The 69,130-nt window shown below is 32.4% G+C and overlaps 4 protein-coding genes across 4 annotated transcripts in view; 3 read left to right on the forward strand and 1 right to left on the reverse strand.

Annotated features, from left to right (window-relative positions):
- The window catches only part of LOC133293418 (mediator of RNA polymerase II transcription subunit 15a), an 11,694-nt gene extending 9,620 nt beyond the window's left edge, over positions 1-2,074 (forward strand). The window contains exons 10-12 of the mRNA XM_061491988.1: positions 146-346; positions 443-531; positions 1,552-2,074. Coding sequence (XP_061347972.1) covers positions 146-346; positions 443-531; positions 1,552-1,756 — 495 coding nt within the window. The 3' untranslated portion in view covers positions 1,757-2,074. The remainder of the gene's footprint in view (positions 1-145; positions 347-442; positions 532-1,551) is intronic.
- A 4,266-nt stretch (positions 2,075-6,340) lies between these two features.
- On the forward strand, positions 6,341-7,162 carry LOC133293470 (uncharacterized). Its single transcript, XM_061492053.1, has one exon. It carries the CDS (start codon positions 6,433-6,435, stop codon positions 7,024-7,026), a length of 594 nt encoding a protein of 197 aa, XP_061348037.1. The 5' UTR covers positions 6,341-6,432; the 3' UTR covers positions 7,027-7,162.
- An 11,716-nt stretch (positions 7,163-18,878) lies between these two features.
- On the forward strand, positions 18,879-22,193 carry LOC133293448 (protein NUCLEAR FUSION DEFECTIVE 4-like). The gene is made up of 3 exons (XM_061492025.1): positions 18,879-19,519; positions 20,075-20,964; positions 21,548-22,193. The coding sequence occupies exons 1-3, from the start codon at positions 19,190-19,192 to the stop codon at positions 22,011-22,013; spliced, it is 1,686 nt and encodes a 561-aa protein (XP_061348009.1). The 5' UTR covers positions 18,879-19,189; the 3' UTR covers positions 22,014-22,193.
- A 4,387-nt stretch (positions 22,194-26,580) lies between these two features.
- On the reverse strand, positions 26,581-28,875 carry LOC133293454 (amino acid transporter AVT6E). Its single transcript, XM_061492034.1, has one exon. The coding sequence runs from the start codon at positions 28,636-28,638 to the stop codon at positions 27,181-27,183; it is 1,458 nt and encodes a 485-aa protein (XP_061348018.1). The 5' UTR covers positions 28,639-28,875; the 3' UTR covers positions 26,581-27,180.
- Between the last annotated feature and the right edge of the window lie 40,255 nt (positions 28,876-69,130).

Consider the following 69,130-nt stretch of genomic DNA (forward strand, 5'->3'; position numbering starts at 1 on the left):
CTGTTTCGTTAGAGCATGATGATTCATTGGATAATAAGTTTTAAAGTAATTCTAAAGTTACGATTGCGAGGGAATCACTTTAAAATTTATGGATTTTCTCTAGACAATCTTACTGCTGATAAAAAATTTGTGTCTTATATGGCAGGCCAATCATGCCCTTTTGGAAGAAATTAAGGAGGTTAATCAGCAACTTATTGACACTATAGTAGACATAAGTGATGAAGAAGTTGATCCAACTGCAGCTGCTGCTGCTGCTGAAGGAGCAGAAGGGACCATAGTCAAATGTTCTTTCAGTGCTGTGGCGCTCAGCCCAAGCTTAAAATCCCAATATGCTTCAGCACAGATGGTGAGCTCTCAGAACTTCTAAACCATGTACATCCCAAGTATTTCTTTTTCTTTTTTGTAAAAAAACTGTCCTTATTTGTGTTTTACTACCATGCAGTCACCAATTCAACCCCTGCGCTTACTTGTGCCTACAAATTATCCTAATTGTTCCCCCATACTTCTAGACAAGTTTCCAGTTGAATCCAGGTGAGATAATAAACATTTTGGCGTCTCTTATTTGTGTTATTTTTCTATAAAAGAAAAATTCTATATTCTCAACAAACCATGAATTATCATGACAGTTATGTTCTTTGTTTGCTTTTATCAACAAAAGGAGAAATATAATGTTCTCATCTTCCAAAACTTTTTGTGATTTTGAGTTATGACTCTTTTAACTATTTTCATGCATGAAACATTTGTCTGCTTCATCGCATCAGACTGAGTAAAGTAGTTAATGCTGAGGGGTGTCTCTTATTTTTTGTTCTTGTATTGATTAAAATTCTGAATCACGAGGTATAGAAAACACATGTAAAGAGAAAAATATCCTATGCATCTCCCAAATTACAATAATAACAAAAAATAGTCTTTTTCCACTAGGTGAGGTCAGCTACATGGGTCAATCGTCATCATTGTGTTATGTCATAAGTCAAGTCTTTCAAACAAAGGTCATTTAGGTCTAGTCCATTTTAATAGTTTCACCCAGAGTTTTTCTTGGTCTTCCTCTACCTCTTGCTGTGGGGAAATCCTTCACCTGATTTTCTTTTTTTATTGGGGCTTCTGTTAATCTTCTTCTCAAATGGCCAAACCACCTTAAGGGAGATTGTACCATCTTTTTTTCTCAGTGCTGCCCCTACTCAAATTTCTTACGAAAAATAAAATGCAAAGACCATGACCATTTTGGAAATAACATTTGTGATTTTAGAAAAACTTATCTTTTAGTTATGCCTCAAATTCATCCTCTACTGCTTAGAGAAGAATGTGATTTTAAATCTAACATGGAAGATGGCAAGAGAAGTTTTGCCTGAGAGACACATCTAACTCTGATGTGCTAATGAGACTGGCCATTTTAATCTTAACTGTCCTCTGAAATGTTTGTTGACTCTCCTTCCTAACAAAAATTATCAACACAATGCATGTCTCACTTTCCCCATCTCCGTAGTTTATCTTAGAATTGCTAAAATTCTTCTGTTTCTAATAAATAGAAGTGGTATTGGATATTTCTGTCAGTAAGGAGAATGAAGATCTTTCCGCGAAAGCAAAGTCAAGGTTTAGCATATCCTTGCGAAGTTTATCACAACCTATGACCCTTGGGGAGATAGCAAGGACTTGGGATATTTGTGCTCGCACAGTTATTTGTGAGCATGCACAGCAGAGCGGTGGAGGGAGTTTCAGCTCCAAGTATGGGACTTGGGAGAATTGCTTGACCACATGATGATACCATGTTCCATGCAAACCTTTTTTGTTTTTGTCTTGAAACTTGCCGAAGCTTCTGTCAATCATTGGATGCGCAGTTTTTGGGTGTAGATGAAAGCGGTTATGGAAGTAAGTGCATGATGTCAATTTCGTCCCATTTTAGTGGAATTATTTCATGCATAATTCTGTATTAAGTATATAATCCAGTTTCTTATTTGTGGACTTCACAAGTTTCGGTATACAAGCTTAAGATGCTCGATGTAGTAAATGTGTGTGACTTAAATCAGATTGCCTTTTGCCGAGGCCTTGTTCATAACTTACAGAGTAGCTCACTAGTTTTGCCATGATATACTATAATTTTTGTCTTTCAAAAGCTAAGTTCATAAAGTTGCGAGGATCATGAATAGTTTTAGGGTCCCTTTCTTCTCATATTGTAGGAGAAAGATAGACACAAGATATGATAGGTTCTATTACTCATTAAAAATAAAAAATAAAAAAATATTGTTACACACAATTCGATAGATTGAGTTTTATATCTTTAAGATACGTTTCCAAGATAAGAGTTTTTTAAGGCTGAGGTATAAATTAAACTCAAGTTTACTGTATTTCTTATGGAAAATGTTTTTGTCTCACGTAACACACAAAAAAGTGGGTGAGATTTACTTTTTCCCTTTCTCTCTCTTCTTCTTAGTGGGTTTTATCTATTTTTTTTTGTGTTACATGAGACAAATTTTTTCATGCAATATGAGAAAAATATTTTTTATAGAAATATAATTCTAATGATGAGGAATGGGTGACAAGGACTGAATCATGGGGTCATTAAGTAAAAGTTTAATCTATCTTGTGAAGGTTCATGTATATTTATTTTTTTAATTAGTTTAGACAGAAATGTGTTAAATATTTAAAAGAGTTATATTTTTATTTTCTGAACATGTTACGTAATACTAATTTATATAGAGGTAAAATTAACTTTTTTTTATGGTTTATTCTATAATCATTCTATCTTATACTTTTTATTGCTTATCACTTATAATTTTTCTGATTTTTTTGTTTAAATTTTTAGAAATTTTGATTTATAAATCTGAAAATGTTAAAAAAAATTAACAGCCTAGGATTTATTTATTTTTTTTCAAACTATTTTAAGTTTCATATTTACATAAATTTAAAATTTTAAAGAGAGGAGGATAAAAAAATGTAATCAGTCGATTTGCATCTCCGCTTAATTTCACCCAAATAAAATTAAGTGATTTTATAATAAATTAAGGGAGAGATATTTGAAGTTTACTCCCTCAAATAAAAAGATTTCAAATGAAACATTTTTAAGAGCAATGACTGAGGAAGGAATAAATAATGCTGAAAATATAAAATATAGTTGGAATACAAACAGAGATTCAATTTTTATTTTTATTTTTTAACTTCGACTGCACTTTTTCACTTAATAGCATTTCGGTTTCTCAAGTTTTTTCAGCTAGTTTTTAATTACAAACTTAAAAAAAAAAAAAAATACTCTTTTAACTTATGTTCGAGTTCTAAAAATAATATATATTTCATGAAGCAAATCAAATGTCGTTTATGTTATTCATGTGACTTTTCTCTAAAATTAACAAAAAAATTTTATACTTATCCTAATTATTTTTTTGAGGTAAGTCAGTCTTTGATTATTCTAACAAGCCAGTGAAAATTAAACTCAGATTCTTTCTCACCTACTTAGCCAGTGACTATACTCAGTAAGTTAGGAACAAATCTTTTGTATAATATGCTAACATTTTTTAATAAAGTCTATTTAAGAGTTGTAATATATTTCCACTATAATCAACCAGTCACATCAACGGATCTTGCACAAATATAACCTTTTTATGTTACTAAATAACATATAGAATTATCATTCATGGTCTTTTTGGGATAGTTAGGTTTTCATACATAAGAAAACTCAGAAACAGATCTTTGTATTCATTAATTCAAATAATATAAGTCATCAAATCGCTCGTACGTGACGTTCTAAACATATGACAATTTCTTGTTAGTCCATATTATTTTGAAAAATTCAAATTTTCCCTTTTATTCAATTAAATTAAAACGAGGATTTTATTTACCAAAAGAAAAACGAGGATTTTAATGTTCTAAAAAATAATATAAATGAATTATAGTTACATGTGTATTAAACTATTAATCAATAAGTAAAAACAATGTGATCAATTATTTTGTTTAAGTTATGTATTGGAATGTTTATATACAAGTTTCGAAAATTTTGAGTACCTTTTATTTAAATTTAAATGTTGATGGTGATTATTTTAAAATTAGATAAATCCAGGTACTGTGTGTACATTTTATTTTTATTTTTATGTATTCTTTGGCACACTTGTATTAATTTCGACTGTAAGATTTCTTAAATGGAGAATTAATTATTTACCTCCCAATTGATAAAGACTGAGATTTTAAAATAAGCTAATTTAAATAATTAAGTATAATAAATTTTATATATATAAATATATATAAACCTGATACTCGGCAAATAGCTAAGTCCTTTAAACATGCTGATGGAGATTCAATTTTTATCTGTGTATATAAAAAAAGTTTTGTTGAGAGAAACTATACCCACTTCGATAATCTTGAGGTCTCGAGAGAAATTAACTTTTGACTATAGGCCAGGAATATCTTTGAAAAAAAAAAAAAAAACCCCTAAGTTGCACTAATCTATGTGCGTTCGGTTCAACTTCAATATCATTGCGTAAATATCGTACGGATCAAGTAGTGTAAAAATAATATTTTTTTATACATATGTAAAAATAATTGTAACTCTAACATAGAAATTATCAACTTTAATTGACGATGGAATTAATTATTATCACAACAAAGAAAAGAAATACACAGCTCAAAAGGTGTAATGCGTGGCATTCATTGCCGATTGCAAGGAATTATAGGCCGGCACGACAAGTCAAAAAAAAAAATGAAATGGTGGAAAACAATAAGATGAACTCATAAAACAAAATAACCTAAAAATATCATATAACTAATTTTTTTTTAGAGAAAAATTACTTTTATACAACATAAGAGTATTTTTAACTTTTATTTTCAATAGACTTATCGAAAATCATGACACGTTTTTTTTTTTTAAATAACAGGCATCACCACATATATGTTTATAACATGAGAGATCTTCTCTCGTATCACATGAGATTAGATGAATCTATTTTTTTATCCCCAAAAAATTTAGACAAAAGATTTTAAAATTTTATATTTTGAAAATGACATGTTGCTGAATAAAACGGCCCACAACATTCTCAAATCTGAACAACAAAGCAAACAATGGGCCTATCGACCGCCCAATGTTTGTAAAAATACCGCTTAGCTGTCCCCACCACAATTCAAATCACTGCTTCCCCTTTCTTCATCCACCATATTTTTTATATTTTGTTAAGGGAAAATTATATGTCCTTTTAAATGACACAACTTATATTCTTTTGCTCTCATAAGGAGGTGAGACTCACATCTTTATATTTTTTTGTCCTTTCTCTCTCCTTATTTATTTATCTCTTTCTCTCACTTAAAATGACACAACTTTACATCATTTGAAATGATACACACTTTTTCCTTTATTTATTAAATGCCTCTACTTTTCTTGTTACATTAATAAACTATTATCTTTATCCTTTCAAAGCATGATAAGAATGAAAAATTGTTCTGTATGAACTCTCTTAATATGGAACTGATTGGAAAAAAAAAATCCCATTCCCTGAACTAATGAAAATTTTCATTTTTTAATTCAAAATTCAATTCTTCTTTTTCATTATTTATTTTTTCTGTCTTTATTTTTATGATAATCTCTTATATTCAACAATTGTAAGTTCATGGGTGTGGTAATCGAACTGAAAAATCGATAACCAAATTAATCGAAAATTAAAAAACTAAAAATCAAATTTTTTTTTTTTGCATATTTCAATTGGATTGGATCAGTTTTCGGTTTAGTTGGTGAAAACTGATCAATGTAATATATATTTTTTATTTTTGAAAGATGGTGACTTAGAATCTTGTTGTTTTGTAGACTTGAAATCTTGAATATTATTAATAGCAAGCTATCTTGTTTTAGTTTTTTAATTTTTCAAGAGTTTTAAGATTTGTTTTAGTTTGAAGACTTGAATTTTTCAGTGATTTATAACTTTGAATGCTTTATTTTGATATAGCTAGTGATCTGTATAGTTAAAATTTTAAATTTTTCAAAAAATCAAGAAACGATCCTATCCAAACAGAATAAAAATATATTAAATTTTAAAAAATATCGAAACCAAATGAATTATTAAATTATCAAACCAAAAAAATTAGAGATCAAATAATTTTTTTATTTTAAAATTAATTCAATCCAAACTATAAACACGCCTACTTCTAAGCATCAAATTTACTTTGGAATACATACTATGTTTTTTTATTTTTATTTTAAAAAAAGCCCGCGTTCATTGTCATAGCTTTAGCTTAGGAGAGCAACTACAATATATAAAATATTATATAATATATGCATACGTGGCAGGTAGTATAAGTACGATTTTACCCTTCCTCACCCTCTTCCTATATAAACCTCACTCGACGTTCTCTCAGTTTGCGCAACTGATTCCCTGAAACGACGCTTCCGTTGCAAACCGTCTCAACAAACTTCAAAACAAAAACCCCTTTTTCTTTTTCACTTTCTTTACTGTTTCAACAATGGCCATGGCTTCTCCTTCTTCAAGAACCCAAACGTCGCCGCGGTCGTATTCGTCGGCGTTCGCCTCCTCCTCGGCGGCGAATTTCGCTCTCCGGACTTCACCTTTCATGAAACGCGCGGAGAATATTAAACTTCACGGCCATCGTTCGTTGCCGCCGTCTCCGTCCTCCTCCGTCAGATTCTCCGTGGAGCAACGACCGGCGTCCCCCGGGCGGCGGTCGATGACGGTGACGAAGAAACATATGAACAACAACGTGGTGACGTCATCGTCGACGCCGAGTGATCAGAAGAGGACGTGCATGTGTTCCCCAACGACACACCCTGGGTCGTTCCGGTGCGGGTATCACAAACGGATGGCGGAGCAACAGCAGCAGCGGCGGCAGCAAACGGCGTCGTCGAGCGGTAGCAAGCTGAACCTTAGAAGATCGGCGATGAAGAACTCGCTGGTGAGGATCGGAGGAGTGGAGGGTGAGCTTGTGAGGAGGACTTTAACCACCTTGATTAGACCCTCCTCGCACCACCTCTGCCGCCGGGAAACATTTCAGCCGAGGCCGAGCCGGCTCTCCCTCATGTCTAATGCCCAAGACTCTTGAATTCGAACTCTTTCGTTCAATTTTTTTTTTTTTTTTTTTTCTTTTTAGGGTTTGGTTCCCTCAATCAATCTTTATTCTTCTGTGTTGTCAGAATACGTGGCACGCTCTCAACTATCGACTTTGGAGAAAAACTTCAATTGGGTGCTTCTTGTGAAATATATTTTCTTTTTTACTTTATTTCTATTTTTAGTTTAAGGGAGCATTGAAATTTTTATATGATATGATCATGTGAATTTTTGTGTATCTTTCTTCGTTAATAATAATTGGACCTTATTTATTTAATAATAATTGAATCATTATTATTAAATAAATAAGGTCAAATTATTATTGATGAATAAAGAAATATACATCAAAATTTCACAAATCATGTGAAATTTTATCAGAAGACCTCCTCCCGAGAGTGGTATTATAGTTACGGACAGTGGGAACCTTTCAATTTTGGTAGTTGAAAATTATTTGTAAATTTTTGTGAATAATCTCATCTTTCTCTCAACACAAACATCAGTAGTCGTTTCGTTTGCGTGATTTTGTTTATGTCTTTGTTAAGATAGATACCGAAATTCGTTATTCAACATTTATAAAGATTGAGTGTTGAAATTAGATTGAGAATCTGTTCTTGGTTCATATATCGTGTCATTTTCCTTTTTAAGTACAAGAGTAGACATTAAGGGGTGTATTGGATTCAAATATTTCAAACAGTGTTTTAAAATCTCACTCCATTCTCGGGTTGACCCGGGTCAACCCTGATCCCTTCGCTCTGAGGGTTGGGGTCACAAGTTGGACCCTATATGCATATCGACCATTCCGACCCTCAAAACCTGGCCGGATTTCATTGACTCCCGGGTCAGGGGGTCATTGCATATTTTATTTTTAAAAAAAAAAAATCCATGAAACAACATTGTTTTATTAAAAAAAAAAATACTTGCAAACCTAAATCTAATCGTTCTTTTCTCTCCCAGCGACCTAGACATCTTTAATTTTATCAGAGTTCCATCATAGGAGTGGCGAGAGAGAAAATAGAGAGAGGAGAGAAGTAGGGAAAGTTCAGAGAGATGAACATTTGTAATTAATATTGAGAAATGAATAGTTGATTGATTTGTACATTACACTGTGCTCTATATATAGGACTAAGGCCAATACATTGATGACTCAGCAAGTCTAACAAACTCAACAAACTTACAGAGAAATAATCTGGTGTGTGGCATATACAGTGTATCCTACACTACAGCTAATCAGTATCACTAATATTCTCCCTCAAGCTTAGCAGGATTGACGAGGCAATGCTGAGTTCAAGACTCTAAGCTTGTTCCTGAAGTTACAAAAGGACATCAAAGGCAATGCCTTGGTGAAAGAATCAGCTATCTGATCAGTAGCAGGAATATGATTGACCAAGATATCTTTGGCCACAACTTTTTCACGAAGAAAGTGTAGGTCAAGTTCTAGATGCTTTGTTTTGGCATGTAAGATGGGATTATGAGCTATAGCAACAGCACTCAAATTATCACAAAGAACCTGAGGAACAGAAAGTGGCAGATGTAGCTCATGAAAAAGAGACTTAATCCACAAAATTTCTGCACAAACAAGGGCCATGCTTCTGTACTCTGCTTCTGCAGATGATCTGGCTACAATGGATTGCTTCTTTGACCACCATGAAATCATATTGGGACCAAGGAAGATGCAAGCCCCTGAAGTGGACCTTCTATCATCAGGATCCCCACCCCAATCAGCATCACAAAATGCTGTAAGTCCAAAGGAACCAGAAGCTGACTTGACTGTTTGAAAGTGAAGACCATGAGTGAGGGTTCCCTGGAGATATCTCAAGATCCGTTTAACAACTTTCCAATGCTCCAAACACGGTTGGCTCATAAATTGACAGACTTTATTAACAACAAAGGATATATCTGACCTGGTAATTGTAGCATACTGCAAGGCACCTACAACAGATCTGTAGAGGTGTGGATCTTCAAAATGATTGCTGCCAATTTTGGATAATTTGCAGCTAGAAGGCATGGGAGTTGAGATGGGCTTAGCATCAGACATATTAACTCGGGAGAGCAGATCCCTTATATATTTAGACTGATTGAGAGAGAGAACCAGAAGAATCCCTCTTGACTTCAATGCCAAGGAAATAGTCTAATTCTCCTAGATCCTTTAAGGCAAATGTGGAGTTAAGCTAAGAAATAATTTGCTGCATGAAGGCAGAATTGTTCCCTGTGACAATTATGTCATCCACATAGACAAGCATGTATACTCTCATTGTACCAGTCTTGTAAATGAATAATGAAGGATCACACTTACTTGCACAAAAATCCAAGAGACATAACCGAGCCTTTGAGTTTATCAAACCAAGCTCTAGGGGCCTGTTTAAGGTCATACAAAGACTTGTGAAGTCTACAAACCAGTGATTTATCTTCAGTTTCAAAACCAGGAGGCTGAACCATATACACTTATTCTTCAAGGACTCCATTGAGAAAAGCATTGTTTACATCCAATTGTCTTAGAGGCCAGCCATAGGTGAGGGCAATAGAAAGGACAGCTCTAACAGTAACTGGTTTGACAACCGGAGAAAAAGTCTCATTGTAATCAAACCCTGGTCTTTGATGGAACCCTTTTGCCACTAGTCTTGCCTTGTATCTGTTCACACTGCCATCAGGATTTTCTTTAATCTTGAACACCCATTTACACCTAATAGCCTTTCTATCATGAGGTAAAGGAACAAGAGACCAAGTGTTATTATGTTGTAAAGCAGAATATTCCAATTGCATGGCTTGGTGCCAGCATGAGCTAGTTAGGGCCTGTTTAACAGATGTGGGTTCAGCATATGTAAGCAAAGCAGTATTTCTGGCCAGTGTTTTTGATCTGGTATTGATAGAATGTGCAGAAGAAGGTGAGCTTAGTGAACCAGAAGGTACATATTCAGAATATGATGATTCTGGACTCGAGAGTGAGTTGGAGTTATTTGAAGAGGAGCTACTAGGAGTAGGAGAAATACTGGACTCAGTGTGATGAGAAAGTTCAGTGTGGGATGACTCATGAGGAGATAAGACAGGTGAAGTGGAAGGACTTGAAGTTGGGGAATTGGACTGGACACTATTGTGGGCAGATGCTGAACTGACAGAAGCTGATGTACTGGTGTGAGGAGAATAGGTGTCGGTTGGTGTAGGATGAATAGGATGAGGTAGAATATTTAATGGAAAAGAAGTAGAAGCAGGTGACTGTGAAGGTGGGGTAGTGTTGTGCCATTCCTTATAGGGAAAACGAAACTCATGAAATAATACATCCTTGGATATAAAGATTCTGTCTTCTGGGCTTAAACAGATATATCCCTTGTGAATGGGTGAGTAACCAACAAAGATGCACTCTTTTGATCGAAATTCCAACTTGTGTTTGTTGTAAGGTCTAAGGAAAGGGAAACATGCACACCCAAAAATTTTAAGAAACTTGTAATCTGGTTGTTGTTTGAGCAATCTAGTGTATGGGATATCAAAATTAATAGCAGATGAAGGGAGTCTGTTTATGAGATAACATGCAGTTGTAAAGGCATAGTCCCAATATTTCATTGGGAGTGATGAATGGGCTAGAAGAGCTAAGCCAGTTTCTACAACATGACGATGTTTTCTCTCAACTACACCATTTTGGTGAGAGGTGTGAGGGCAGGTAACTCTATGGGCTATCCCACTCATTTGAAGGTACTGAGTAAAGGCTCTAAACTCACCACCCCAGTCAGTTTGTAAAGCTTTTAAAGGTAGTTGGAATTGGTTGGTTATCATGGCATGAAACTGTTTGAAGATTGTTATTGCATCTGATTTTTGCTTTAATGGATAAAGCCATGTGTATCGAGTACAAGCATCTACAAATGAGATGTAGTAACTATTACCAAGGGTCGATTTTAGAGGTGAGGGTCCCCATAGATCACTATAGACAAGAACAAATGGTTCCTTATATTCAGTATTGGAAGATGTGGAATGCAACCTATGAGCTTTGGCACAACAACAAGGAGCACAGAACTCTGTCATTTTATTATTGAAAGGTATATTACAAGACTTAAGTACATTTTTAAGAGAATCTAAGTGTGGATGCCCCAGACGACAGTGCCACAAAGTGTACAGGGAATCAGTTACAGAATTAGAAGATGTATTACTACTATCAACTACATCAATGCCAGATTTAGAGTGTTGAACACTGAAACCAACAGGTTTACTAGAAATATGGACAAACTTGCTTGTAGATGAGGAACTGGAACAAGGTTTATTTGCAACTGGAATAGAGTCCTTAGCCAACTTGAGATCTGGAAAACGGTACAAACCATCTGCACCAACAGTACCTTGAAGTAGGATTTTATGTGAATCCTGACATTTCACAAAACAAACATCAGAATGAAACTCAAAGAAAACTGAGTTGTCTTTGGAAAATTTACTAACGCTGATGAGATTTTTAGTGATTGAAGGAACTAAAAACAAGTGTTTAAGATGAAGACTGGTGTTAGTATCAAGTGGAGATAAAAAGGAAGAAGAACCGATTGCTGTTATAGGTAAACCTTGTCCATTTCCAATCAGAATATGATCAGTACCACTGAGCTAGTGTCCATGTGAAATATTCTGAGGAGCTCCAGTCACATGGTTTGAAGCACCAGAGTCAGGTAGCCACTCAAGAAGTGGTGCTGAGTTAGAAGAGGACGGTGCTGCCAAGTAAGCATGTGCTTGTGCTTGTGTTTGTGGTCTATTGTACTGGAAGGATCTGACATTCTGTGCTTGAGGTTGTTGATGCACAAAATATTGTGGATAAGAGGAGTTTTGTGGTGGAGGCAGGTTTGGAATGAAGTTCTCTTCAAACCTGTGCCAGCAATCACGTACATCATGACCAAATCGGTAGCATAGTTGGCAGTGGACATTTGTTCTATTGCCACGTCTTCTTCCTCGAGTGAATCTCCCTCCAGATCTTCCTCTGCCTCTGTTCTCACCATTGAAGGTGTTAAAATGCCTAGGAGCTGGATGCTCTGTTCGACTCTGTTTTCTGGTTTCAGAAACAGAGTCATCTTCTTCGTCTGTTTCAACTTTCTGAGGGATCTGGTTGCGTTGTGTGAGATTCACTTATGCTCCTTCAGCCAACAACTGTTCATTCTGCTTGAGTAGGAGTTGCTCATGAGCCATGAGTTCTACTCCAAGATCTGCTACTGAGTATGCTCTGTCTCTGCCGTGTATCATCATTACAAAAGAGTTATATTCAGAGGACAAACCTTCAAGTATAGTCTCAGTATATTCTTGAACAGATACTGGACTTCCAACCGATTTGAGAGTGTCACAAATTGTTTTGATACGAGCAAGGTATTCTTTGGCTGATTTCGTCCCTTTCTTCATTGTCTTGAGCTCAGATCTGAGTTGTCTGGCCCGTGATCTCATAACTCCATGAAATAGCTTGTGTATGTTCTCCCAAGCTTCGAATGAATGCTTGACTGGAAGAATGTCATTCACAACTTGTTCAGAAATTGTTGATAATAACCGGGTCAGAAGTATCTTATCCTGAGTTAACCCCTCTGTATATTCAGAAGTGGAGATGTTGTTTTCGCGGTCCTCATCTGACCTGAACTTCAAGGGAATCTTTGGGTTCACCAAGAAACGTTGCAACTGGTGTGATGTGATGATCGGTTCGATGATCTGGTTCCAGAAAAGATAGTTGTTTTCTGTAAGCTTCTAGAAAATGTAAGAATTTTATGCATTCAAATGAAATCCTTACGGTCATCGATTGAAAACAAAAACTCATTCTTACTTCCTTTATATTTTTCTTTGTCAGGGACCTTCTCAAAAGAGGTAGAACCGGGTTAGTGTAGTGACCCCATTAGAATATGAGTTTTGTACTTTAATTAGGTTATGTAATATTGACTTGTGGTTGTAAATTGTAATTGGTGAATTATGTTAAATATATTTTGAATCTTTGATGATTGATGGTTTATTTTTTAATATTTTCATATAGGATATATATATTTATATTTTTTTAATATATAAAACCGAGTCAGCGTAGTGACCCCATGACCCCCCGGTTGGACCTGTGACCCTGTGACTCCTGACCTCGGTCGGATCGATGGCCGAGCCGGGTTTTTAAACACTGATTTCAAATGATTTTAATGGATTATTTTTGGACAAAAAAATCCATTGGTATTCAATTAAGATTTGATTGACAAAAAGTCCTATGGTATTCGATTAGGATTTTAAATGATTATTTCAGAGTCTATTCAAATTCGTTGATATTTACTCAGGATTTTAAACAACGGAAAAATAATATTGTGGTATTAAAAAATATGACGATTTTAATAGATTTTTTACTGGAGTGGATTTTGTGAGATTTTCTAGTGAAAAATATAAATATAATGTCTTGCTCGAAACCGGGTTCCGCCATGAGAGCTTCGTCAAAGCTAAAAAACAATATATTTTTGAGCGATTTTTATCACAAAACAACACAGAAACAACAACCCAACAAGATTTTAATAGAATCCATCTTAAAAAAAAAAGCAGATTTTTGAGCAATTTTTGAGAGTTTTAGAAAATTTTAAAAATGAATTTTTAAACTATTGGTCCCGATTTTTCTTGATACAAAAAATATGTTATTTTGTATTAAAGACAATGTAAAACAATGGAAAAATCATAGGGAACGAAAATCCCTAAATCAAATTTTGTTTTACATCAATGAAACAAGATCGATTTAAAGAAAGATTGAAACTTACATAATATGAATCCTATCTTTCATAGCAATACATTCATGAAAGAAATTCCTTCGCTATAGGAAAGAATTTCAAATAATTTTTGCGCCAATAGATCACTAAAAATTTATTTTTCAAAAACCCCAAAACAATTTAAGATTTCAATGTATTGATCGAAAATAACTTAATAAATTTTCTAAATTTTACTGTAATAAAATCCAAAAATTAAGATTCTAATTTTCTTAGAATACTCAATGAAAACATGCATATGATATATGATATATGGTTAGAAATCTCAAGGTTTACAAGATGAATTGCAAAAAATTTCAACGAAATTTTATCATGAATTTTACTGATTGAGAAAATTATATTAGGTTTTATTTTTTTATTAATATAATTACATTTCTTTGTTATTTTTTTTATTGACTCTTGTACTTTGAATGTTTGTTAAAAATCCATATGATTTTTTAAAATCTTGTAAATCCATATTGTCCTTTAAAATCTTATAAATCTATTAAAATTCTTTAAAATCCAATCTTATGAAATTTTGATTGTAAAAAAAGTCTTTTGAAAAAGTCTTTAAAGTCTCTTCAATTCTAAATAGTCTTTTAAAATTTATAAGATTTTTTATCTCAATTTTTTTTAAAAAAATTCTAATAGAATACACCCCCTAAATTTATAGGATAAATCATATACTATTATTGTACCGCTATTGTGATGCCCATCATCGCATACGGAAAATATACTCTTGTTGGCGGTGCAATACATGTTAAAATAATCCGTATGTATACTCATACACAAACGGAGTATGAATGGATGAATTAAAAAAAGGGAAATTATTTTTTCATGCTACATGAGAAGAATTATTTAATGTAACGGAGACAATAACACAAGTGAGATCCATAGACAAGAAGAGAGAAGGAATTACAGGTAGAACTAACCTCTATTTTATGTGTGTAGGAACTTGGCTTCTTTCTCTCGTGTGAAATGAGATAAATATAACCTTTAAAATAATATGTTAAAGGAAAAAGTATTTCTTCAGTCATTAGAGATAAAATTCTCTAGTGAACTCAAAACGACGTTGTTTTGGGATTATAAGATTAAAATAATTATAATAAAAAAGATTAATATAATCTTGCAATATATTAAAATTACAAAAACGATTTTCGCTCCAAAACAACGTCGTTATGAGTTCACCGAAGATAATTTATATTAATTGAACGGAGAAATCCTTAAACCTTATTAAAATATGGTAAGAGAGTTTTGCTGCCCATATTATCCTACTTGGTTCTCGTTTTGGGTCGGAGAAAATAATTATCATCATTAAAATTAGTATAAGTCCAAAACAAGTTAAAATTATATAAAAAAATTCCGCACCAAAAACAACATACTTCCGGAGAATTTATTCATAATATAATGTGTGGAATTGTGATATGGAATATGATATGCATTTGCTACACTTAAAATAACTAATTATTTATAAGCAATGTTAAATGCAATGCGTGACAATATATCAATAGTTATATCATTATATGCTTCAGAAACACGGTGAAAAACATGCATGATTCATTTAAATGCATTTTTTTTCGTTGAGTCCTCCATCCACTTCTATATTGTTAACACCATAGAGTCTTAATTATTTCTAATTTTAGTAGTTGACTTGCTATTATAGTTGGATTTGTTGGATTGCCTCACATCTATTAGACAAAATTATAAATGTGGAACTCAACCCCACCTCCAAGTTCTCAAATCCTAACTCCTCGTCTATTTTGAACCAAAATAGACTTGCACGCGAGTCTAGGTGGAGGGAATCTGGGCTCAGTTAACTTCCCAACCCCATCACACCAGATAAATTCAATTGATAATGCAGTAATGCTTGTCTTCAATTATAAATTCATAGCAGTTTGTGATAATTATTTTAGGAGAGGATATTGTGACAATCAAGTTGTGTTACTACCAAGTGATTACCAATCAATCTCACCGTTAAATTGATTATGTTGATCCAACGGTTATATTTATTTTCATCTTTATATGGTCATGATTCTCCATATTTAAAGTGAAAGCATTAAATATGAGAAATCATAACCATACAAAGGTGAAAATAAATATAAAATATTAAATTTGGGGAATCATGACCATACAAAGATGGAAATAAATATAACCGTTGGATCAATATAATCGATCTAACGGTAAGATTGATTGATAGTCACTTGATAGTAACACAACTTGGTTGTCACAAGATGCTTCCCATGAATATATATAGACGCAAAGACCAAATAGATGAGATTTCATTCCAACCTTTACTGATGGAAATCTCATGGGTTGAATATATATATATATAAAATATTTTTCAAACAACTTGAGATATATTTATCTAGTCTAATCAAAAACTACGTCATTTTATTCAAATATTTTTTTATATTAATTGATTCACTTTTAAATGGTTATGATTCATTTTTCTCTCTCTTCTTTTATCACCATTGATTCATTTTTATATGGTTATGATTTAGTAGCCGGAGAAACGATAAGTCATATATATAAAGGAAAAAATATTTCTCCGGCTACTTGAGATAAGTTTATCTCTGGCCACCCAAAAATTATGTAGTTTTGTTTATTTATTTTCTTATATTAATTGATTCATCTTTGAATAGTTATGATTCTCTTTTTCTTTCTCTTCCTTTATTATCATTGATCCATCTTTGTATGGTTATAATTTAATAACTAGAGATAAAATTATCTCATGTGACTTAAGAAACGTTAAGCCCGTATATATATATATATATATATATATATATATATATATATATATATATATATATATATATATATATATATATATATATATATAGGTTTTATGTTTATCATGTAACATAACACAACTTCACTTTCCTACACACACATTAAAGAGGTGAGGTCCACATGTTTTTCTTTCTCTTTTATCATTATACTTTCTCTCTCCCTTTTATTGTGTGTGTTGAAAACAAAACTTAAGTTATGTAACATAACATTAATAAAACTATATATATATATATATATATATATATATATATGAACTTTATTAATCTCATGTTACATAGACATCTTCTCATCTATCATAAACACAATAATGTGATAGGCCTCACTCACTTATAAAAAAAACAAAAAGCCCAAAAATTGTAGGAAAAAAAATTACTCTCCAATAACGTTAAAGTAATTTTTCCCAAACATATGCAATTATGCATGCAAGTCGTTGTTTTGGGCTTTTTGACCCTTATGCCCCTTAATTAATAATTAATTACCAAATTGCCCCTCATTCAAAACTATTTCGAAAATTTACCCTCCCCAACAAACATAACACCAATCTGCCCCTGTTTGACCGTTGACCACGAAGCCTACCCGGGTACACCATTACCTACCCGGGTAAATTTTGAAACTTTTTATCTACCCGAGTATGTAGGGGTGTACCCGGGTAGAGTTCTTGAATCTGGGAAAATGTTTGAATTATTTACCCGGGTAAGGAGCAGTGTACCCGGGTAAACAACCGAGACTTACGGCGCTCATGTCAGCCTCAAAATTACCGTCCACGTCAGTGTCTGACGAATCACCTTCTGGAATAGCACTTTCAGGTTCTCCCTCATCTTCGCTGTCCACATAGTCCTCGTCTTCATCCTCATCCAATGCTACCTGAGGAGGTGCAGAAGATCGTACAACTGTATCTTCTTGACCGGTACAGTGTGCAGTAGTGGTTGTATGCACCGGTAAAGATGAAGATTGTCCAACATCAACTTCAACATATATCTCAATATATTTTAATACTTTCCATTCAACAAACGCATATGTTACGAACTCCACATCTTCATCATCATTTATATCGTTTCCAATGTAGTATATTGTATCCATATCCACTACAGTCTCTAACCTGGCTATCATGCGGTGGATGGAATGTATGCCTTCTGACCCCATTTTTTGAAGAATTCTCTCCTTCAGTTCATTGCATGTAGTGCCCACTTTGATTTTCATCGTTTTTGTTTTTCCTTCAAATCGGACACCGTTCGGACCTTCAAAATGCCTCCCATTGTAGTAAATAACTATAGGAACCATGTTTGGACTTGAACTCATCTTTCACACAAATATTAGATCTAGGTTTTGGGTTTGGAGGTTGGTTCGGATTTTTTAGCACAAAATGGGAGTGTGGAGATGTAATCTCAATGTCCCACCAAGATTCAGCTTTCTGAAATGATGAGATGAAATATGTGTGATGTTTCGGATTAGAGAGGGTAAGAGAGAAAGATTTGGGGTTTCAAAAACTCTATACCTCGCAACAATGGCCGAAACCCATACATATTGGGGTTTCTGGACGCGATTTACCCGGGTACACTGCTCCTTACCCGGGTAAATAATTCAAACATTTTTCCAGATTCAAGAACTCTACCCGGGTACACCCCTACATACTCGGGTAGATAAAAAGTTTCAAAATTTACCCGGGTAGGTAATGGTGTACCCGGGTAGGCTTCGTGGTCAACGGTCAAACAGGGGCAGATTGGTGTTATGTTTGTTGGGGAGGGTAAATTTTCGAAATAGTTTTGAATGAGGGGCAATTTGATATTTAATTATTAATTAAGGGGCATAAGGATCAAAAAGCCCGTTGTTTTGGGCTAACTTTAGGCTGTGCCTTGCAATAGCTTTACCGTAAACACAAAAATAGTTGGTATCGTCCGAGAAGAAAGAGGACAAAAACATTTAAGGTCTGACCTTTTTTTAAAAAATTAAAAAAATTCTTTAAAAATAAAATTAAAAGTTATTTAATAATTACATAAGTTAATTAAAAGCTATTTTTTACCAAAAAAAAAATAATATAACTTAAAAAACCTCCTTCTAATAGCTTTTAATTTTTGACTTTTTTTTTCGTTGTAACAAAAAAAATTATTATAAAAAGTTTTGTAACAATTTATTTGGACTTTGTTCTAACTTATCCAGAGGGGGAAAAAAAAAAACTCAAAACACGTGAGAGATGAATGAAAATATACCTGCACGCGAGTATATTTTGGTCTAACTCAGTGTTTGGTTTGGACGGTTTGGTAATACCGACAGATGAATGAACATGTGTCTGAAAGGCATGATACCGTCGTACAGGGAAGAACTACAATGGAAAAAGCAAAACACCTGAGATAAACTTGGAATTTTACTTCACAGTTATACCATCAATGTCACTTGTATTTCTGTGGCAATGGGAGCTCTTCTTCTTTTGAGGGGTCTTCCACTCAACACTCTCTTCGTTTGTTTTCAAAAAGCAGGGTAACAACACTCTTGTCTAATTCTGATCACACTAGTAGTAATATCACACTCCAAACTCTCTCACCTTCAATTGAAGGCTTAGACATTATTTCACATTTTCAAATCCTACCCAACAATTAGTTATAGCTTCTGTCCTACCCAACATATCTCCCTTGGGCTATTAAGCCAAAAAAAAACAAAACTTTGATAACAAAAATGCCGAAGTTGGTTCTGAAAGCTGGTAGCAGACCTCCATGGGTGGGTCTTGCAGCTGCAGTTTGGATACAAATAGCTGCTGGCAATCCTTACAACTTCCCTCTTTACTCATCTGCACTCAAATCCGTATTGGGTCTCAACCAGCAACAGGTGACTATTCTGGGTGTGGCCAATGATGTTGGAGAAAACGTGGGTCTGCTTCCTGGTATTGCCTGCAACAAGTTCCCTCCTTGGGCTTTGCTTCTTGTTGGTGTTGTCCTTTGTTTCTTTGGTTATGGGGTTATCTGGCTTGCTGTTAGCCAAACTGTTTCTGGCTTGCCCTATGTGCTGGTAAATCACCTGCTTTTTTTTTTTTTTTTTTTAATTTGTTTTGTTTTGCCAAATGAATCACTGCTTAGTTTCCTATAATTGAATTTGTAAAGAACCAATTCAATCCAAAGCTTAAACAGTTAGGTGAGGTTATATTAATGTTTTATATATTTCTAACATGCCTCTCTTACGAGAGTCATTAGACTTAAAGAGTGGACAACGCACAAGTCCACTTAACTGTATTAAAAAATTTCACAAGATTTACTTAATTATTAACTAAATGAAGCAGTGAAGATCGAACTCATGACACCGAGGCTCTGATACCATACAAAAGAATCTATACAATCCAAAAGCTTAAGCGGTTAGGTGAGGCTACATTAATGATTTTATATATATCCAACATAATTGAATCTCCAATTCATCTTTTGTTCATTGTTTTATTTATCTCTCTCCTATTTAATGGACCCATTTATGTGTTTTACTTTTCATTAGTTCCAGATTGTCATACTGACATATGCATGCTTCTTTTCTTTCATGCATGAGTTTCTAATCTCTTTTATTCTCATGACTTTGCAGTTATGGCTCGCACTTTGTGTTGCCACTAATAGCGGTGCATGGTTTGGCACAGCTGTGCTTGTTACCAACATGAGGAACTTTCCTCTCAGTAGAGGTACCATCTCTGGCATTCTTAAAGGTTATGTGGGGATTAGTGCTGCGGTATATACATTAATATATATTTTGTTGTTGAAAGGATCTGCTTCTAAGCTATTGTTGCTCCTAGCAATTGGAATTTCTATTATATGTTTAATTATGATGTACTTCATTCGACCTTGTACTCCTCCTTCTGGGGAAGACTCTTCAGTGCATGTTCATTTTATTTTTGCCCAAGCTGCAAGTGTTTTACTTGCCACCTATCTTGTTATGACCACAATAGCAAGCGACTTGGTTTCTATAAGTGATGCTGTTTCCTACATCTTAGTGGCCATAATGATTTTACTTCTGATGACTCCCCTTGCAATTCCTGTCAAAATGACACTGTTTCCTGCCAAGCCAGAGAACAATGTTCCACATGTTGGTTCTTCAGAACAATTGGTTTCAGGTGATGATGTTTCAACCCAAACAGGTCCATTGCTGCCACCATCTTCATCAGCTGCATATCTTGAAAGTGAGGATGCTTCAGATGTAGAGACACTTATTGCAGAGGGGGAGGGAGCAGTAAGGAAGAAAAGGAGACCTAAAAGAGGAGATGATTTCAAGTTCCAAGAAGCTGTAATCAAAGCTGATTTCTGGCTTCTTTGGTTTGCTTATTTTCTAGGGGTTGGATCAGGTGTAACAGTTCTCAATAATTTGGCTCAAATTGGAGTTGCTTTGGGTGTAGAAGATACAACCATATTGCTTTCAGTCTTCAGCTTTTGCAATTTTATGGGTCGTCTTGGTGCTGGTGCTGTTTCTGAACACTTTGTAAGGTATTTTATTTAAATAGTGTTATGATGTGATAGATCGAGATGTCCAATCAGAGAATGATATGTTAATATAGGATCTGTTTGTCCTCTCTCAGGTACCTATAGGGGAGGTACCCTAAAGATCAGCGGATTACTATACACAATAATACAAATGACATAGTCAAGGTGTGGGGTGTGTGCACAGTGACAAGTTAAGATAGAGGGTTTAGAGTATGCGTACCTTATTGGCTTAACCCCTTATTTATAGATGGGTTACTTGGCAGGAGTGGACTTCTGGGCCTCTTAGGTGTATTGGGGGTTCAATTGTTGATCTATTGCTGCCGTAGTAGGATTAATATAATTACAGAATATTTTCTTAATTCTCTCTTAGCTGTTAGCCTTAGCTGGACATTCTAGAATGTGGGCCTTTGTCAGGTACATAACAAATAGTCTTAGACTAAACAAAATATGAATATCTTTTACCTATCATTGAACAGTTTTATGCAGTTTCTAACATTGCTTTAATCTTGTATGACATGGTAGTTGTGAATTGTGATTATTTTGTACTTCGTTTTGGTATATATTGATGTGGTAATCATCATGACAGGTCGAAAACACTACCTAGAACATTTTGGATGACATGTACACAAATAATTATGATCATAGCATTTTTCCTTTATGCTTCAGCTCTTGATGGAACTCTTTATGCTGCAACGGCTTTGCTTGGGATATGCTATGGGGTTCAATATTCTATAATGGTTCCAACTGTTTCTGAACTTTTTGGTTTGAAGCACTTTGGTGTTATTAGTAGCTTCATGATGCTAGGCAATCCAATTGGTGCCCTTCTTTTCTCTGCTTTCCTTGCTGGCAGTGTGTATGATACAGAAGCTGCAAAGCAAGGAAACTCCACTTGCTATGGTCCACTTTGCTTCAGGCTCACTTTTCTTGCTTTGGCTGGTGTATGTGGGATTGGTACCATCTTTAGTATAATTTTAACAATTAGAATACGACCAGTATATCAAATGCTCTATGCTGGGGGTTCATTTCGTTTGTCTCAGACTTCAAATCACTAAGAGTGGTCAAAATTATCTGCTAGATACAAGATATATCGAATTTCTGGAGCCATTCTTCAATAAGAGCACAAAGAAACTCCCTATTTTTGGTTACTATTTGTGACTCTCAGAATGTGATCCAGAATTCTTGGATGTAGATTAATGAACTTTCCAATATTTAAATTGCGGTTTGTATATGTCATACCATGATGCTATATTTTAGTTAGAAATGACTGGTAATGTTTTACATTGTTCCCCAAGTTTTTTCCGTATAATATTCCCCTGGTTTTTCACTAATTGGAATACAGTAAAATTGTATCTCATGGGCATGCAGCATAATTTCATCCGCATCAAAATTTTGATCCATTTTTGGCATATCCATAGGTAGAAAGTTGCTCATTTTGAACTTTGAAGTGACCAATGCTTCAACTAATTGAACCTGGCAAATTATCAAATAGAAATCTACCGAAGCAGTTGGCAATATTACCACTACAGGGAAGGTTTTAGGTAACCATTACCCCTAGCTTAAGGGTTCAAATGCATATGAGAATTTTGACTCCTATCTCACAAGTGCATTTTCTCGCCAATTCCTTGTGATTCCAAGTTCTCGTCAGATGAAAAATAAACTTTAACATTCCTATTAGCCCAAAACAAGATCCTGTGAAGTACTACAAATTAACAATGGATGTAGTTTTTTTTTGGGGGGTTTCACCAAAGCTGTTGTGGTTTGTTTTAGAATCATCAATGCCCCTATGGTTTTTTTTTATCACATATGTCCTTATAGTTTGTAAAAAGTAAAAAACTACATGGACATATCTGATAAAAACATATATCCTTTTGCAAACCACAACCACAAGAGCATAGGTGAAAATGGAGTAAATCATACGGACATTGATGAACTTTTCCCTTCTTTTTATATGTTTCTCTCCCCTCTCTGAATGACTTCTGATTTATAAAAAGTTGAATTTCCAAGCCTCAATCTTTGTCGTTGTCTTCCTCATCTCATGGTTCTTTTAGTTCTAAAACTTTTGTTGATACTATCAAATTATGGTAACTTAGTTGGTGCATAAAAGCTGAGTAGGTGGAGATAAGAGCATATCTTTAAAATAGTTTAAAGTCTTAATCATGAACCTGCTTCGAACTCCGGATTAGTCCATAAAGAACCTATGGAATTACCGGAGATAGAGATCCAAAAAGAAAAAAGAAAAAATTGATGATACTCTTGTTGCTGCGGTCGACAATCATTGTTATGTCCATTATATTTATTGCCTAGTAAAAAATTAAAACAAATTAAATGGAAGCATGATATGGAAGGAGGTACTAGTCTTTTAAAAATATCGAACAAAAATAACTGTTCAATCCCTGATATTGCAAAAGCAAAAAGAGCGCAGCTGCTAGTAAAGTGCCACCCTCTCAGATTCTAAAGTCACCACTTCTAGCAAATACACATCATATTGTTACATGATGCATCTTTTCTCCCCTAGTTTTAAATATGTTAGTGTTCGGACGAGAATGGTGTTTCTCAAGGGTCTTCTAGCAAAATGAAGTAAAATAGTCTTTTGATGATTGGGATAAATCATCGAGAATTCCGAGAAATGTTTGCCAAAATAGTATCAAATATAGTCTGTAATATGTTTTATCACACCATAAGACATAATACAATGCATAAAACTCAAGTCCTTGGGATTCAAATTATATACTTCTTGCAACCAAACTAAATATATTTTCTGCCCATGAAGAAATGAACATATGATTAAACCTAAAGAACATGAACATATAATAAAAAGCAAAGCAGAGAGACTAAATACTAAATCACACAGGCGCTTTTTACTAAAAAAAAATCACTTGATTTAAAAATACCTAGTACCAAAATATATAGAAAAGAAATTGAACAAACGAATTTGGAATACATAAAAAGAGTCCTACTTCTAAAAAAAAAAAAAATAACAATAATCAAAATTAAACAACCTAAAAATAGAGTCCTAAACATCTTATAACATGTCAAGCAACTCTAAAACGTAGTTAAAATATTCATAAAAAAGAGAAAGTTTAAATATAATTAATATCAAATCAACTTGCTTACCAAAAAAATATATATATATCAAATTAACTTAATAATGAAAAGATTAAAAAAAGGAGTATCCCATACATTAGAGAAAAAGTAAGAAAAACGAAAATTTTCAGTTGGGCTTTAGATCCTTAAACATGTTAGCCCACTTGAACTATTCAACGGTAGCAGACCGATACCCATGATTATATCTATTCATCTTTTGCTCCTTTCGGAAATGGTACAGCACAGTACTTGAATAGCCATGAACTAGTACTGTAGCCAACAAGACTTTTCAAACACGGTATTTGGAAAATCGATTAACGCTCTCCGTAGAACATTGATAGATACTGTGATTGGAGTTTGGTTAAACTGAAAGCAAGGCATTCTATTTTTATTTTTATTTTTTTTGGATTGCTTCACTGGTTTTCGGGGCTTCGCCCCGACTATATCCAGTCCGACCTGGGTAAGTTACCTAGCATTGGCAGATGAGTTTTCCAGCGAGAATTTTCTGCATACACAAGGTCTCGAACTCGGGTCCTTGCTTAAGCGAACCCAAGTACCTTACCATTTGAGCCTGGCATTCTATTCTTTTGATACCAATATTATGTATTAAATATGACTGATCTTTTCTGAAATTTGCCTCAAGTATTTAACACTTCATTCTGGTTCTGGGGCTTCCTTTGCTTTTTTGTTGCACTTTTCAGAAATAGATAACACTCTTGTAAAATTTCACAATTTGGCCTTGCACAACTTACAACTCCGAAGGAATCCTGTAAGGGGACATACCTTAACTTAGAAATGCCGAAGAAAAGGAATTTTTTTGATAGATTAAGGAAGCACTAACTATTATGAACTCATTACTTAATCTTACCGTGTCAATCATTTAGAAAAGGAATTACTTTAACTTGTAATATTAATGTGACTTGATTTTGTGAGCCATCACCATCGAATTAGCCTCTAACCTATGCGTATTTTCTATTCAGTTGAGCACATTATAAAATGTTTGATTATCAAAGGTTTATATTTTGAAATGATGATATTTTGCTCACCTGCAATATCGTACAGCCACATATACACTCAACATTGACAAGAAACACTTTTGATATATACATTCTTAAGCAGGCTGTTATTAGATTTTAAAAAGAAAAATTTTATTTTTTTAAGAATGGTAAAACCGTTTTATATATTTTAATTAAAAACGAAATATGTTATTTTATTTTTTTATTTTCAATCTAATTTTTTAATTAACCATATGTATATCTTTTTATGATTTTAAATATTTTTTAATTAATACAATTCAAATTTTACTTAAATTAATTATTTATATCTATTTTATAATTTGAATTAAATGTGTTTCATTCTAATAAATTTTAATTTATATTACTTACATTTTACCCAGACTTAAAAAGTATTCATTCAGTGAGAACAAGAATCCTTGGGAACAGATTGAGACTCCCAGTACTGTACAAAGTTTAAGGGAGAACAAGTTTTATCTATTTGTATTACTTACATTTCCAAAATTGGGTAGTTTTGGCTCCATGATGGATCAGATGTTCAGGGTCCCATTGTTTCACTACCCAAGTCCAAGTTTAAGGGAGAACAAGAGTTAATGATCAACCTGTGTTATTATTGTCATGAAATAACACGTATAGGTTTTTATCTGAGTCTAATGAATAAATAACTTGACTAGCCAAACTTTCACTTTGCTCTCCTCAGGTCTAACCGTAAAAAGTTTAAAACGTTTTTGGTTTTATTCCTATGTGGGTTGTTAGCCTGGGCATGTTGAGGTAGGAATGCTTGTTTCATAATGATGAAACAAGCAAAAATGGATTTGAAAAATTTAGCATTGCTTGAGAGCTTAAGGAAAGACAATTAGAAATACAGGATATTGCAGCTTTATGACAGAAGTCTAGACAACAAAGCAGGGAAGCAAACATAATTAAACATCCAACAAAAGCAATAGAAATTAAACTATGGTTTTTTTTATGACACCGACATCCACAGAGGATCAAATTTATGCTCGAATTTTTGCCGATGTTAAGCATATTCTTCTTTGATTTCTACTTCGAATGCGATACTGTCGCTAATAAAATTTACAAATGTGCACGAGAAGAACATTCTTATGTAAGGTGGTGTCGTAGTGTTTAGTCTCCTGTATCCTGTTCTTGTATTTTTATGCAGGGTCGTCCTGTTTTTTATTTCCCTCGGTCAAGTATAAACTCGATTCATAAAAACACATTCATATAACAAGCCAACGAGCAAGAGCCTCGGTTTGGAACTTAAATGAATAACAATGTAACTCAGCTTATGTCGAAGAAAGAGGTTCAGAGTTGAACCATGGAACCGCGATTAAAATTAAGCTCAATGTTTTTTTTTTTAATATATATGCAGACTACCTATAAGCTCAAATGTTTCAAGTATATGAAGTGTTACTCGATTATTAACTGTTCACTGTTCAAAGAGAAAATTGGTAGGCGAAAACCAACTAGAACATAGATTTTCTGCTGGAATATGAATATAAATTTTGGAAAAGTGGCTGTTAAGCAGTTTAGGAATCTGTTACTAAAGTTACAACAACATTCTTCTCTAAAATTGATGAACATAAAAAAATAAAAGTGGCATAAAAGAACAAGAGAACTGTATACATAGCTATGTCCATGCCCAAAAAAATAAGAGAGTACAAGCTAGTGCTGTAAAGCTCCTGCAATTCGAAAGGTCCAAAGAAGGGTTACAGTAGGCAATCTTACCTTCATGCGGCTGATTCCATAAAATCGACCCTGCGACCTCCGAGTCACATGAAAACAGCACCAACAGTTGTGTCAAAACTCCCCTTCAAGGCCTTTTGAATTTACTGTGGCAAACATATCAGCCAGAAAAATCGTCATACTGAATCAACCGGTCACCAATCCTCAAAATTTAAGGCCTTTTGAAGCTTTATGTGCACATCTCATATCCTAATTATCATAGCCGGGGCAAAAAGAAAAAATATTTATCCCACATTACAGAAGGATCTTCTCATTGCCCATTTTTCTGCTGTTTGAGTCACTATGCAGCAGAGCCAATGAACAAATCACCTTCCCATGCCTTGTACTTAAAATTACAACCTGATTCCTATGAAAAAGCAACCAAAACAAAGTATCACTGAGACTTATTCTGGATGCTATAGACATTGCCAATGACTCCTACTATGCTAACAGTCACAGCTAACACCAACATTAACCATGATAAAATCCATTCTCCATGGCTCAAATCCCCCAGATGACTTGATCTTAATGCAACAAGAGATGGAAATATAAAACCCAATGAAACAGCGGTCGTCGCCCCAGTAAACTTAAAAGCTGTCCAAATGTTTGGAATCATGGTAGACCCAATAAATATGAGGACCAACAGAACCACAGTCAACCCAAGAGATCTCTTCCTACTTTCTGATAGGGGAGGTGATCTTTCAAACACTAAGTCATTCACCGTTTGCCGTAGGGAGAAATGAATAACAGGGAAAACAAGTATCAAATGCAGGATATAGCCAATCCGGACAATATAGTTTAAGGCTGAGCTAAACCTAATTCCAAGATCCTTATCAAAATTAGTCAGCACATCAGACTCTGTATCTTTCCCAAATAATAGGTAACCTGACAGCGCCGTTGATGCGTAAACAAGGATGCACAAAATTGTGGTCATCCTTCCTACTCGGTTCATCTTCTGAGGCGACCGCCCTTCAAGCTCATTGTATATTGGCTGCACATTAAAATGGCAAACATATGCATTGGTCATGATGGGAATCACCACAAGCAAATCCAAGATGGCCGTTTTTGAGCTAAAATCAGGAACCATCCTCGGAGGATCAATGCGTCCTTCCACAAGCTTAATGAAAGCAACAGTAAAAGCAACAACAACAAATATGACAGCAAGAGCCACTGAGGCAGCTGAAGTCAAGCTCAATGAATCAATCTTGTCCAGAGAACAAAGAGGTGCCAGAAAAACCACCATAACAACAAAAACCACAAGCTTTCTCTGATCCCACACCCCATTTCCCATTAACTGATCAAAAACCCCCAAATGATGAACGGAACCAGACATAACATCCCCCATGATTATCAAGTAAACAACCAAAACACCAGCATTATTCACTATGATACAGATTTGAGACAAAATCTTAGCAGGCCTTCCCATAGCATGTTGAACAACATCCCCATAGGAGGATGCATTATACAAAACTGAAAAACGCACTAACAATTCCACACTAATTTCTGACAAAATCCCCATAAGAATTATCAACAAAATCCCCACAATCACTCCAAGAACTTTCATGGTTGCAGGGAGGGCCATAATCCCTGCCCCAATAATCGTGGTGGTCAAATTGAACACAGCCCCAGGTACCCCAGAACCGTGACTATGCCCGACAACAACAAGCGGATAATTATCGATGTCGATTTCAAAATCATCGTCGTTGTCGTCGTCGTGGTCGACGACAACCTTGGATCCCAAATAACCCCCGGTTTCATCAAAAGATAGCCTTGGGGAATCATCTTGAGGCTGCAATTCTAGATATGATCTAATGGGTATTGAAGAATAACTAGTATTCTTTTTGTGAGACATGATTTGGCAGATCAAAAACAATATATGTTTTGAAGAATCTGTAGATCTTTAAAAGAAAAAGGAAAAAAAAAAAAAAAAAACTTACAGATTGAAAGGGAAGGAAGAGAATTAGAAAATAGAGAGGGAGCTTTTCTCAACCGCTTTTGAAGAGTAAACCTAGATCTCTGGGTCAATGGACATTTGATTGGATAATCTCTTTCTCATTCTCCATGAGGACCATGACCAGCCAGCTACGGGAAGAGAGAGAGAGAGAGAGAGAGAGAGAATAACAGCAACAAACGGAGGAGGGTACGCAAATTTTGGCGAGTTGTGCTTTCCCACATGGACTTTTGATTTTTCTTTTGCTTGTAACTTACTTATCAATTTTATCTATTTTTTTATGGGAAAGGTTATACTTACTACCTATTTTTCTTACAACCTCTTACTACCAAATCTTAACCGTTGATTTCCGTCAATCTAACGGTTATAATTTATGGGGTCATATTTATTAATTAATTATTAATTTACAATAAATTATAACCATTAGATTGACGGAAATCAACGGTTAAGATTTGGTAGTAAGAGATAGTAAGAAAAGTAGGTAGTAAGTATAACCTATCCCTTTTTTTATGGGCTTAATATTTGAGAAAAATATTTATATTTTTAAATTATATAATTTTGTGTTATTTTAAATTCTAATCATTAATTTTTATCAATCAACGATTAAGATTTATTGGATAAAATTTATTAATTAATTAGTAATTCATAATAAAATCTTAACTGTTGATTGACAAAAATCAATAATTAAAATCTAAAATGACATAAAATTAAAGGGGAAGGATATTGTGACAACTAAGTTGTGTTACTACCAAGTGATTACCAATCAGTCTCACCGTTAGATCGATTATGTTGATCCAACGGTTATATTTATTTCCATCTTTGTATGGACATGATTTCTCAAATTTAATACTTTATATTTATTTTTACCTTTGTATGGTTATGATTTTCCATATTTATTTAATGCCTTCACTTTAAATATGGGGAATCATGACCATACAAAGATGAAAATAAATATAACCGTTGGATCCACATAATCGATCTAACTGTGAGATTGATTGGTAATCACTTTGTAGTAACACAACTTAGTTGTGACAATATCCTTTCCCAAAATTAAAACCTTTAAAATGATAAATATTTTTCTCATAATATTTTTATTTTTACTGTAAAAAATTTGTATTGTCATATTCAAATAAAAAATGAGGGACTCACACTAATTTTTTTCTCCGTACTCCTTCCAATAAAACCACTCCTTTTTATATGAATATGGTAGAAATTTGTTGACAGTAAAAATAAAAATATTTTTTCCTTTTTTAATTCATAATTTTAATTTTATTTTATGAGATAAATTAGTCTATCTATCTTTTTTTACTTATTTTTATCTATTACTTTTCAACACTATTAGATTATGAAATTCTGATTTAATAATATCGGAGAGTGATAGACAAAAGTAAGTAGAATAACATATCTTTTATTTTATTATAGGATTGTTTTTTTCTAAAATTACTTAAAAAAATTTATCGAATATTCACCTAAATAATGTCATTTTGGGTAGAAATTATGATTTATTTGTAATTTTAATTTATTATAAGATTATAGTAGCCTTTATTTTTTTATTTTTTTTATTTTTCAACCTAATTACAAGATTATAGTAGCCTTTATTTGTAATATTCACCTTATTTTTTATTATAAAAACGCAAATTTAAATAAAAACTAAGAACTGACAAGGAGATTACTTTTGCCTCTATACGTAATTTGGTTGGCTTTTTTTTCCCTCCACCAAAAATTATTTTACTTTATTTCTATACTAAATGCAGTCAATTTACCATATTGATCATATAAAACAAGTTTCACACGCTAAAAATACGGGACTCATTGTCAACATAAATTTTTTTATTTATTTCGTGTTATTTTCAAGAATTGTGCTAATGATATTGATTGTGTATGTGTACCCCAGATGTTAAAATGGACTCCATTTTATGCCTTTATATCCGGTCAAGTTTGATCGATTGAGTAGTAATGATTAATTTCATATAATCTGCCCTGCATAAATATAGGTTGAAACTAGTCGAGCACGTGACGGGACATATTAACTCGTAGGATTGGATCTTATGTTCACTAAAGTGAATTGGATTTTACGATTCCTCACTTTTCACACTTATTAAACCCTAAATTTCTTGACTCAACCAATCAATGTTCACATAAATAAATTATTTTACTATGTCTTAGTGCATAATTGATATTCTAGTACTTTTACTTTTCTACATTGAACAATTTTATTTTCTTTGGATCTACTAGTTTAGATGACATTATTTGAAGAATAAAATCCTTGAAATTGAAACACTTGTTTGATATTCAATATTATTTTTATATTTTATTATTATTTATATAGTTGACATGTGAATCCACCAACCTATAAAATGAGATGAATTATTGTTTTCAACTCATTTGCAAATACATATCAACACGTTTCACCTACTCTTTTTTTGTTGGGTTAAGCACGGGAAAAATTGAGTTGGGGCAACTGGATCTGTATTGGCAACTCTATTTATGTATGCACCATTAAACATTCGACTAGTTCCTTGATGCACGGACACGGAACACGACATGACACGACACGCCGACACGTTAATTTTAAAAAATATCATATTTGAACACGTTCGGACACGTTTTGATATTAAATAAGATTTTTAATATATATAATATGATTTATATTTAATACATATAAGAGTCCATAATAAGTCATATAACCAATTAAATATTTAAATTTCATAACATAAATATAAATAATTTTTCGTAGTTTGTTAATTTTTAATGTCAAATTTTATAACAGAAAAAAATTAATTTATAAATTATTTCTTTTATATTTAGTTAAAAATATAAAATTAAGATTTAAAAAATTAAAAAAATAAATAAATAAAAACGTGTCCGAGCGTGTCCCCAAATGTTGACCGCGTGTCCCCAAATGTTAACCGCGTGTCAGACGCGTGTCCGAACGTATCGAAACGTGTCTGTGTCCGACACGTGTCCGACACGTAAATTTAAAAAAAATTCGCATTGTAACGAAGGTTCCTTGACAGTAGCGGACCTATGGGAAGGGTGTGGGTTGGGGACTGCACTCTTTGAGTTACTTTTGATATTTTTTAGTATTATATATAGAGAAGGATTATATTTATAAATTTTTTGTTTATGAACTATATTATGTACTCCCGGAAGTACACTAGGTTACGTTATGTACTTCCGGGAATACATAGTGTAATTTGTAAAAATTATAGAAAAAATTTATAAACAGATTTTTCCCCTTATATATAACGATATTCATTTTATAATAATAATAATATTAGGCATAATAGTTAGGCCCCCTCAAAAATATTTGTAATAATTAACCCTTTTTTGTTATTTTTAATAATATTTGTGACTTTGATATTTATTTACATCCTCTATTATAAAAAATCCTAGATCTGTCATTGCTCCTAAAGACATAAGAAAATAATTATAAAAGACAAATACACACTTCAAGACAACATAAATAGCTACATATGTAAATTCAATCTTTAAAAAGAAATTAAAAAAACTTTAAGACTATATGAGTTCAAGTCTTTAAATGAATATATTGAGAATATGGATCAAATTTTTCATATATAGACAGAGCTATATAAATAATATTTTATACACTAACAGTTACATTTATTTTAGTACCGTTAAATACTTTTAAATGTATACAAATAGAGGAAGGTTATACTTACAACCTTTTTTATTTTAGAACCTCTCACAACCATACAAATATGTTAAAAATTTCACAAATGTTTATTATTAATTTATATTTTTCAAATGACTACTCTTGTAATATTACTTATTGTATAACATGTTTATCTTTTATTATTAAATTTATGTTTTAATATTTACAATGATACAACTATGTTAATTTAGTTTTTATAACTAAAAATATTAAATTAATTCTATAAAATTTAAGCTTCAAAGTTTAATCCTCTTAATGATGAATAATGTATGAATAGTACTTGGGAGAGGATATTTTATATGTTCGACTCGGATTAATTGAATTTCCAATGAATTGGTGGAAAATGAAAATTTTAAACGGTTAAAATAATCCAAAGTTCATATAATTGTATCCATCAATAACTAAATCGGAATTTTGTTCTTATTAACAAGAAATGGCAAAACTTGTCAATCAATATGTTTGGGACGCATGCAGATGAAAGAGAGCAGACAAAATACTTGGGGAGAAATAAGCAAATAAATATAAAGTAGCAGTTGATGCAACATTTTTGTTTTTTTGGAAAGTAGTTGATGCAACATTTTGAATGTGGAGCAGTAAGCAATTATATACTTGGCAAGTAGACCTACTTATTACTTATATAACACCAACCCGTAAAATCTAAATCAAGCACAACGAGCGGTGGAGCGAGGATAAGATGAGCGGTGGATCCCTCCAAATTCATACAAACTTTTAATTTTGAGAAAAAAAATTCAAATAAATTGTGATCACTCCCTTTAAATTACGTGTATCATCTCTGTTTTTCTTTTTTTTCATATAGGTAATTATAACTTATAAAAGATATTACACTTGCAATTTTGTTGGGAAAAAGAAGTATCTTTTAAAAGGATACAAGTTTGTGTCTTTTTAAGTGATTTACACAAAGTTTGACCTGTCAGACTTTGTGTAAATCTAAAAAATTGTTTTTTTCTTTCTTTCTTCCCAATCACATCGCTGACGTGTAAAGTAAAAAAAAAAAACTTTTTAAATTTACAAAAAATATGACCAGTCAGATTTTGTGTGAGTCACTTAGAGAACACAACTTCCGTCTTTTGAAAAGACACACACTAAACCTTTTAAAAAAATCTCCAACATTACGCGCAATACTGTAAATTTATAAACGGCCGTAAGCACACTCTATATATTCACCTAGAATACACACGAAAAAAGTAGAGAAACTATCGGTTTTTATTAATATCGGAGGAATAAAGACCTAATAACGAACGGGTAGCCTAATATTTCTAATGCTGGAGATTATATATAAGTCCAGTTATTTGAAATGAAATAAAAGTTATAAACTTATAATTAAAGCACGTAAGTTGGAACAAAATGAGTATAATAGTTTTGCAACATCGATCGAGAAGTTGTCCAGCAGAATTTGAAAGTGGAAGAAGAATGGAGGAAAATGAATCTTATATAATCATGTAGTAGCATTTGTCATGCTAAGATGTAAAGTGGAATTGTGCAATAATTTTGGATAATAGTATTTTGCTAAATCAGAAACACGTGTAATCTATGTTTAATCTAGACTAACTTTTTTTTTTCTTTTTGGTACAAAATGAGGGCTATTGCCAATAATCTAGACTAACTTTTTTATTTTTATTTTGGTAATCTAATCTAGACTAACTTTTTTTTTTGGTAGACAACAATCTAGACTAACTTTAATGTTAGAGAGATGAGTTTTTTTATTAAAAAAATATTGCAGAGTCCATCCATAAAATTAAAAAATATATATTATCTTTTTGCTCTAATTTGAAAATATGTGACTACTGATTTAAAATAAGTTCGATATGACTATTCTATTAGAATATTTTTTCTTCTGAGATGTTTTGTATTCTTTAAATAATATAAAATGAATATTCACTTAAAATACTAAAGTTATTTCTCTATAAGTATTATTTTCTGCGGATTTACATATTAATAATATGAGAAATGTTATATTTATAATATATTTTCGTTTACAATCATATCTAAATAGTTGATTTCCGTTAATCAATTGTTATTATTTTCGTAAATTAAATTTATTAATTAATTATTAATTCATAATAAATGATAATCGTAATATAACAATAAGAGATTATAAATAAAAATAGATTGTAAGTATAACATTCATCTAATAGTATTAATTACATAAATTCCCAAACAACCCAGTTTATGTTGGAATATTCAAGTGTGATGAGTCTCACATTGGTTGGTAATGGGTTAAGTGAAAAGTATATAAGTGGAAGGACCCATGAACCCAATGCCTTGAGGTTTTGGGTTGAGATGTGGTGTCGGACCCACTTGGTGTATTTGGTGTAACTTAGCTCATTGGTAGTGGTCCTCCGCCACGGGCTTCCCCCTGGATCCGCCTGACAGTGATATCAGAGCCGGGTTGTGCTCGAGCTAGCCTGGTGATTGGCTAGGAGGTAGGTTGAGTACTTTGCGCTTGGGGTACTCGGTTGAGGGGGAGCATATATCAATGTTGGATTTCACACTTGAGGGAGAGATTGTTGGGATATTCAAGTGTGATAAGTCTCACATTGGTTGGTAATGAGTTAAGTGAAAAATATATAAGTAGAAGGACCCATGAACCCAATGCCTTAAAGTTTTGGGTTGAGAAGTGATATCGGATTCACTTGATGTATATGGTGTAACTTAGCTCATTGATGGTGATCTTCTGTCACGGCCCGCATGACGGTTTAAACTTCTTATTTTTTTCTTTGTAAGTTATTTTCGTGGTTAGCTACTACATGTCAGAGTTAATGCGATGCAACGTTTTCTTCTTTTTTCACGAAAATGTTACGAAGTGCTTTGTTGAAAGTATAACAGTATTAACTGTTAACTGTCATTAACTGATTTAGTTTAGTTTCCATAAATTTAGCTTGTTAGTTATAACATATTAGCTTTCAGTATTGATGTATATAAAAAGAATGAGAACTGTAAACAGTATTCAAGTTTTTCATAATAATTCAGTTTCAATACAGATCTCTTTCTATCTCTCTCTTAGCTTCTGATACCTTACATGGTATCAGAGTTACAGATCCATGGAGACCGAAAATACTACTGTGCACTCTGCATCAACCGTGGCTCCAACTACAACTCCTATTCTTCATACCTTTTCCAATCCAGTATCCTTCAAACTGGATGAAGGAAACTTCCTTCCATGGAAGCAACAAGCTGTTGCAACAATCAAAGGCTTCAATTTACAGAGATTTATCAATGGAGAAGTTGATCAAGCTGTTGAACAACAAGATCAATTGCTCATGTCTTGGCTACTAGCTTCAATGTCAGAATCTTTTCATACAAGAATGGTAGGATGTCTATCTTCTTTTCAGATATGGAACAAACTGGAAGAATTTTTAATTTCTCAAACTCGTACAAAAGTGAAACAACTGAAGATTCGGCTTAGGAATACAAAGAAAGATTTCTCAATCTCAAGTTACTTGTTGAAAATCAAGAAAACTGTTGACTCACTTGCAGCAATAGGATCGCCAATTTCATCAGAAGAGCATATTGATGCAATTCTTGATGGTCTTGGTGAAAACTATGACCCTTTTATCACATCTGTCACCTCACGAACAGATCCATATACTGTTGGTGAGATTGAAGCTTTGTTAATGGCTCAAGAAGAAAGAATAAAGAAGCACAAGAAGAATGTCCTTGGAGAATTACAAGCCAACATGGCTCAAATGAACATCAGAAGAACTCAAAGTCAATATGGTAGAGGTTTCAATTTCAATAGAGGAAGAGCAACAAACACCAGAGGCCGTTTTGGTAGAAATGCACCAAGATCCACTACACAGTTTGCTAAACCACAATGCCAAGTGTGTGGAAAATTTGGTCACATAGCTTTTGAGTGTTATAATAGGTTCAATCAAACCTAACCAAGTCCTTTTCAACAGCAAAGCAGATCAGATCGTGGAGAATCATCTGGACCTCGATTTCAGGCAAATGTAGCTGAAACTAATTCTTCAATTCAAGATGATACATCTGACTGCTTCACTGCTTTTGATCCTATATGGTATCCAGATTCAGGTGCAACAAATCATTTCACTCCAGATGAATCCAATCGCATCTCAAAATCAGTTTACAGAGGCAATGACACAGTTCGTGTAGGTAATGGAGCAGGTATTAAAATTGAACATGTTGGTCACTCTATATTACCTTCCTCATCCAATTCATTTTCCTTTCCTTTGAACAATTTATTTCATGTTCCTAGTTTATCAAAGAATCTTCTCAGTGTCTCACAATTTGCTCAAGATCATGATGTATTTTTCGAGTTTCATGCTAAAAGTTGTTTTGTTAAATCACAGGCCACCAAGGAGATTCTTCTCCAAGGAAAACTTAAAGATGGTCTATATGCTTTTGAAGGAGTAAAAACACATCAAACTCCAAAGCATTCTGCTTATCAAGTTCATACAGCAGCCAATAATGACATCAATAAATGCCATTCCATGTCAAATCTTAAGCTATGGCATAGTAGACTATGACATATTTCCATTTCTACTATAAAATTTGTTCTCACTTAATGTAAAATACCATTTCAAAATGTACCAAAGACTGTATGTAGCTCTTGTTGTATGGGCAAAATGCACCAATTGCCCTTTTCACCTTCAAGTAATGAATATAACAGTCCCTTGGAACTTGTTTACTCTGATATTTGGGGACCAGCTCCAATAAATAGTATTCATGGCTCAAGATACTATATCTATTTTATTGATTCCTTTAGCAGATTTACTTAGCTTTACCCAATTAGAGTCAGATCCCAAACAGCAACCATATTTGCCCATTTCAAAACCATGGTTGAACTCCAACTAAACACAAAACTCAAAGCCTTACAAACTGATAATGCAAAAGAGTACTTATCCCTCAAACCTTTCCTCCAAACTCATGGCATCATCCATCGACTTTCCTATCCATATGTCCGTCAACAAAATGGCACTCCTGAACGTAAACATAGACATGTTGTAGAAACAGGTCTAACTATGCTAGCTAATTCCTCCTTACCACAAAAGTTATGGGAAGATGTATTCATCACAACCTCATTCATCATCAATATCCTTCCATCACAAAACCTTGGAAATATATCTCCTTATCGGTTACTTTTTGGAAAACAACCAGATACAACCCTTTAAAATATTTGGATGTGCTTGCTATCCTTACCTAAGACCATACATACCCATAAACTTGATTACAGATCTGCATTATGTACTTTCCTTGGCTACAGTCCTTCTCACAAAGGCTACAAATGCCTTACATCCAGTGGAAAAATAATAATCACTCCTCATGTTATCTTTGATGAAAACAAGTTCCCTTTCAAACACGTATCAGTCAATTCACCTCCAACAAACTCACCTTTTTCCTCTCCTATAAACTCTGTCCCAATCATTCCCATTATTAATCCAGTGAGTGATTCACATGTTACAATTAATACTGACTCTATTAATCTTAATTCACCCACTGTGCAATCTACTTCAAGTTTATCTTGCATGTCTACTAATAATGCTGCACCTGTAGCACCTCAAACTTATGTTGCACTGCTCTCAGCACCTCCACCTACAACAGCAGCACCTCCAACTTATGTTGCACTGCTCTCAGCATCTCCACCTACAATAGAAGCACCTCTGCCTAATCAACATTCAATGGTCACTCGAGCAAAGGCTGGAATTTTCAAGCCGCATATCTTTACAGCATCCCTAGAACCAACCATTGTTGCTCAAGCTCTGACACAACCTCACTGGTTTAATGCTATGAAGGAGGAATATGCAGCTCTCATGAAAAACAAAACCAGGACTCTCATGAATCTTCCTACTGGCAGAAAGTCTATTGGATGCAAATGGGTTTTTCGTACTAAATACAACCCAGATGGCTCAATCCTCAAATACAAAGCAAGATTGGTTGCAAAGGGATTCCACCAACGTGAAGGCTTTGATTATGCTGAAACGTTTAGTCCAGTTGTCAAACCAGTAACCATTTGAATTATTCTAACACTTGTTGTTTCCAAAAGCTGGCCTATAAGACAAATTGATGTCAATAATGCATTCCTCAATGGTGAATTACATGAGGAAGTGTTCATAGAACAACCACTAGGTTTCATCTCTAATCTTGTTTGTCGATTGGATAAAGCTTTATATGGTCTAAAACAAGCTCCAAGAGCTTGGTTTGAGAAACTAAGCACAACACTCTGCCATCTTGGATTTCATGCTACAAAATGTGATTCCTCCCTGTTTGTTTCCTTTAAAAACTCTGCCATCACTTATGTACTCATCTATGTTGATGATATACTGATCACTGGATCCTCAACAACTGTTATTTCTTCTCTCATAAAGTCTCTCAATGCTGAATTCTCTCTCAAAGACCTTAGAGCTCTTCACTACTTTCTGGGAATTGAAGCAAAGTCACTACCTAATGGATCATTTCATCTGTCACAATCTAAGTATATTACTGATTAGCTCTCTAAAACAGGACTTGCTAATTGCAAATCACTGTCAACTCCAATGGTGTCTAGCTCAAAGCTCTCCATACGTGATGGACTTCCCTTTGACAATCCTTCATTGTATCGATCCATTGTAGGAGCACTTCAATATGTCACGATAACGCGTCCTGATATCACATTTTCAGTCAACAAAGTTTGTCAATTTATGCATACTCCCTTGGACTCTCATTGGAAAGCTGTCAAGTGAATTTTGCGCTACCTTCATGGCACGTCTGCTATTGGTTTAACCATTCATTCATCTCCTCAACCCCAATTAGTAGCTTATTGTGATTCAGTTTGGGGTTCAGATGTTGATGATAGACGCTCAACTTCTGGTTTTTGCGTCTTTCTAGGGGGAATCTAGTATCCTGGTCATCAAAGAAACAAGTTGTGATCAGTAGGTCAAGCACAGAGGCAGAGTACAGATGTTTAACAGCTACAGTAACTGAACTAACTTGGATTCGATCTCTATTATCTGAGTTAAAGATTGATGTTGTCAAAACTCCTCAAATCCTTTGTGTTAATCTCAGTGCAGTTCTGCTTACTGCGAATCCCTTATTTCATTCTCGGACAAAACATTTCGAGCTTGACTTATACTTTGTACGAGACAAAATCCTCAATGGTTCCATTGTTGTGCATCACATTCCCTCAGCTAATCAAATTGCAGATGGTTTAACAAAAGCTGTATCAAGTTCCAAGTTCATTGATTTCAGAGACAAACTCACTCTTCGTTCCTCCAAGAATGAGTTTGTGGGGGGATGAAAGTATAACAGTATTAACTGTTAACTGTCATTAACTGATTTAGTTTGGTTTTCGTAAATTTAGCTTGTTAGTTATAACAGATTAGCTTTCAGTATTGATGTATATAAAAAGGATGAGAACTGTAAACAGTATTCAAGTTTTTCATAATAATTCAGTTTCAATACAAATCTCTTTCTATCTCTCTCTTAGCTTCTTATACTTTACAGTACCTAAGGTAAGGATACAATATGCTATAACCAAGAGTTATTTGGTTTACTAGTGATCCAGTCAGTGCCGGATTTAAAAATTTTTATGATGGGGGCAAAAATAAAATAAAAAAATAAAAGTTTTCACAATAAAATATAAACTTAATATAATTTTTTTAAAAAAACTATATAAAAATCAAGCTCAATTCATTTAACTCTTACTCTACATTATTTTTTTTATAATGTTAAACTATTCTGTAATTAAATTTGAATTAAAATACAAAACATGTCAATATATGTGAAATATTATAAACTTAAGCAAATGAGTTAAAGAAAATTTCTCTATATGAGCTAACAATTAATTTTTTTTTCACTATTCTTTTCAAAAAGTAAACATGAAATTAAGGAAACTAACAAGATGAGTAAAAAAGCTTTAGTTCTTGTATTACTAAAGCATTGGTGTTATGAGTAATAAGTAGTTATGAATTGAAATTACCAAGTATTGGAATTATTTTGTTACTATTTGTCATTAAGAAGCTATGAATTTAATCAATTACCATATCAAATGATTGAAAAATATAAAGATGTATATTTTTGTATCATTTTTTTTCAAAACGGAAATTTATTTCATTTAATTCCAAATAGAACAAATTAAGATCATAAACACAGCCAAAATTCCTTGCCTTGTTGCCACCTACAAATTACAAACCAAATTTTGTTGATTTATGATGCAAGGATAAAGAGAAACTAGTTTTTTAAGCAAAAGAAACAATAATTCTACCACATTTTTTATTCAAAATAAAAAAATAAAAATAAAAAGAAAGAGAGATACATAAGTCATGGAATGAAAGAAACAACGACTAGTTGCTTGGGAGAGAAAATTTAAAAAAAAAATTAATTTGAAAGGGGAGCAAACTATTAACCCTAATAGCCTATCAATATATATATATATATATATATATATATATATATATATATATATATATGAGGTAGGATCTTTTAATACCGGTGTCAAATTTAAAGTTTGACACCTCATCTGACAGCCGTTAGATCGAAAAAGATCAACAACTCTGATTTGTAAGCATGTGATACCGTTGATCTTTTTCGATCTAACGGCTCTCAGATAAGGTGTCAAACTTCAAATTTGACACCGGTGTCAAAGGATCCTATCTCTCTCTCTATATATATATATATATATATATATATATATATATATATATATATATATATATATATATATATATATCGGGATATCATCTTCTCATTCAACAGCAGAAGAGAAATCTCCTCTTGCTGAGACAAATTTCTAGCTGGCCCCACTTATAAAACAAAACAAAAAAAGAACAAAAGGTTTGGCACGTTTTTCAAAGAGTCAGCGAGAAGCTTTTTTCTTCTCTAATTGCTGAAAGAAGTATAAAACCTATATATATATATATATATATATATATATATATATATATGTGAATTATATATAGAGATATGTTATATTTACAAACTTTTTTGTTTTCAAACTCTTACAAACTACATTATCTTCTCCCGAAAGAACACTAGGTTTCACTATCTTCTCCCTCGGGAGAAGATAATGTAATTTGTAAAAATTTGTAAACGGATCATTCCCCATATATATATAGAGAAAAAAATGAAAATAAAGTGACTGGCGGTCCAGGTACTAAGTTCTCCCGCGAGAACATAGTGCACAAAATATTATAATGGTGTTCTCTCGAGAGAACATAGTTATAATATTTACTATAATTGTGTTCTCGCAAGAGAACTTAGTGCACTGGACCAAATTTTACATCCAATCACTGTACACTCACTAAACCCATATATATATATATATATATATATATATATATATATATATAATAATAATAATAATAATAATAATAATTCAAAATTTAGAGAGGCACGGTGGCCAACCTTAACCCCTTCCTAGATCAGTCTATTAATCGAACTAGATCTCAAGATTATCCAAAGGATAATGTATAGCAATTTTTGAAAAAAGTAAAGGTGCACAAATTCAAAACCGAATTAATCGATCCATTAACGCTTCCGACATGTCGGTTGGTATTAAAAAATAAAAAAAAAGAACAAGATGCTATGGGTATAGATAGCCTTGAATGATAAAAGGAGTTGATTTAAATGGTACATATTTGATATAACTTAAGTAAGGTTTTGAATTCAAATTTTTGTGAATGTAAAAAAAAATTATTTATAAGAGTTAGCCTTACTATAATATAAATGTTTATGGCTCGAATAAAATTGTATCTTATGAAAGATACTTATAATTTATAAAACAAAAACAAAAAACTAGATGGACTTGGATGCATCCGCGAGGTTTCGTGAAAAAGTTTCGTCGTATTCAGCATTATGCTAACGGAGATGACGAATAGCACGATTGCACGAACAATATTTCTTCTACGAAATCAATCACGAAGAATAAGAACCATACGTTATTCTTCCAATTGTGCCACTTTTTCCGTTATGCATTTTCAATTGCCTATTTGAGTTGGGTTGGTCGGGTCGGGTTTAAGCTATTTTTAATTCAATATTTCAATTTGCTTATCAAATAATGCGTTGGGTATATTTATTTATTTATTTATCCTCAATCATACTCAGCCGCACCAGCTCATTAATGAGTTGGGTTGAACGCATGATCCGATTTACATTAAAAAATTTGGTTCAATTTGAATGACATGGTTTTATTTTTATTTTTATTTTTTTTAGCTAAATTCAATCCAAGCCAAAGCTAATTGGTTTGGATTTTAATATTTCTTAAATCCCACTTTACCCACCTGATATGCCGTCCTAAATAAGCGCTTTTTTATTTTAATTCTAATGTTAATGACTTTTCAATTGGGAGGGACCACCATGTTCGGTTGGCACGGTGGTACTTCATATTATTTTTTAACACGCAAAAGCCAATAATCAAATTAAAGCATTCAAACGGAGCATCAAAGTCAATATCTCATCCATTCCGTCAGAAAGAAACAATCAAGCAACCTGAAAGCATGTTTCTTGTGTTCAAATAAAATGCGCGGATTGATTAATCTCGCGATACAAATCGTCGTCAATTAACGTAGGAGTGATTATAGCGACCTTTCATGATTTTAAAGTTTTTTTTTCCATACATGCATGATTTTAAAGTTAATTATACTTACTCTTATTATTATTATTATTATTTACCTTTATAATTTTTTTGAGATGTAACATTTTTATAAAGTAACACTATAATTGTTTTTAAAAAATGATTATGTATTTCTTAAATTATTGATTATTTTACCAATCACTCTTTCCGTGCAGATCTCATTAACTCATTAACAAAATTATAATGTAATGCAGTATTGACATTTTATTTCTATAGAATGTGTATTATTTTTTAAATTATTCATTAAAAATCTTATTTATTTGTATTTCAATCCTCAAATATAAATAAAATCTAAAAATAATTATATATATTACATATATATGATATTAAAGTAGAGGTGACAAAGCGAGTGCTCCACTCCTTCCAGCCCAGTCATTAGTCTGTCAAAAAATGAGGTGGCCCGTCACATTCTACCTTTGAAGGTAGACTAAAAAATTAAGCCCATCAGCCTAATGATATTTCACACTAAAAAACAAAAAAACAAACAAAAATTCAACTCAAGCGGTTTGAAAAACTCTGTCAACTTAGTCCTGTTTGGCAGGTGAAACGGACGGGCCGAGCTCATTTTGCTATATCTATAATAAAATATATAAAAATTTAAATGATTAAAAATTAAATTTTATTTTATTTTTATAAATAACCTGAAGATATCCCCACGTAATTTTCTCCAATCACCTTTGTGCTCGAAGTATGATTCTAACACTAGCTCCTAGTTGGAACATAGAGCGCATTAGACCACCAAATAAAATAACAATGTTACACACTTTTATAAACACGTTGAGGTACTTAATGGGTGCAGCTCAGTTGGTAATTTGGCGCTGAGTTAGTGGAGTTGGATATGTGTTCGATTCTCGCTGAATGCATTCTTGGGGAGGGGGCTGAACCTTTAGCCATCACTGTTCCCCGCACTCCGGATTAGTTCCATAGCCGACTCAAAGAGTCGAAGCTCGTGGGGATACCAGAGAGAGCCAACTCGTCTCAAAGAGATAATTAGGGTTGGGTAACTCCAAAAAAAAAAAAAAAAAAACACGTCGAGTTATATTTATGCAGTTTGTATTATATATTCACAGTTAATCTCAGCTACCTTGATTTTTACTCTCATTCCAAATTTCCCGTTCTACCTCCACTTATTGATGTAATAAATGTGATTTTTATATAAACATGTACCAAAAAAAGTTATAAAGAACGTTTTTTAGAAAAAGTTACAAATAAATTCCTTAATGTTTCAGCTATTTTTTATTTCCATGCATAAGGTTTATTTTCTAACCCATAATTCCCATAAAGTTTTGAGAATAGAAAAATGTTAAACTTTGTTAATTTTTAATCACGGGAAAAATAAATATTTAAAAATGGAAAAAATATTTGTCATTTTAAATGATGTAAAGTTATGTCATTTTAAGAGAGAGATAGACACAAGAAAATATTTTTTTATTTAAAATTTAAATTAAAAAAAAAACCACTCATTTTTTCTCCCATGATTTTTATTCATTTTGTCTGTCTGTCTCTTAACATAACATAACTTATGTCATTTAAAATAACAAACATCAATCCCTTCAAAATTATATCAACTAACTTTTGAACGGTCTTGAGTCTCTTGACACAGTTCTAACTATATTTATACCAGTTAAAAATTTATAAATTTTAACAATTTTTTTTTTTAACCCAAATTTCTATAGCCAACATCTTTCCGATAAAGATAGTAACAAGGTGCAACTATATTTTCGGCAACTAAAAGTTCAGCCCAATTTCGACAGCATTCATTTGTTTTGCATGGGCAAAGGATGATTGCGATGTTTATCTGCCATGTAACATGAGGATGAAAATGGACAAGCAAGGAAACGGAAGGACAAAGAATTAAGAAATACCAAAATAGAAGATGCTTTTGCACGTATAATTTGTTAGTTACATTTTTTTCTTTCCGTAAGAAGTCATATTTTCCCTGACAGTGATAGTTTTTTAATTTTTTTTATACATCTATTAGGGATAACTTTATTGAGAGGGTGTGAAAATCGAAATGAAAAAATACGAGAGAAATTATCTCCAATAAATAAAAGGTAATAAAGCTCATATATATATATATATATATTTATATATATATATATATATATATATAATAAGTGAATTTTATTTTTTTTATTGGGCCCAACCCAACTCCATATATGTGAGAAGAAATATAAATCCATTTTTTATATTTACTGAATAATAAAGTTGAAGTGTAAGTATATAAATAATAAATTTATTATTATGATAATATGTATATGGGTTCGTTTTTTTTGCAGTAAGTCCAATACGACGTCGTTTTGGGGCGAAAATCATAGTGTATTTGTAATTTTAATTTATTTCAGGGTTATAATAGTCTTTATATTTATAATTTTTTAAGATTTCAATATCAAAACGACATCATTTTGGAAATAAATACAGATAACTAAGATTTTTCCCTATGTATGAGACTATTCTACCAAATTTATTGACATGACATTACTACAAGGGTTAATAGTTTCTTCTATTGCTGTTGTGGGAGAAACTATTAACTCCCAAATATAAACAAAAAATTGTGGGACCTATTAGATTTAAAAAAAAAAAACTGACAAAATGCTGTTCTTCTGGTTTTTTTGGTGTGAGACAAAATGCTTTTTTATGTATGCAGGAGGGATGAGTTTCTCTAATATATTGTAAAGAATAAATAACTCAAATGCAACCTATCAGAAGACACAAGTTCAAATGTTTAATAATATTATCCCACCAATGCGTCACAATCACAATATTCCCATGTTAAATGTTACGTTGCAGTATATTGGATTAATGAGTATTTGTTATTAAACTAAAACTTATAAAATTCTATTAATTAAGCTATTTTTTAGTATGGAGATATTATTATGAAAAAGTTATACTTACCACAAGAAAAATTTATCATCTTTATAGCCAACTTAGATCCAATGACTTTCAATTAATTTTAATTTTTCTTTCTCTTCAACTTAATTCATTTCAAATTTCAAATTTTAAAATTGATTGGAGCCGTTGGATTTAATATTAATCTAATAGTAATTGAACTGGTTGTTAAGGTGATAAATTTATCTAATAGTAAATATAATTTTCCCTGTTATTATTATTATTATTATTATTATTATTATTATTATTATTATTATTATTATCAGCTCAAATATCATGCATATATAATTAGAATTCTTTTGTCATAAATTTTGTTAAAATAGAATAACATTGCCATTACTATTTAGATAAAATACTTCTTCTTAACGCTTTTACTAATAATTCGATAAATTTAAATGAGTTCTAACTATTTTTATCAATTCAGCTACGATGACAGCAAGTTGATTCCCTGACTAACACAATATATTTTTTTTGTAGGGGAAGGATTCGTTTACAATTTTTTTTTATAAATTTTTGCAAATTATACTATGTACTCCCTGAAGTACTAAGTGTAGTTTGTAAATATAACTCTCCTCTTGTTTGTATACAGAAAATACATGTATGACAGAATAAACTTTAGAGAACTAAACAATAATACAAAACTTAGATGCATTATCTTGGGACTATAGGAGGACTCTCCCTGTTTATTTACTGATTTCACAAAATTAAGATGAGTAACAACGATGTTTATGTCTTAATTCGAATGGAACATGATGCAGGGAGGATAGAAATTATATTGCTGCAAAAAAGTGTGACTAACAGAAACCATGTATTCCATGCTATGAATTAAAACTGAATCTTATTTCACTGAATGAATAATTATAAAGAGAACTCACAAATATATAGGTGAGCTCAGAATCTAAATAATGATAAAGAAGAAGAAGAAAAGTGAAGAACGACTTCACGTAACAGAATAAATAACTTTGAAGTGAAAGCTAAAATCTAACTGAAAGCTAACAAAATTCAGTTACTATCTGTTGTGATTACTAGTTGGTGCATAAACTAAAGATATCGCATGAGGTGATCCTATTTCTGCATCTTGGGTCACTGCACTTTGATTTTGGGTTACACTTGGAGTAAGATCTCATGTTACCCCCCCCCCCCCCCCCCACACACACACACACACAAAAGTTGGATGTAGAAGATTGACAACGCCCAACTTTGGAAATCATGGAAATAAACAAGGGACCAACTAGCGGTTTGGTGAACACATCTTCCAGTTGAGCATAAGAAGGGACTGGGAATAAGCGAAGTAACCCAGATAGAATCTTCTCTCGTGTCACATGACGATCCAACTCTATGTGTTTGGATTTGTCATAAAATATGGGATTGTGAGCTAAGTAGATTGCTGACCGATTATCACAAAATACAGAAGCTGGTTTTGTCCAAGGTATGTGAAGATCTTGGAATAAAAATTGCAGTCATTGTAACTCATAGGATAAGCTTGCTAGAGCTCAATACTCTGCCTTCGACGACCATCAAGACACATTGGACTGTTTCTTGTTGCACCATGCAATAAGAGAGGAGCCAACGAAGACACAAAAGCCAGTGATTGAGCAACTGTGTCAAGGCAACATGCCCCTCAGCATCAGCAAAGGCACTAATTGAGAGTGTACCCGTAGAAGAAAAAAATAGACCAGCACTTGGTGAGGACTTAAGGTAATGTAAAACACGATATGCAGCTGCCAAGTGCATATCAGTAGGACAAGAAACATATTGAGAAAGTTGTTGGACAACAAAACATATGTCTGGCCTTGTGGTGGTCAAGTAGAGTAAACGACCAATGAGTCTTCGATATGGAGCTGCATACGAAAGAGCTACACCTTGAGTACGACCAAGCTTAACTGAGGCATCCATGGGAGAGGAAAGAGGCTTAGCAGCCAAGAGACCAGCATCAGTGATCAATTCAAGCGCATATTTGCGCTGGTTAAGAGAGATACCCTTATCAGAACGAGCCACTTTGAGCCCCAGAAAATAGCACAATGTACTAAGATCCTTTATCTTAAACTGGAGGTCAAGAAATTGCTTTACACAATTGATCTCAGTAATGGAATTTCCAGAGAGAATAACATCATCAACGTACACTAATAGAACAGTGAATGAGGTACCAGACATAAAAGTGAACATGAAATGATCTGCATGAGCTTTCTTATATCCAAAGGAAACCATGGCAGATGAAAGCTTGGCATACCACTGCCTGCTTGCTTGCTTCAACCCATAGAGAGATTTTTGGAGCTTGCAAACGAGATTGGACTTGGTATCAGGAATCGAAAACCCTTGAGGCATTTCCATGTAAACATCTTCATTAAAATCACCGTGTAAAAATGCATTGTTCACATCTAACAGAGTAAGGTGTCATCCCTTGAGAGTTGCGATGGCAAGGAGAGTACGAACATATATAAGTTTAGCAACAGGGGGGAAAGTGTTGAAATAATCGACTCCTTCAAATTGAGTAAAGCCCTTTGCGACCAATCGTGCTTCATAACATTCGATGGAACCATATTAATGGTACTTAATTTTGTAGACCCATTTGCATCCTATGGGTTGTTTTCCTTTTGGAAATTCAACTAGGGACCATGTATCATTGAGTGAAAGAGCAGAAAGCTCAGCTTTCATTACTTGTATCCAATGTGTATGTTTAATAGCTTGGGAGTAAGAACGTGGTTCAACGTGTGTGGATGAATTGAGGCAAAAGTGTTTATAAGCAAGACAACAAATAACATATGAGATAACTGTAGACAAGGGGTGAGAAATGAAAGGTGATGAGGGAACATACAAACCTGGATTTGACGTGTTATGCTGAGCAGCAAAAATGCCATAATAATAGTCCATCAAATATTTTGGTGCAGAATGAAGACGAGATGACCGAGGAAAAAGAGGAATATTTGAAGGTGAAGACTCCAAAGGAATATAACCACTGGTTATTGAGGTGTGTATTGGGTTATTATGGATTGTGGAAGCTGGTGTGGGTGAGGAGTTATTTGGATTTTGAGGTGCTTCATTATCTGTGGGAAAAATTATTATTGGTGGAGATGTAGTGTTGGGTATTGGGAGGAGTTGGGTTTTGGCTAGATGTAGATGATAAAGAAAATTCTATGTCAAGTGAAATGGTAAGATCAGGGGCTAACATGTAGCAACTAGGAGATTGTTGGTAAGTGGATTGAAAAGGGAATTGATCTTCATAAAATACCATGTGTCGTGAGCCAAAAATGGCATGGGAAGATAAGTCATATAATAAGAACCCTTTGGTACCATCTCTATATCCAAGAAATACAGATTTACGAGCTCGAGGACCAGATTAAAGAGTGGAAGCATAACACAGGCTTCCAAAAACTCGCAAGTGTATAAGGACGTGAAGGGTTGTATATAACAGTTCATAGGGGACCTGTCATTGATCACTGGGGAACAAACTCGATTGATTATATGCATTGCATGAGTTAAAGCATATGACCATAATGAGAGAGGCAAAGAAGCTTGAAAACACAAAGCTCGTGCCACATTCAACAGATGTTGGTGTTTCCTTTCAACTTTGGAATTTTTCTGTGGTGTCTCTACACAACTAGTTTGATGGATTACTCCCTTTTGTAAAAAGAAATCTTTCATAGAAAACTCATGTCCATTATCACTGTGAAACACTTTAATCGTTGTTTGAAACTAGTTCTCAACAAAAGCAAAAAAAAATGTTGGATATGATTACGGGTTTCTCCTTTGGTTTTCATCAATACTACCCAAGTGAAACGTGAAAAATCATATACCAAGGTTAAGAAAAAGCTATGACCATGTATAGATTGAGTGGCAAAGGGACCTCAGATATCAACATGCAACAAATCAAATGCCTTGGTGCTTTTATTTTTACTAGAAGGGAAATAAAGATGATTCTGTTTTGCTAAATGACAGGCATCACAAGGGTGTACATGATGGGAATGTATAAAAGGAAATTGAGATGACACTTTGTGTAACACTACATCTGAAACATGTCCTAAGTGCTTATGCCAAAGAGAGGTTTCTGGTGCACCAGGAAGAATATTTGGGTTGCAGGTATATGTTCTTCATGCAGCAAGACCTTGAGATGTCTTCTTATGCTAGAATATCACATATAAGCCATTCTACAGATTAGCAGAACCAATCGTTTCCTGGGATAGGATCTGTTTAATCAGGCAAGATTGACCATGAAAAGTTAGATAACAATCAAAAGAGGAAATAATTTTTGTAACAGAAAGTAAATTTACATGAAAATTCGATACATAAAGAATGTTCAACAAAGTGAGAGCAGGTGACAAAATTACTGAACCAGATTGACGTGATGTAACTTGTGAACCATCAGGCAATTTTATAATTATAGGATTAATCTTTTTAAGAAAAGAGAAATTTGAAGTAACAAAGATTATATGATCAGTGGCTCCCGTGTCAACAATCCACTGATTATATGATATACCTAAAGTGTTTGTGTCAGTATGTGAAACTCGTGCAACATTTGCAACGTGTGTGGGTTGAATCACAATGTTAGGAACGATAGGATTCCGAAGAAGAGTCATAAGGTGTTGATACTGCTCATGAGTGAGTTGAGGATTCGCATTTTCATATTGTTAACCGCGATCTGTTGAAGTATCAACATGCACATTGGATACATTATTGCTGGTATGAGATTCTGAGATACGTGAACGGTATCTTGGTGGATAACCATGTAACTGGTAGCACGTCTCTACAGTGTGGTTTGAACGACCACAGTGCGTACAAAGTCTACTTCCATGACCTCCATTGATCCTTTCACGTCCTTGACCTCTGCCATTCCTTCCAGCAAATTGACTGAAGTTCCTTCGGTTACCAGTACCTGAATTACTATTATTAAATCCAGCAAAACTTTGTGGATTAGTTAAAACACCATTAATTGAATCACATCCAAATTGCCTCTCCTGTTGCACAATCATAGAGAAGGATTTATTCACATTAGCAATGGATCAATAAGCATGATCTGTGATCTGACAGATGCATACTGGTCATTCAACCCTTTGAGAAATCGGATTGCGTGGTCTTTGTCATAATATTCTCACATCTTCAATATCACTCCACATTCACAAGGAGGATCACATTCGCAGGTAGGAAGAGGCTTTAAATTCTCAAGCTCATCCCACATGGTTTTGAGCTGAGTAAAAAATTCAGTAACCGTGGAGTTTCCTTGATGCAGCTTGTAGATCTCTTCTTGGAGATCTGAAACTTTGAATATGTCGGTCTGAGAAAAAACGATTGCGCAAGTCAAGCTATGCATCTCTTGCACTTTCAATCCATAAAATGGATTTTGCAATTCCATCATATATGGATCTGTGAATCCAAGCCATCACCATTGTATTATATCTCTGCCATTGAGGATAAACCGGATCATCTGTTACTGGAGGATCAATGGAGCCATCAATGAGATAGATCTTGTTTTTCAAAAGAAATTCAACCGTCATTCCTCTGGCCCAAGTGTGGTAATTGTTCCCGTTCAATGGTGGAGATACGAGAATCAAAGAAGGATTCTCCTTCGGATGCAAGAAGAGTGGGTGAGAAGGATTCATGTTGAAATCTAAAGCAAATTCAGGATTCGCCATTATTGTAGCTTGAAACAGTACGAAAAAGGATCAAGAAAGATGAAGAATAAGTAGGCAGAATACCAGAGCTCATGTGAGCTCTGATACCATAACAGAAACCATGTATTCCATGCTATGAATTAAAACTGAATCTTATTTCACTGAATGAATAATTACAAAGAGAACTCACAAATATATAGGTGAGTTCAGAATCTAAACAATGATAAAGAAGAAGAAGATAAGTGAAGAACGGCTTCACGTAACAGAATAACTAACTTGAAGTGAAAGCTAAAAACTAACTGAAAGATAACAAAATTCAGTTATTATCTGTTGTGATTACTGGCTGGGGCATAAACTAAAGATATTGCATGAGGTGATCTTATTTCTGCATCTTGGGTCACTGCATTTTATGTTGTAGGAGATAATTCTATCTCCTACATACATATAAATATATGTAGGGCCCGTGTGGGCCATGTGATGAGAAGAAAGAGAAAAAGAAAATATAGATCACTCACATTTTTATGTTTATATAAGATATGAAATTATCTCCTGTAATATAAGAAACATTAATTTCATTATATTATATTATCATCTAATTAGACGTTTATTGTTTGGAAAATTAAAGTTTTATATAAGGGATTTGCATTTGTTATTTAACATGACACAACAAACTTTCCTCCACATACAACATTTTGTGGGGTCTACATTTTTTGAAGAAAAAATAAAAAGAAAAAGAAATTACGGCACGCAAAACGAATCTCTATAACATTACACAATCACTTTTCCTACAACATAACTCTTATAAAACCCTTTATATAATAATAAAACTATTTTAGTTATATAACGAATCATCAATAAGTGATAATATAAAAAATTCATGTTAATAATAAATTGGATTTAATTTAAATTATATTATATTTAGGGGTGGCAAAGCAAATTGGCTCGTCTTGACCCATTGCCAACCCACCAAAAACGGAATGTAATAGGTTGACCCACTCCTTAAAAGTGAGTTAAAAATATAAACCTGTCTCATTTTATGGCAGGTAAATTCGTTTAAAAAATAAGAATGTTTATTTGATTTTATTTCACACTAGCCCTATTTTTTTTGAAATTTTAAGTCTAAATATATATTAATATTTAGTTGGATTTTTTAATTCTTAATTTTAAATAATAATGTATATATTCTTTTTAATTTTTTATTTTGATATTTTGAAATTCTACCTTAGTTAATTATATAAATAAATCTTTTGCATTTTTTAATTTCTTATTTTAGATATTTTTAGATTTATTTATTTTGTATTTATTCCTAAATTTAAAATACTCTCTGCTTGTAGAAAATTATCAATAGATATTACTTTCATAGATATGAGTTTACCCCTCATAGGACTATTCTGATGTTAAATTATCAAATTGTGAAAAGTTAAATTTCTCTAATTATTTTTAGGATTTTATGTTTGTTATGTTACATGATTTAACATAACAAACCTACACACACAATTGAGAAGAGAGTCGAGAGAGAAAAAAGAAAAGAGAAAAATTAAGGAATGGGACCCGCATAAAATTGTGTGCGTAGAAAAATTATGTTATATCATGATGTAACATAACAAATATAAAATCCTTATTTTTAACATAAAAATGAAAATCATTGACCGATCTAAAAAAAAGAGTGTGATTATAGTCAATTTCCAACATATTATTTATTATTTTGTTTCATTTCTTTATGCGAAGGAGAAGGTCGAATGGGGTGATATGAGAAAAAGGAAGAATAAAAACATAAAGGGAAATATTTTTTTATGTTGTAGAAAAAAGTTATCTCATATTATAGAAATAAAATTATAAATGAGATCCACATGTAAGAGTATAGAGAAAAAAGAGTGGTGGGACTCAACCTTTTTTTATATGTGTAGAAAAATTATTTATCTCATGTTAAATAAATGAGATAAACATAAACCAAACATAAAATAGAAGGAGACATGGAGTACTACTTCCACTTTGCTAATTAAAAAGATGACCAACTGTAGTGAGTAGTAACAACACTAACAACATAGTAAACTATAAAACAATAAAGGGAACTAATGACAGCAAGAAGAAACTTTCATTTAATGATTTAAATAATTTCAGCTAAAAGTATATTACATTGAAAGATAATTCTTTTGCTGTCTTTTGCCTATTTGACCATTTAAGCGCATTATTATGTGTATTTTATACGTTTGATAAAATTATTTTTTGGTGCCGGGCATTTAGTTCCGCGGGCTGGCTCCACAGAATTATTTTTAATTTTTTAAATTTATTTAATGAGTTATGCTAACCCTCCTTTGGGGACTTATTAATTTTTTTTTCCCGATTTAAGTTCCACATACCCAGTGAAACTCACATATCGCGTTACCTGGTGCGATTTCAATCACCTTAAACCCTTAACATGTTTTTTTCTCAATTTAAATGAATACTTTGGTACGACAGGAAATAATACTCATCGAGAAATAGTCATGGGCAATTGTTATTATAAAGTGTTGCTTGATGCAATGCCAAATAACCAAGAGGATTCATATAGGTTTTTGAACAGGCTTTCAATTATTTGGCCTACATTGAGGGGGTGTTTGTTTCAAGTTTTTGACCGGTAATCCTTCTTTGGTAAATGTAATTACCACGTTTGGTAGAAGGAATAAATTACGATTCCCGGATATCCAAGGATTACCGGTAATTTGATTTATAAAGAAAAGTCACTATTCAGATTACCAAAAATAATATGATAATTCGGAATACCAATCAGAATATCAAGTAAAGGAAAAGCACAATAATAAATTTTGAGACAAAAATACTCCAATACACATAAAAATCTAGACTCAATCTATCAATTACAAAAGTAAAAATAGTTTGGGGTTATTTTTGTAAAATAACCTCATATTCCAAGTCATATTTCGTTCTAAACCAAATATGGAATCAGTAATTTTTACTCAATATTCCCGGTAATATTTTGGCGAACCAAACACCTCTTTCGTAAGATTCCAAGTAAACTCAATTTCTACTGAATTCTCATTAATCATGATTCCCGGTCACCAAAAAATTTCTCTTGTACTAAACACACCGTCAATCTTCTTACATTTTCATTCGGTAATTTGAGTAGGATAACGCCCCTCTTTTTGCTTAAGTGATTTGACATCTGGTAGTGCATTACCTCCTTGTTCATAAACAAAAACATTCATGATAGATGGTCATGTTGCTTCGGTCGATTTGAGCAAACCTGATTGTTAATGTTGAAGGTTAATTGCATGTCACTATCCATACTCTTATGTCATTGCTACATATAGGTTTCAATAAGTTGACTTCTATAAATATGTGAATCAGATTGGAAATGAAGATTACACGAAAGTTAAGAGCTTTTGATGACTGAGATCGCGTCACGTTACGTGACCTGTGAATTCTCCAAAGAACACGCAAAACTCATTAAAAAAATTAGAATATATATATATATATATATATATATATATATATATATATATATATATAATAGTTTGGCAGGGACCATTTGCGGAATTAAATATTCACGTCGAAAAATAATTTTGGGAGCGTACCAATAGGTAAAAATATCATTCACACATACTAATTATTAAAAACTAATACTATCATCTGCTAAAAAAAAAACTAATATTATCTTCACATAAAAGCAAAGGTTGTTGAGGAATCTAAGTGTAAATGATTGAATGTAATCTCCACGTTAGTTGAAAAAAGATTAAGTGAATATCGTATAAGTGAAAGGATCCATGCACCTAATGTCTTAAGATTTTGAATTTAATTATGATATTTCAAACTCATTTAATATTATGATTCACTAGGTCCATAATTGACGATCACCCTCTATCACGAGCTCTCCCTGCAGGCCCAATAAAGGTTACTAAAAGATATTTTTAGATTTGTATAAGCTTATAATATTTTGCATTATAGTTGTAAGTTACACCGAATATATAAAATTCTTATCACTTCTACCTAAACTATAAGATAATATAGAAAAGCATATGTTATAAGTTATAACCCACTCATTACTTTATGGGTTTGCAACTTCTGTTATTTTCGCAGAAGTTGGGGATACGCAAGGTGGAGTTCATAGTAATAATATTATTATTTTTAAAGTTAAACAAAACATTTTTTTTTGAGCTGCTGCAACCCTTACTTTAATGAACATTATTTGTAGATAAAATATAATTTACTTATTGTATAAAAAGAAAAAAAGAAATTTACTTACTCCAAACAAGATATGTAAAATATAATTCAAACGTACCATAAAGTATAAATAGCTATTGCTTGAATAAAAGCATTATAAAGGGGTCGATAAAGTACTTATGATAGAAAGCAAACTATGGACTTCCCTTATTCATCAAAAGTAATTATCACGATCTCATTCTATGATGGTTTCTCGGTATATGGAATAAGATTGATGAATGAATATCAGATCCAGTATGTCCATTTTCTCCTCTTCTTCTTGGTTAAGTTTTGGTAAGTTTGACTCAAAATTTTGAGTTTAAAAGTTTAAAAATTATTTTATGTTAATAATGCATTGACATATGATTACAAAAAATAGACTTTTCCAATATGATAATTAAAAAATTACATAACTGATAATATATTATTCAATGATAGTTTACGTTATACCGTATCAACGTAATGTTTTTTATATTAAAAATGAAGCATTATTGCACTATCACTTGGAAACGAGAAGGTAGTTATTGTAAAAGCAAAGATTTTTAATAGTGCGATAATATACAAACAAGAAAATAAATAAATTATTACAATTATATTATGAAAGCGACGCATCATAAAATATCTTTGCTCATCGATGTTTTTCACCCGTATCGCCGCGTGCATTCCACGCTCCCACACAAGGAAATATATAAAATAGGAAAAATTTCAAAAATCTCTCTATAAATTTCTTCAGAATCACTTACCTCCTCTCCAAAAATTTTAGTTATTTACACCCCAACTTAAAATTTTTTATCACTTAATTCCCTAACTTGATTTTCCATCCAAATTAAAGTTAACGGTGTTAGTCTTTTAAATAAATACCAACACTACCCTTAAAAAAAAAGAATTAACCCCTCGACACCTTATTGCTAGCAAGAGATAACAAACTATTGTCAACGATCTACTGAAAACTACCATTCAAGTAACATGGATATTTTTTTTATCTTGTAATTTTTTTTTAGCCCCACTATATGTTTCACCTTTCGTTTGTCAAAGATGAACTAATTTTCAATGCTTCCATATATTAATTAAAGGACCAAAGGTGTAAATATTTTCAGCAAGTAAAAAAATGGACAGCAAAAAAATCAATTAAAGGACCAATTTCATTAACTATTATCCATAAGATAACATGTTTGGACAAAAAGAAAAATGGGTTTCCAAAAAATAAGGAAAAATAACAACAAACTTCAAAAAAATCTCCTTTCAAGCATATTAATCTCAAAAAAAAAAAAAAAACTGGACAGCAATTGTCTATTCGCTGATTCAAATTCAAGAACTCGTTATATCGCTGATTCAAATTCAAGAACTCGTTAGTAAATGGTATATACGCTTAAGAAACGCTTATATATATAGACGCTGATTCAATATATATATGGGGCAGGATATTCTTACACCGGTGTAAGAGTTAGAAGTCTTACACTCAATCTTGACCATTGATCCACTTATATCCAATGACTCACATTACTAAAAAATTTGAGCCGTTAGATAAAAATGGAATCAACGGATAAAATTGAGAGTGTAACTTACACTGGTGTAAAATGATCCTGACCCTATATATATATATATATATATATATATATATATATATATATATCAGTTCAAATACTCAGATAGAATGGAGATTTATCAGTCCAAATCTTTGATTGCTGAGTGTTTCTCTCAGAACCCGAATTATATAAGCGGCTAATCAGAAGTAGGGGCGGTGGAGCGTCAGAAGATTTGGGCTTCACTCCTCAATGACTATCTATTGCAGCGGTAAGGTACAGTGTTGTGTGTTACTTTTCTTTAAGGGTAGTTTTGTTTTTTTTTTTAAATTAACACCGTTAACTTTAATTTGGATGGAAAATCAAGTTAAGGAAGTAAGTGATAAAAAAGTTTTAAGTAGGGGTGTAAATGATTAAAATTTTTGAGGAGGGGGTAAATGATTCTAAAGGAACTTATAGGGGGTTTTTTGAAGTTTTCCCTATAAAATAAGTAAGATTCTTTTTGGGTCCATAAAAAAATTATAATCCTCACTTTGGTCTCTTACAAAAAAAAATAATCTCCACGTCCTTAAGAAATTCAAAGTAATTTATTTAGTTGAATTATGATCCCTCACAAATTTAAAAAAAGATTCATATTATTAAAAGGTAAAAGAGAGAAAATAGAAAATATTGATTTCATTGATTTGGTAATTAATTTGTACAATATGTGAGCTCTTATATAGAAGAGCATAAGAGAAAAGAGAAAGATCTAGAATATCACTGAAATACTAAACTACCCTTATACCTAATATCTAATACTCCCCCTCAAGATGGAGAGTGAACAAAGAGAACTTCCATCTTGAACAAGAAAAATCAAGAAAACATAATAACCAAATAACATGAGCATCAGCTAGTAAAGAAACAGTGTTGGAATGGACATCAGCTATAATGTGTTGGGATGGACATCAACAAAGGAAGGAAGGGTTGGGATGGACGTCAGCAACCTAATATGAACTGCCGGGATGGACATCGGCAAAATCAACTATTCTGAAATGATATTCAGCAACATGATCAATGCTCCCCCTGAATAAGAAGCCAAAATAAAGCCAAAACAATGGCAGAAATAAACCAAATACAAGCCAAATCAGACTTGAATAACACCACAAACATATGTGGGAATAAAATCAAAGTGGCCAAATACAAGCCAGAAAACAAAAAAATCAAAAAATAAAATCACTCATCCAAATAACTTCAATGGAGACTTTGGTCGAACACTTGGTGCACAGAAGGCACTCATCCAAAAAAATAGAACCAATCAGCCCCAAAAATCCATTAGCAACATGAGAAGAACTAAAATAAGAAATCATATCTGATGTAAAGGTGGTTAAGAAAAAGAACGAGTGAGATATGGTCAGAAAGAAGAAGAAAAAAACGATGTTAAAGATGGTTACAGAAACACCAGCAGAAGCCAACACAGTGCCGAGTTGACCAATGTAAGCAGTTTCCATCAACTATGCCAAGGGAAGGGGATTGAAGGTAGGACCTAAGAGATGGCTGAACATAAGGGGTACTAGCTAAAGAGTGGTTACGAGAAACAGATGGAGACTGCAAAGACGAACGAAGACGTGAACCAGATTTGGTTCCGACGAACAGGAACAGCTTGCTACAGGAACGTGAACTCGAACGGCAAGCACGGTGGTCCAAAAAACCAATGGTCCGAATCAGATCTGGAAGAACAGAGACCAGAGTGGCGACAGATCTGTGCAAAGATGAACGACGGAAGGCAAATGAATGACCGGAGATGATGACCGGAGAAGGAGACGCCCGGAGGAACACGTAGAGATAAAAGGTTTTCGGGAAAGCCATTGAAGAAGACGACCGGAAACCAAAATTAAAAAATAAAATAGGAAACAATCTTAGCTGAGCGGAGAGATTGATTGACGAAAATGGGAAGAAAAGAAAAAAAAGGTGCATAAAAAAAGGGATATGTATGGCAAAGCTCTGATGATAAAATGAATGAGAAAGAGTAGCTCTGATGAAATTTTTTTTCACAAATCGGGATCAGATCCGGAAGAAAGGAAACAAAGAAAAAAAAGTGATTGCAGCGGAATCTCCATTCATGGAGGATAAAGATGCTCTGATACCATATTAAAAGGTAAAAGAGAGAAAATAGAAAATATTGATTTCATTGATTTGGTAATTAATTTGTACAATATGTGAGCTCTTATATAGAAGAGCATAAGAGAAAAGAGAAAGATCTAGAATATCACTGAAATACTAAACTACCCTTATACCTAATATCTAATACATATTGGTCTCATTTTGAATTTCATAGATACCAGATTGACTATTTTTATTTTTATTTTTGTATAAAAAATTAAAGTGAGGATCGTATTTGTATTTTTTTTTTTAGAGATTCAAAAAAAACTTTACTCTAAATAAAAAATGACTTTGACTTTATCCTTTAACCTAACAAATAAACCAATAATGCCCAAATCTTGCTCTTTAATATTGATCCAGACATGCTTCAGCAGCTCAGTTAGCCTCCTGCATTTTAAATTTTTAATATTCATGAAGCTCAGCTTAGCTTTCTTCCTCCACTTTATTGTTTGCACTTTACACAGAGATCTACACTCACGTAATGTAACGTCAAATTTTTATTTTTGAAAATAGTCAATTTTTTTAAACAGACATGGAATATCATAAACATTTAAGAGTAATATTATTTAATATGAATCGTTTTTGGTAAAAAGTGTTATAATTTTATTTTATTAATCAATGAATACATATATGTACATGAGTGAGTGGAAAGAAAAAAAGTTATTTTACATCAGCAACACAAATAAGAAAAAAAATATTGTTTTCGTACATGTTTCACGAGACATATTTTGTACTTTTAAATATTTTTTAACATTTAAGTCACTGACATGCATGTTATGTATAAATTTTATGGGTTTTATTAGTGTTATGTAACATGATTTAAGTGTTGTTTCCAACACACAAAAAAAAAATAAAAAGAGAAAGTGGAATGATGAAAGAGAAAGAAAAACATGTGGACCCCACCTCTTTAATGTGTGTGTTAGAAAAGTGTTGTTATATCATGTTACATGATAAACATAAAACCCAAATTCTATTGAACTTGTTCTTTTGTTTAAAAAATACAATTTCACACGTATTAATCGTTAATTTAAGTACGTCTTTAACATAAGAATTGTTTTATGTCGTTCCGTGTCTGCTTGGGCTTCTTGCCGCTTAAACTTTTTAGACAATTAGAAATATATATTTCATCTGATATCACTATGTATGTGAACCCACGGGTTCGAAGTGGATCCCTTTTTATACGATATTAGTTATCCTTGGTCTGTATTGCAATTGTTTATAAACTAAAATTTTGTACTTTTCTTATTCGATAAATAAATATTTAGTATATATTTAAATTATAATTAAAATACTTAAAAGATAATATTTTATTAAATAAAAATTGAATGAACGGTTTTTCTATATATATCTTCGAGAAAGTTAAAAGATAGCAATTAAAATTGATTGATCTGCCAAAACTGGTAGGCGACAAAAAGCACCAGTACTGTCTAATTGTTCTTGAGATTGAGAACTGTCATTGGTATGCTACTATGCTAGCTGCATTGCATGAACTGCAGAGAAAATATTTCAAGGGAAATAGATTGTTTTATGTGAAAAAGTTATCATGAATTATTTATTTAAAAAATATATTTTCTTTTATTTTATTTTATTATTAATAAGTGGTGTTATTAAATAATATAATCACATAATAATTTTTTTCACATAAGAAGATCTAATTTCATTTTCAATATACCATCGTAAGTACATCTGACCAATAGAAGTGTGTCGCGTCAACTCATGTTATACTAGAGAGAGGAAAAAAATATTTTTATATTTTACACTATGTATTACCAGTAAGATATAATATAAAATATATTATCACATCCAATTTTCAATACCATATCGTACCCAAAAAAAACATTCGAATTGGAGCTTAGTCTTAGCAAGATATATATATATATATATATATGGGACAGATTATACTTCAAACTTTTTTGTTTACAAACTCTTTCAAACTATACTATGTAGGACCGGTCCTACATTAATCACTGTTAAAAACCTTGAGGTCACCACCCCAAAAGCTAGCTCAAGGGGTGGGAGTGCTCAAGGCCTTATAAAGGTCATATTAGTTGCTCATCCAATCGATGTGGGACTATATATCTCAACAGGCCCCTCACGCAAGAGCCCTTTAGGCTAGAAGCGTGGAAATTGCACAGGCCCATTTTTGGTTTACCTTTTTGTGCTTTTTTTATTTTAATTCTATTTTTTAAAGCGGGGGACGGTGAGGCTCTGATATCATGTTAAGAACCTTGAGGTCACCACCCCAAAAGCTAGCTCAAGGGGTGAGAGTGCTAAAGGCCTTATAAAGGCCATATTAGTTGCCCATCCAATCGATGTGAGACTATATATCTCAACAATCACACAGTGTACGACCGGTCCTACATTAGTGTAATTGCAAAAAAAGTTTGTAAACGGATCATGTCCCTATATATATATATATATATATATATATATATATATATATATATATATATAGAGAGAGAGAGAGAGAGAGAGAGAGGTAGGTTTGACACCGGTGTCAAATTTAAAGTTTGACACCTCATTTGAGAGTCGTTAGATCAAAAAAGATCAATGGACTCTGATGCTTGCAAATCAGAGTAATTGATCTTTTTTGATCTAACGACTCTCAGATGAGGTGTCAAACTTCAAATTTGACACCGGTGTCAAAGGATCCTACCTCATATACATATATATATATATAATAGAAAAAATTGAACACAATCTAATACAATTACCCACTTAAACCCCTCATCAATAGTTTAATCCTTGTGGCTTATTATATTTATATTTATGTGTACAAATGTAACGGAAAACTTCGATTTCATGAAACACATATATATATAATAGAAAAAATTGAACACAATTTAATACAATTACCCACTTAAACCCCTCATCAATAGTTTAATCCTTGTGGCTTATTATATTTATATTTATGTGTACAAATGTAAGGGAAAACTTCGATTTCATGAAACACATATATATATATATAATAGAAAAAATTGAACACAATCTAATACAATTACCCACTTAAACCCCTCATCAATAGTTTAATCCTTGTGGCTTATTATATTTATATTTATGTGTACAAATGTAACGGAAAACTTCGATTTCATGAAACACCCAACAAGGGTTGCATTTATTATATCACATTAGTAAAAGAAGTTGCCTTCTTACGCAGGTGTTTATATTTGATTGCAATGTAATATATCACCGCAGGCAGTAACGGATCTAGGATTTTTACTGGGTCTAAAATTACATTTCAAACAAAAAAAAATATTGACCGACTTCAATGACATTGGAAGCAAATCCACAAAACTAGTAGAGGCAACATCATAATATTATTGATTTTAAAACTTATGGGGTCTCAGCCGTAAGTTTACATTTAATATACATCAAAATAAACTTAAAAAAATAGTGATAAACTTGATTATGCGCATTACGAGTACATTAATTTTATTAATTGCATAATTATCGGTACAGATCAGTATAGAGTACGCCATGCATGTACGTCAGTACTACATCGATAATATGTAAGCTACGTTTAAACGAAGGCAAATGAACCGCATCATTAGAGAGATATAATAATTTATTTATGCAGATTTTTGCGTGCATGAACAAGATTCAGATGATTCATGCATGATTATGCCCAACATAGTTAAAATTAAAATTTTACGTAAAATAAAAAGAGGAATAAAAGTTTATAAAATGTAAAAAAAAATCATAAAATATTATAAAAATGTAAAATCATAATGATAGTCGATATTTCAACTCATGATCATGACAACAAATTATTTTAGTGTTTAAATTATAAAATTGGAATGAAATTTGAATAAATTAAGATAACAAATTCATTTTACCGTTACGAAGATAACTACAACGTTTTTTTTGGGTAAAAGTTAAATCAAAATAAACATGCAGTAAATATATTTTGTTCAAAAACTAAAATAAAACGTTGAATTCATTTAGGGTTTGATGTTTGTCATTTTAAATGACATAAATTATGTCATTTTAAGAGAGAGATAGACACAAAAAATAAAAATCACCGGAAAAAATGGGTGATTTTTTTCAATTTAAATTTTAAATAAAAAAATATGTCTCTCTTAAAATGACATAACTTTATGTCATTTAAAATTATAAACACTTTTTTCATTTATGTATTAACAAAAAAAATAAAAGGTTGAATTTTACAGTTAAGCTAATAAAATTTAATATTTTTTTAAAACCTCAATTATTTAGAAAGAATAAGCCTACTTTTTTTTTTTTTTTTGATGAACAAGAATAAGCCTACTTTACTTACTCATCTCCAGCACTATTATATCAGAATTTCAGCTAATTTTCTCCCTTTTTTTTCTTCTATTGAGATTATGATTTAACAGTGTTGAAGAAAGATATATAGATTAGACATAAAAAAATGTAGACATAATATCCTATCCCGAAATAAAAAAATTATTATCTCACAAATTCATATTTTTAAATGGAATAAGATATTATACCTACTTTACTTACTTCTTTGGAACATCATATTAAATCAAAATCTTAAGATGGGGGAGAAATAATGAAAGTTATTGGAAAAGAATAAGTAATCTAGGCATAAAGAAGGTATATCATATTATATATATATATATATATATATATATATATATGGACAATATTAGGGGTGAAAGTGGATTAGGTTGGGCCAAGCTTTGCCCCCAAAAGTCAAAGCCTGCTCCAAAAATTTTTAAATTTGCCTGACTCAAGCCTAGTACGAATCTAATTGTTAGTCTGACTTGGCTCGTTTATAAAAAAATAAATGGTCTGTCCTAACCCGTTAGCATGTTAATTTTTAACTTCCAAGCAGAACCATAAATCAACTTTACAAAATATTCAAATTCTGTTGGTAAACCAAAATTCATAATTTCAACATCCAAACAGAATCATGAATCACAACAAAACTCATATAATTTGCATTTTATTCACTTTCAAAATCAAAATGCTGAAACTAAATAGCATATATTTCATCAGATCCAACAAACAAATTCATACTATATAAATTAAAATAACTACATGAATCCAACAAACACATCGTGATGCTTGTAGTGAGTATAACCTCTTCCAAAAACCTTTTAACATATTCATATACACAATCTAACATGCTGAGATGTTGGTTCTTTCTACGTAAGAAATAAAGTCATATTCTATTAAAATATAATCAAATATAGTTAAGTTATAAATAATTGCAATTGATTGAATTTATATATTTTGTTTTTTCTTCAAAGCATACTTATTTTATTTTATTTTATTTAAGGGGCAGGATATTCTTACACAGGTATAAGAGTTAGAAGTCTTACATCCAATCTTGACCATTGATCCACTTGTATTAAATGGCTCACATTACTAAAAAAATTAAAGCCCTTAGATATGAGTGTGATCAATGGACAAGATTAAGAGTGTAACTTACACTGGTGTAAAATGATCCTGGCCCTTTATTTAAAATAAATAGTACAATATAGGCCAGCATGTAGGCTTATAGGCCAGGCCTTGTGAAAGTGGGCCTACGATCTTTTTATTAAATAAGCTTTTTCAAAGTCAAGGCTTCGCCTATTTTACGAAATATACTAAGTTAGGTCTGACCTGACGTAGGCCGAACCGTACGCCGGCCCGACCCAGTTTCATCCCTAGGCAGGATCATTTGACATCGATGTTAAACTTTGAAATTTGACACCAAATTATAACTGTTAATTTTTGCCAATCAACAATTATCATTTATTAGGAATCAACAATTTTATCAGTTATCAATTATTTAATTCTCAATAAATAATAATCGTTGATTGAAGGAAATCAACGGTTAGAATTTGGTGTCAAATTTCAAAGTTTGACACCGATGTCAAATGATCCTATCTCATAATATATATATGAGAGAGATAACTTGACTCCAGATCTCAGCCGTTGATTTCCATCTATTAAACAGTTATATTTTAGGAAGTCATATTAATTAATTAATTATTAATTACATTACAAATGACAACCGTTAATTTCTGTCCATCAACGGCTAAGATGAGTAGTAAGACTTAAAAGTCTTACTCTGAAGTCAAAAGAACCCTCCCTATATATATATATATATATATATATATATAGAGGCAGGATCCTTTGACACCGGTGTCAAATTTGAAGTTTGACACCTCATCTGAGAGCCATTAGATCAAAAAAGATCAACGACTCTGATTTGTAAGCATGTGACACCATTGATCTTTTTTGATCTAATGGCTCTCGGATGAGGTGTCAAACTTCAAATTTGACACCGGTGTCAAAGGATCCTACCTCATATATATATATATATATATATATATATATATATATATATATATATATATATGGAGCAGGATATTCTTACACCAGTGTAAGAGTTAGAAGTCTTACACTCAATCTTGATCATTGATCCACTTGTATCTAATGGCTCACATTACTAAAAAATTAGAGCCCTTAGATATAAATAGGATCAATGGTCAAGACTGAGAGTGTAACTTACACTGGTGTAAAATGATCCTGACCCTATATATATATATATATATATATATATATATATATATATATATATATATATATATATGAGGTAGAATCCTTTGGCATCAATGTCGAATTTGAAATTTGACACCTTATTTGATAGCCGTTTGATAAAATAATCGATGACTCTGATTTGTAAGCATGTGACACCATTGATCTTTTTGATCTAACGGCTATGAGATAAGGTGTCAAACTTTAAACTTGACACTAATGTCAAATGATCTTACCTCTTTCTATATATACATACATATATTAATACGGAAAATATGTTTTTATGTTCCATAAAATATGGATAAATAAAATGACCACCGTAACTTTCTCGGAAACCTAAAAAATTTCCCTTACTAAACACTTCATAAAATAATATTATACGTAGGTTCCACGTAGTTTTTGAATGATATTGATATGGCCAAAAAATAATAATAATCATAAAGAAAGAGGATGATACTGAAAGTCAACATGCGGGGGACAGATGTGGTGGGCCCGCATATTGGTTGGGTGGAACAACTATGTGGGCCGTGTGCTGCATAATGGAAACGACAAACACCAACAAATTTATTTTTATTAATATAGGAAGAAATGCGTATCATTTTAAAAGACACAGAGTTGTGTCGTTTTAAGTGATAAAAAGAGATAAATCATGAGAGAGAATGAATAATTTTTTTTTTAAATATGTGAATCTCATCTTTTTGTAAGAGTGAAATGATATACGGCGTGTTATTTAAAATGACACACTTTTTTCACATTAATATAAGATTAGACAAACTTTTCCCTAAATATTTATTTATTTTAATTAAGGAGAAAAGATATCTAATGTTACAATTTTGTCTAATGTTTATTGAAATGACATTGTTTTGAGGTTAAAAAATTATAATGATAAAGACTATTATAATTCTGAAATAAATAAAAATTATAAATACACCATAATTTCAACCTCAAATAACATCATTTCAATAAACATTACATAAAATTATTTAAAATAACTTTAGAAAAATAAACCCTTTAATTAGACCTTATTATGTCGTTAGGGTATCGAGGAAATTCTATTATTAGAATGTGGCTTAAGATTATGTTTAGATTAAGGGGTTCATTTTGTAAACATTAATTTTTAAATTATAAAATTTATCTTAAATGTTATATAAATCGAGTGATAAAATATTACAAACTGAGTAATAACAGTTACAGACTAAAGAAATTAGATACTTTTATCACTCAATCTATAATTTTATAAAAAATAATCTTAAAAGAAGTACATATTGAGTAATTAATAATAAAATAAACTGTTAAAGAGTATAATGAAAATCGATAGAGTTGATTTTTCTTTTTCTCAATTTGAAAAAGTTTGATGAAAATAATTTATTATTTTATCATTTTATTTATTTTTCTCAACAATAAACTAGACACTTTCTAATAATAACACAATATTTTTATTATATTTATTATTAAATATTCCAGTATAAGATCAGGAATTTTAATTAAAAGGTGGAAATAAGAATAAATAGAAAAAAAAACAATACCCTTCATCAAGTAAAATATTATAACGAGCAAAGCTTAAAAGAACTTATTTCAAATTACTTGAGTTAAATTCACGTATCAATGCATCGTTTTTTTTATTAGATAGCACTATGATCAAATAGTATTTATTATTTTAATTATTCAAAAAATATCTACGTTTTTGTAATTTCAATCTAAAAATTATATTTTGTTAATATTTTTTTTCCTTTATTTATCTGATCCATATTTTAAGAGAACTGGTTGATTGAGACACGAGTACATGACATCTAAGGATCCGAAAAGCAAGTAAGTGTATGACACGCGAGCCAAGTGCGAGTAAGAAAACTCCCCTTCACTCCCCCCACCAAACATTTAAAGTTTAAACAATAAAATGTAGCTTAGAGCTACCCTATTCTTACCCAAACCCAATGGCACCTACTTCCTTCTTCACTTTCAGAGTTTCAGAAAGAGAAAGAACGTGTGGGTCCCACCCGAGCCATGTTGCACGACCCGCTTTAATTTGTACCTTGTCAATGTCATTCCTCAGTGCTTCGTGGGCGCCACCTCTCCTCTCATCTCAATTGATGCTTCTGATTTTTTTTACATATATAGTACAATTAAACTAAACTAAATGACAAATTTTATAAAGAAAAGAGTAAATATCTTTTTCGGTCATCAGCAAATTTTACAATATCCGTCTTAGTCCTTAGCAAATAAAAAATTTATTTGTGGTTCATAAAAAATTCAAAGTGGACCCATTTTAGTCCTTTTGAAGGATTAATGTGGGTCTTTTTTAAATTTGTGAGGATAACGATTTCAACTAAATGAGTCTATTTTAAATTTTTCAGGGACCACGAATAGCCTTTTTATTTGTTAGGGACTAAAGCGGTCATCGTGAAATTTGCTGAGGACCAAAAATGATATTTACTCTAAAAATAATTTAATGCTACTCATTCAATTTTTATCTTACGTATGATTTTTTTTATAACTCCATTCAATCTTTTCGGATCACCTTGTTCTTGGAATACGGCTTGAAGGCTATTCTCATTGAAACAGCAGGTGCATTCAGCTTCGTTACTGGAGGAAGGATGAGAGTAATCTCTCCTTCGAGAAAAGAGGCACGTCCTCTTGCCCCCAAAAATTATATGATGATTTAATTATAAGTTTGATGTTTGTCATTTTAAATAACATAAATTATGTTATTTTATGAGAGAGATAGACACAAGGAATGAAAATCATGGAGAGAAAATGAGTGGTTTTTTTTTTAATTTAAATTTTAAATAAAAAAATATTATTCTGTATTTATCTCTCTCTTAAAATGATATTATTTTATGTTATTTAAAATGACAAATACTTTCCCCTATTATATTATCATATTAGTGTATTTATTGTTAGAAAGACATAAAATAGTTTCTCGAACTTCTAAATGTTGAACTTGTGGTTTGGTTTGTGGACTTCTTCAGCTTACCCCTTCCACACTCTTCTTTCTTCAAATTCCATTAGAATCTTTAGGCTTTTTCTTTGCCTTTTCCATTAGCTTCCGTTTCTTTCCATTCACAGAACCATGGATGTGTCCCATTTCCATGTATTGCCCAAGTTGTCTGATATATTTGATATAGGAAATTGAAAATAGTATGATAGGAATAAATATATAACGCAGAAGTCTTGCTTTATTTGGTAGAGAGGGAATGGTGGGAAAGGCGTTTCAATTTGTTTAGCATCAATGAGCTCCTCTCTTCTGTCATAATTATTTTAGGCA

The sequence above is a fragment of the Gastrolobium bilobum genome, unplaced genomic scaffold (genome assembly GCF_033153095.1).
Source record: "Gastrolobium bilobum isolate Gb01-03AN ecotype WA unplaced genomic scaffold, APGP_CSIRO_Gbil_v1 utg18566, whole genome shotgun sequence".
Lineage (NCBI taxonomy): Eukaryota > Viridiplantae > Streptophyta > Magnoliopsida > Fabales > Fabaceae > Gastrolobium > Gastrolobium bilobum.

Excerpts from the sequence above, each read along its gene's own strand:
- LOC133293448 (XM_061492025.1), top strand. The coding sequence starts at position 19,190 with ATGCCGAAGTTGGTTCTGAAAGCTGGTAGCAGACCTCCATGGGTGGGT. Across the intron at positions 19,520-20,074 it reads CTGGCTTGCCCTATGTGCTG|TTATGGCTCGCACTTTGTGT; the intron begins GTAAATCACCTG and ends ATGACTTTGCAG. Across the intron at positions 20,965-21,547 it reads GTTTCTGAACACTTTGTAAG|GTCGAAAACACTACCTAGAA; the intron begins GTATTTTATTTA and ends TCATCATGACAG.
- LOC133293454 (XM_061492034.1), bottom strand. The coding sequence starts at position 28,638 with ATGTCTCACAAAAAGAATACTAGTTATTCTTCAATACCCATTAGATCA.
- LOC133293470 (XM_061492053.1), top strand. The coding sequence starts at position 6,433 with ATGGCCATGGCTTCTCCTTCTTCAAGAACCCAAACGTCGCCGCGGTCG.